The 67,315-nt window shown below is 28.3% G+C and overlaps 1 long non-coding RNA gene and 1 pseudogene across 2 annotated transcripts in view; both read right to left on the bottom strand.

The window, feature by feature from the left end:
- Positions 1-18,258: 18,258 nt before the first annotated feature.
- LOC147816930 (nonsense-mediated mRNA decay factor SMG8-like) lies at positions 18,259-46,430 on the bottom strand (annotated as a pseudogene). Its single transcript, XR_015431403.1, has 15 exons — positions 46,150-46,430; positions 43,551-43,683; positions 43,190-43,216; positions 41,547-41,675; positions 39,957-40,040; positions 38,858-38,925; positions 35,614-35,791; positions 33,634-33,772; positions 30,032-30,243; positions 29,055-29,194; positions 27,714-27,801; positions 27,469-27,630; positions 26,465-26,584; positions 21,796-22,009; positions 18,259-19,066 (listed from the first exon to the last, which is right to left on the bottom strand). The product of XR_015431403.1 is annotated as a nonsense-mediated mRNA decay factor SMG8-like (transcript).
- Positions 46,431-58,483: 12,053 nt separating this feature from the next.
- LOC147816929 (uncharacterized) overlaps positions 58,484-67,315 on the bottom strand; it is a 12,819-nt gene continuing 3,987 nt past the window's right edge. The window contains exon 3 of the long non-coding RNA XR_015429508.1: positions 58,484-66,111. This is a non-coding gene — a long non-coding RNA (uncharacterized LOC147816929). The remainder of the gene's footprint in view (positions 66,112-67,315) is intronic.

The raw sequence follows: 67,315 nt of genomic DNA, 5'->3' as shown, positions 1-67,315 counted from the left end.
ATTAATTTAGAAAAAGCCCACTTTTATCAAATAGGGAAGAAATCATTCATTGCTAGTAGACACTATCTTCTAATTTTTAAATGTATATTTGTGTAATTATGAATATGCTCAGGGTTTAAAAAATAAATTTTAAAAAATAAATAAACACAAAAATATCTACTAGTTAGCGTTTACGAAGCTTAATTCAGCACAATTTTAAGATGCACATGCAGCTTAATTCTTCACAGGTATGTAATATTAATAAAATTATGCATGAACTTATAATTAAATAAAAAAAGTAACATTTAGATATCGGTACTATATTGAAAATTAAAACTTATAGTTCAATATAAAATTGATCCAATGTTGCTACTTAAAGTTAAATTAGTCTCTCTAGCATCCTATACTTGAAGCACTAAAAACTTTCCCTCACAAAATTACAGATTTAAGTTTACATTATAAAGAGAGAAAGTTAGTTTCATGAAAGCTAGAAAAAAATGAAATTCCTCTTTGTTTATTGTTTGGAAAGATTTGTTGTTTATGAAAGAACAAAATGTTCAGCATTTATTTAATTTTGATGATGATTTAATTTCCATAAAAACAATACAGTATTTCCATACAAGAATACAGTCGTTTCAATCAAATTGTTTTGGTTTTTTATTAATTCCTTCTAAAATTACCCAAAAAGTAGAAAAAATTATCGTAGATTAGTTGCAAACAATAAAATTTCACAGCTCTAGAAAATTTGGTTTTAAGCAGATTATTACAGATATTCTCAAAAGCCATAATTTTTTCCCCTTCAGATTTATGGTTTTTGATTTATGCAGATTTTTTTTCGTGGGTTAACTAGAAAATATTAAAAAACTAGACCAAACTAACCAAAACTAGAAAATATTTTTTTATATTATAAAGCTAGAAAATACGTGTCAAAAATACATTACAGAAATTTGCATGACATAATAACAACTTATTAAAAAAGAATCAAATTTTTGAAAAGGGAAAAAAATAATAATACAAAATATAACTTAAAAGTTAAGCTTTTATTTACGTTTTTTCTTTTGAAGAACAAGTAAGAACTTTTAACAGTGCTTAATTTCCATGATGCAAAATTATACTCTATTAAGCACATTTAAGGTACGAATGAACTCTAAAGAAAAGGAAAATTCAATTCAAGGAAAAATCCACAAAGTTTCTTGTTCTGCAGCTCCACAGCAGATACTAAATCAAAAGTTACGATAGATGAATAAAATAACTTCTGAATACAGTGAATGGCTCTCTTATATACAATATTTTAAATTTTAAAAAAAAGTTGAGTTATGAGAAGTGCTTCAAAAATTAGTTATACTGAATGAAATGTAAACAATATTATCTGCTTCGGGGAAAACTGATAAAAGTTTGCTATTAACTAAGTCTAGAGCGAGAAAAAAAAGTGAGTATATTAGAGACAACCTCTAAGAGGATAACTGAAAAACAAATTTGAGAGTGGATTTTAAACAATAAGCTAATTTAGAGTAAATTATAAAGAAAAGAGTAATATATTTACCTAAAATGAGTAATTTGGTTTTCGAGAAGTATTCTTTATTGTTCATTAATATCGGCAAAAAAAATCTTTCTCTTTAACAGTCGCAGTTCCAATGCCGTCCGGCCTTAGGTAGAAAATAACTTTCACTTTTTTAGAATATTATTTTCGTAAAGCACACACAATATTACAATAAAATTAGTATACTTAATTATTTATAATATATATAAACTTGTTCTTAGCATTGATACAATCTTCATAATAAGCTATGAAGTGTATTTAAAAATGGCTAACAATTAAAAAATTAATTAAAAAAATATTGTTTCTTATAAATTTTTATCAAGCATCATTCATATAAAGTAAATGATACATAAAAAAGCTTTAGATTTCTTTTAATATGTAATTTATACATTCATGTCTAACTGTTTCATACAATTTAAGCTTTTAAAAATAACTTAGGTATGTTTCGACAATATTTTAGACACTGAACAAACCATCCAAATGTAATGCATAAGTAGAAAAATTAACTTTTATAGTATAATAATTTATTTTTATGTAAAGTATGGAATGATAATGCAAATTTTAAATTAAATTGAAAACGATACTAGTATGAATGTAAATAATTTATATTTTTGAGATGATTTTCTATTTTTACCACCGATTTCTAAATCAGTTTTCAATATTTAATAAATACGCACAATAAAACTTCATTGCAAAAAGAAGTTTAATTAGTTGAACAACTTTTCAAAGAATAGTAAAACTTTTTGTAAAATATTCTTTACACTGCAATTGTTCTCTACTACTAACCTATGCAACTAAAACATTTTATTTTACAAAACTCACAGTATAAATCTAAAGAACTACAAAATTATCAAGGTTCTAATAGGCTAAATAGTTTTTTTTCTTCTTCTCTTAAAATTAAAATAAAGATGTAACCAAAAAAAAAAAAAAAAGCGCAGTACAACTAAAACTTTTCTAAAAGAATTTTTTTTCTTTAAAAGTACTTAGAACTTAACAGAATAATGGAAAAAAATGTTTATTTTTTGAGCACATATAATCGATTAATGAGCTACAATAGAAAAGAATACAATATAAAGAAACTGAGCTGTTAAATGAAAATTATTATCAACAATGATAATTTTGGAATACATTTATTGGTGTTGATAATTTTTTTAAAGAAAAAAAAACATTATTTTGAAAATGTTGTGTAGTATAACTTTAATTCCTAAATTTAAATTAAGTACATTATTTTATCAGATTTCAAACGAAAATTATAACATGAAATTATTATAAAGGAAAAAAGTATTTTTGTTTTTACCCCAAAAATTAAATATAATGAAGGAAAAATTTTACCAATTTCTTTTGCTTTTTTGCCCTCCTTACAATAAATACTATTTTTTAATGTTCCTTATCACAGTTCCTATTCATCCAAAAACTAATTTATTAAAAAAAAGTGCTTTCTCGATCAGTTTAATTCTTAACACTAGGTAAGGATACCATAACAAAATTTAAGTTTGAAATAACTATAAATAAAACTTATTATAAATTTGATTTTTAAATATAAATCAGTGATTCTAAATTTCAGGAGAAAATTTGTTTCAAGCACTTATGCAACAATAATAGCTTAGGAACTTATTGGCACAGTCGATTTAGATGTTGCTCACACAGCTGATGGAAAATTAGAGGCATAAATGGAAATTATGAGATTATCAGTAACTAAAAGACTAGAAAAGTAATTAAGTTTGGAGAAATTTTATTAAATCTTTTCAATCTACATAGCTATTAATCTGTCTATTAACCCTGTAATGGTTGCATAATTTTGAAAACAATCATATAAGTGCCAAATTTTTTTTATTCAAGAAAATTATATAAAAAACGAATTGCATTTACAATATGTATTCATTCTTAATTTATGGTTTAATCGCAAATCTACATGTTCGATGCATGCTGATATCTAGTTTAAAATAAACTTTCTCAAAACGCATTACAAATAGTCTAGTGTTGCTATCTGAAACATAGAGAAATCAACATGTTTAAGGGCATAAGCAACAGATTGTTTCAATCCTTTTGGAACATTACTTCAGCCTAGAAATATCACAATAAAACTTTAGAAGGCAATATTTCGTCTCGTTATTTTTGCAGGAACGAGAAACAGTAAATTGTAATCAATTGCAAGTAAAACTGATTTTAAAACCTACTTGTTTCAGTTTACCGTGATCAGACATGTGACTGGACTATATAAAAAGCTTTGATGGCAGAGTGTAGACACTTTAAAGGATAAACAATATCACATAATACTATAAAATAATTTTTCTACGATGTGAAAGAAATTAAAGATTTTTTTACATATAAATATTAAATAATAAGTGTCAATCTAAAACAAGTTTCTTTGTATCTAATTTTTTAAACCTGTATAAGTTCATTTCACTGAAAAATATTGAAGGGGGCACTAGTTCTAAAAAGGAAAAAGAAGCAATGCTTTTCAATGAAAAATAACACATATATATGCCTAATAATACAATATAAACTTAATAATATTTAACTTCTTTTTGAACCAGTTACTCTTTTCCCCCTGTTTCTGTAATTCAGTAGTTTTTACTAAAAACAGTTTTGATTAAAAACAGCTGCTTTTTCTTATATTTAAGAAAAAATTATCAAACCCAGATTTTTTCTTCTTAATTCTTTAATTTTCTAAACAAATATTTAAAAGGTTTTTTTTACCAAAGTTGAAGAAAAATGTATTTTGTATAAAAACTTGCTTAAAGTCTATCTTATCAGTAGATTAACAAAACAGGAAAAGAGATTTTATTCAAACAAAAGTAGATTCTAGTTCAGAGATGCCATCTTTTTTTTTTTTGCACTAACTGAAGTTGCTCTAAATATTCAATTTACTAAATTCTATTTCATTAATTTTAATAAGAATCTTGGATACAAAATCTGGGTGTACAAAAGGCATTAAAATACATAGACATTTAAGATAGATGAATTATAACACTGATAACCTGATGAATTTTTAATATATTTCCTCAGTCTGTGTAATTAAAACCCTTATGGAATAACTTTTATTGTATGATTTATAATCAAATTATTCTGTTTTTTAAATAAATTTTTTTTCATGAATTCCACACATAATTTTTCTTTGCAGATTGTTGTTAGTTTTTTTTACCATAGATTCATTTTCTTAGGCTAGACTACATATATATTTCAATAGAATAGCTCTTTAATATAACAGAGGATAAAAAAGAAATCAATCTTAAAAAAACCCACTTTAGGGTGGGTTTTACTGGGCTTTTCAGAGTGGGTTTTACCTAGTAAAACCTGACCGGGTTTCTCTGGGCAAGTGGGTTTTTCGCAACCCTGAATAAAATTAATAAAAATATTACAGCAACAGATTTTCTCCAGATAACAGTAACAGATTTCAGAAGACACTTTTAATTAAATGAAAAGGAAGTAAAACTAGTTAGAACACCATTAACTATGAGTAATTTTTAAAATCACTATCACATTAATGAAGATTAATTTTATTATGAAACATTAACTGGTGATTCATATCAGATCCTGGGGAGATAAAAACAATCTGAACAATAAATTAGTTCATTTCATACTGAACAAACCCAAAAACAAATTGCATTCCAAAAAATGACAAGATTTATACCAAAGGGCCAGAAAGGCATGTTGGTTGGTTGGTTGGTTCGGCATGTTGTCCAAGAGGTCATGGGTTCGATCTCCGCAAACCCTAGACTCTCCGCGTAGTAAATGGTGACTGATGCACATTAAATCGGTCAAGTTACAAAGTTCTCCATTCTCCCATAAATCATACCTCTGGGGATACTGATTTATGAGTTTCTTCTGGAGATGAGTTCCTTGTCTTCTGGATTGGTTCAAAATTACGAGGCTACGGAGTTGAATATTAGTAGTAGTCATGAACCCAAAAACATGGGTCGTCTGTTCAACGACTGTTAAAAATAAAAAATTCAATTTTTTACCCATCTTAGTTTAAATCAAATTTCATAATACACAAAACTAATGTGTATTTTTTTAATCATAAAATGGGCACATTCCATATCAAAAGTAAGCAAAAAATTCAATATAATTTATAAATAAGACATTTGTTACAAATAAAATGTTTAAAAAAAAAAACACAGTCTGAATAACCCCAGGCCTTCTGGCCCCAAATAATTTTGTTTTATACTTGAGTTCATATTTGTTAAGCTACACTATAACCACCACTCCACTCTGTGTGCAGTTCAGCACTGATTATTTATAAAACTCTAAATTCAAAATAGACCAGAATAAGAAAAATCCATCAAGAATTATTTTAAGTTTAGTTTTAATTGCTAAAGCTTAAAATTCTGCCATTTGTTGAATTGACCTGTTAATTGTTTCAGATTAGTTGTTCAGGGTAATAATCATGTTATATGCTTTTTTTTCCTTTCAATTAAAGGTCTATTAAATTGGTTGGACAAATTATTTAGAATAATTCATAAAGATATAAATGTTTAGTTATTGGAGTTTATGCTTATAAATTAAATAGAAACTAAAAAAACTAAGTAAATAAAGTAAAAAATAGAAAATTTATTACCAAGTACTGGCTCAACATAATCTACAGTATATCCATCCAGCTGCATCATTTCCGTAGGTTTCAATTTCTTTTCTCTGTAACTGCACATTGCAAAACTATACTGAGGATAACTGGTAATATTAAAAGATAATATTAAAGAAAGGCACATGCATAAGTTTAATAAATTGAAAAAAGATTATAGCAAAACAAGATATTTTTCATGATATTTTTTTTAGCAAACATCTATATTTTTATTGAATTGATACCGATGCTAATAAAACAGGCTGTAAATAATGTACTATATAGCAAGAATTTGATATTACTCTATTACTTTGGGGGGGGGGAAAATACAAGCTTGAACATAACATACACAAAAAAATGCAAGTTATTATAGTAATAATAAAAGCTAATAGATATTTTTTGTTTTAGTTTTTATTTTGTTTTTCAAAACTCACATTTGAAATATATTACAACTAAATACTAATCATCTAAATTATTCATAAATTGAAAAGCAAATAATTAGACAATAGCAAATTCTTCAAAATCTGAAACAGTCTAAACTAATTACCATTTCAAACCAGAATAGTTAAAAAAAAGTTTAATGTAATTTTCTTAATGATATATGACAGTGTTGGTGATATTTAGACAACATTCCTATCTAATTGTCAAAATTAGCCAGTAAGTGATCAGTCTACAGTTTGTTTTCAAATGGTGAGGTACCATTTTGTAAGCGCAATGTTTTTCAAAATTTGCTTGCTTATTAAAAAAGTATCTAATGCCTACTAAATAAGTAATAGCAGATAATAATAATAGCAGCTAAATTAGCTAAATAATAATAGCAGAAAATTTTGAAAATTTCCAAACTTTTATGTTTTAATAATTTTTTACAACTGATTAGTCATGGATCAGTGTGCATCTTAAGACATTTCAATAAACAATAAAAACACCTACCTGAACCAGCAAAAAATATCTTATTTTCCATTTTTTCCTAACTTGCTTTCCTTGTGCAAATAAATACCTGTGAAATAATTTTCAAAATAATTTTCATTAAAACATAAAGCACTTATTTCTGAAAAAAAAATTAAATTAAGTATGAATATGAATTGCAATAAAAATAAAACCAATGAGTAACTTTTTTCAAATTCTTATCCTCTGCTGAAAACAAAAGCTTAGTAATTTAAAAATTCTTAAACATTCTTTAAGTTATCCGAAATTTATTTTTCATTTTAATTTTTGCATCAATAGATAAACTTGAAACCACATAAGTATAAAATCCATTATTCAATATTAAGTATTTACCAGAATTTTTGGTGATCAATGTACTAAATTAAAAGTCTTAGGAGGACGCCATACCCAGATAAAAAAAAAACCGAATTGGCAAAATCAGTTGTAAGTCTCACACTTTGGGGGCGTCTCTTTGAGGGAGAAGTGAATTGGTACAGTGACATTGATATATGATAGATGGTCAGTTAAACTATCCCATCCTTCCCTAAGCAAAACTGAACAATATAAGCATTAGTTTCGAAAAGTGATTCTGGGTTCGCGGTCTTTTATTTTTAAACTTCTTAGTTTCATTGTGAAATATCCAGAATAAACATTCTAACTATTTATTTGCATGTAAATATTTAATAGGTGTTTACAAGATAATGGGGATTAACTTATATCTTACAATTAATTCGTTTCAAATTCAAACACCAAGAAGAATATAAATTTTTATTTATGTGTCTGGAATTAATGTAATTAATTAAAGTAACTTAGTTTTAATAATCGGCGCTAGAACTGCTAAGTAGCTGTAAATATATGAAGAATTATAATTATAAGAATTCTGAGAAAAATACAATTTCTAAAAACGTAGGCAATTTATAAAGTCATAATGCAGAATTAAAAAATGATTAAAACTTATACTAATATAATAAAAAAATTAAATAAAAAAAATAATAATTATATTTTAAAATATGATAAAAGAAAAATCAAACACTTTTTAGGTTGCATCAAAGAAAATTTTTGGTTTAATGTATCTTTTTCAATCTTACATTCACCATCCGGGAAGTTTTAATTTTCTGTAAATAAGGATAATAATTTCTCAATAAATTTTATAATTTATTTCTATTGCTTTGCAATTTTGCTGAAGTTTATGTTTTGTATTTGTCTGAGAATTTTTCTCCTTTCATTTTTAATAGTTTAAGACACATACGTACATTTCAATATGTGTGTGTGTTAAAGCAAAGGAAAAAGAAAATAAATAAAAAATATTTTTACACAAAAATACTTTTATATTTTTTTCCGTTTCAATAATTTTTTATTTGCTTTCTGTTTCATAAATTTCAATCTCTATTTGAATTATTAAATTTTCTGTTTGAGTATTATTTATTTTTGTACTTTAGTATTATTTATTTACTCTCCTTTTTTAAAGTGAATTTGCAACAACTTCAGCTTCAGAAAAATGGAATTCAGATGAAACATCTGTTAGCGTGTAGTTTGATAATCAGCGAATTAACTTTTTTTTAAATTATTTATTTATTTTGTTATTGTACTCTGTCTACAGTTTTAAAATTTTGTTTTGATCCCATCTTGAATTCTCTACTTTCATTTTAATTGTGTATCGACGAAAACACACCTGTTTAGATACATATAAAAGCTAAGAGGCATAATATTTCAAACAAAAAATGATCACTAGTGTGTCATTTTTGGGGTCTAAATTTAGTGAAAAAAATGTTCTCGAACTACTTTTTTGATGTATTTCTTATTTACATAATGAAATATTAATTTATTTATAACGCAGGTAAGTTTGTAGACATTTGTCAGAGTTTCGCACACACAAAAATAAATAATAAATCAAAAATAGAGAAAATGACTGTGTAATAATACAAAAAATTCCATTTTTGTGGGCAAAGCATGCAATTAAAAAAAAATCTCTAATTTAAATCATATATTTTTTTTATAACGATCCTGATCTTTTAATTCTGTATAATCAAGATAAAAACATAAAAAAGAGAAAAATAAAAAATATAAATAACAAAAATACAAAATAGAGAAAATATAAATAGTTTACATGTGTATATGTATTACAAGCAGTATAACTTGAGTCACAAGAAATTTACAATTGGGAATATTTTATTACGTTTACATATGGTGACAAAATAAGGGCTAAAAACAAGAGCAAAACTCTTATTTTATCACAGATGGAAAAAAGGAATGTAATATCAAAAAGATAATTAAAGGTAAAATTGGCATAGTAAGTAATACAATGGTAATTAATTATGGGCATTTTCTAGTAGTTAAAAGTTGAAGAGAACATTTATATTCTTAACATTTTCCCGTCATTTTTAAATAGTCATCGAATTTTCCTGCACGATTTAAAAAAGAGTTTCTCAACAAAAGATTGGCGGTTTTTTTTTAAAGATAAAACCTATTTTGTAATAAAATACTAAAAATTTGTATTATATATTTTTTTTCTTAAAATTTTAATACAACTTGCTAATATCACCAACATACTCCCCGATCCCCATTGTCTAATGATTAAATTATTCAGAATACGTTGTATGTTATTACATTTATTGTATGTGTTAATGGATTAAAATAAATCAAATGGAGACATAAATTAAAAATTGATTTATTTAAAATGTAGTTTTAGCGATGATTATTTGAATACATATAAAGTAACGACTTTTAATTGCAAATACTACTTATTTTAGAGAATAATAATTTTGATTCAATAATTGTGAATAATGCTGACAAAAAGTCAAAATAAAAGAAGAAAATAATACTAAAATATAGAACTAAAATATAAAGTCAGGCAAGAATATGTAAAGCAGATAGGCATTATAATGCACAGACAATAAAAATTAAAAAATATAATATTCATGTTTATATCTATCAATACTTTATAAAATAAAATAAATGCTGAGCAACAACATGCGTTGTTGAGAAAAAAAGAGTATTTGCTAGAAGGAAAATTATAATATGAATCGTTGACACTGTAAAAGTAAAATTTTACTGAGAAAACTCATGATACTAAGCAATTCTGATTTGCCCGAAATAGATTTGCAAACAGTAAAAATTGTATAAATTAGCAAAGGAGTTTTTTAGTAAATTTATTAACAGTAGCATGCAATTAACTTAATGTTTTTATATAGAATTTAATTACTTTATTTGGGTAACCATTGTTTTTTTTTAATCAAATTTTGTCTATTTGTTTCTTGGATAACTAAACATTACTACATAATTTTTTAATTCTATTCATTTGATTAAAAATGGTATTTAAATAGATGTTTTTAAGAACATTAGAATTCCAAGTAATTAGTTTATTTGTCTTAAAATAAAAATAATTTCTATTATCCAATAGACCAACAAAGCAGATATTTTCTTCTTTTATAATACCCAGATCCAAAAAATTAAAATTATCATGATTACGAACCGAGGTTAATTCCTAGAGGTAAATAGTATTTAATAAAAAAGTATATTCATGAAAATTGAAGATAATTAAATCATCAATAAATATAAAAACAAGTTCGATATTAAGAGTACAATTTTTTTTAGTGCAAAAATAAATTAGTTAAGAGAGATGAAAAATTAGATCCTTCCGATATTGTTTCAATTAGAAAAAAAAAATATCTTTTCCATTTTAAAGATAATTATTAAATAGCCTAAAATTAATTGGAATTTCCTAATAATCAAAATCGCAATTAAAGATTTTTTTCAAATCATAGTAATAATTCAAAAGGACATCTTTTAGTTTAGAAAGGGGAATGCTATTGAAAAGATCTTGGAAATCATAAATGGCAATAGAATTAAATTTATTATGTTTAATAAATTCCAAAATTGGTGGATTATTAGTGATAATCCAAGAAAAACTTTCTCTAACAATATTGTTCATAATTTTATTTAAGTAGTTAAAGAAAAAGTTGCCAAGTTTAATTAGGCAAGTATTAGACCCACTTGTGACTGTTCTGAAATTTATAGTAATTTTACAAAATTTAGGACTGATATTTAAGTAAGGAAATTGTATATTGCTAATTTAAATTTTTAACCTCCTATACAAAGCTAAAAAAAGTTTTAATGATAATATTATTATTTAAATTACGAAGTTTAAAATTTTAACTAACTCCGTATTTAAAAGTTCTACATAGAATTTCTTACAGAAGATTGCATAATTATTGTTTGCTCTGTCTATGGGGGTAATTACGAAATTTTTTCGTAGTTGCTTAGTTGGTATATATATATATATACATATATATATACATATACATATATATATATTATTACTAACTAATTAAATATATTTATCCTAAAATGTTTTGATAAGTTGTTATTGCCAAAATTAAGAAGAAATAATAATAAGAAACATAAGAAAATTCGAAAGAAAGTCTTCCATTCTAACTCATTTTAAAGAAAGCGAATGAAATGAAAACTATTTTCAACCACAATAGAAGACCCCAGGCTATTTAACCCCTCAACTATTCAAGGAAAGTGAAGAGGCTTTTCTCCTAACCACCAAAAGATCCCCCCTACTAGAACTTATACCCGTATTGGTAAATGAAGGGAGGACAGATGGAAGGCGTGGTTTAGGCTCTTTTCGCAAATTTTTTAAGAATTTTTTCATCCTTCTTTTACAATAACACATTTCATAATTGAAGAAAATAATTGCGAATTTTTTCTTTCGGAAGCTTGAAATGTATAGTTCGATTTCGTGAACTCAAAAATAAAGATTTACTGAATGAATTTTGATAAAAAACGTATTTCCAGAAGATAACTCTATTACCGATCTTTCACCTCCATTAATAATTTTAAATTTATAGTAAAACAAAAAGTGATTTCACAAAATCTTAGAATAAACTATGAAGTTTCAAATGCTGAAAGAATTTTTTCAAAATATCAAAATGCAAAAAAGTTATTAGTAAATGAAGCTCCCATAGAAAAAGCATTAGCTGCTGGCATTGAGAGGGTAGGTATTGCGTTCTCTAACAGCCATACTTAGTTGAGATCATGAGTTGGAATATATTTTTTTTTTCAGTTACAACAAATTGCTTTTTCAATGTGCTGATCAATTCAATACAGGAAGAAAATATTGAACAAATTTGATGAAATAGCTTTTCATTTAAAAGAAGAAAAAAAGGTTTCAAAAATGGTTTTGCTTAATATCTTCCGTTGTGATACATTGTTCCGGTCTCATAAGCTTTTGAAAAGAAAAGCTTTTTTTTTTGCTAAAACCATTTAAAACAAAAATAAAATGTGAAATAATATTTTAAGTCCTTAATTGAAACTAACTAAACCATCCAAAAGTATCTTGGAGTATTTCATTTAACTATTACTTAATCATATTACTTTTATTCGATAAACTTTTCTAAATAGAATATTATCGAAAAGAATATTACTTTTCAATAAGCAATTCAAAAATATAATTTTTTGTTCTTCAAATTTGCTAACATAATAATAAATAAAAGAACTGAATATTGAAGAGTAATTTTGCCCCTGCTTGTGTGTATTATAAAAATATCATATTTTAGAATTATTTAATTACTGTCATTTGTTTACTGTATACCTACATATCATATTATTAGTTTCATCTATATATCATATAAATCTTTCTTGTTTTTTTTCTTATTTGTTTGAAACAATAAAAATTTTAATGTAAAATTAAGGCAATATTTAACTTTTTATATTAAGTAATTAAAATTCCATATAAAATAGGGTAATTCTACTAATACTGATGTTATATTTGTAAACTTGAAATGCATTTAACTTAATTAAAAATCCTAAAATACTTTAAATATTTTTTGTAAGGATAACTCTTGAGGTCTTATGCACTTGTGCTGAAACTTTTTAACTTCCGCGAATGTTTTAAGAAAATAAAAACTGTTTGTTATGGACGTAACAGACACAAATATCAAACGTTTTTCATATCAAGAGATAATATAATAACATTTTTGAAGACATTCAAGTTCTAAAGATTGTGACTCTCAATAATTAATAAAAAGCACATATAAATTTGCTACTGGCTTAACATTTGGCGTTACTGACATAACACTCTCTGATTTTACATCATAAATTAGCTTTTACAAAATGGAAACCAATAAAAGATTACAAAAAGTATGACTAATAATTAAGAATTTTATGAACATATTTGATAAGTAAGAGAGAATTTTAATAATAAATTTTTGAGTAAAACCAATACTTTTTGTGCACTTTTTTTTCCAAAATATATGATTATATAAAGATTTATTAAGTAAAAAGTTAGTTTTTTAACCATGTTTGCTATTTAAGTAAGAAATAAATAATGCTCATATTCTGATTTTTACGTAAGAAATTTACAATGCAGCAGTGAACTTTGTTATAGAGAAAAATTAGAAAAGTGTTTTCTTTTGATCTGTGATAGGCTAGTACTTTTTTTTATTCGATTTTTTCTTTCATTTTAAAAATATTGTGCCACACCATCAGAAAAATATCTACACACTGAAGATCAAGAATTTTTTTCAATTCCCCAAATAAATAGTTATAAGACAAATAATCTGAGATCATTGCCTATGAGTATAGATTTTTGATACAGTGTATGCAACTGCTCTTTACACAATAATTTAGTCATTTGTTCAGTGTGCACATTTTACTTCATTTTGTTGTTGCATAATAATGAAGTTCTTACTAAAATACTCCTGATTTTTGCATTCTTGAAAGTATAAAGATGTTGCTCTGTTTTTAAGTAACAATGTTCAAGAAATAGAAATTTTGATAAGATTTAAAAAACTTTAATGTTTTAGTGAATGCTAAATTAAATTTAGAACAGTTTAAAGCAGGTTTTTGAAAAAAAAACCCAGCCCACATGGGTTTTTTCGAGAAAAAAACCCAATTTTGTCAGGGGATAAGTGGGTTTCACGAAAAGACCTGACCGAAGATAAGTTAGTTTTTTCAAGAATATTCTACATTCATACTAAATATAAATATTAGATATACATAATAAGGATTGATTGATTATTATCAAAGGAAGAAACAGTTAGGAGATTAACTATTTGTCATTTTTATGCTCTGTAAATGATTGCATAATGATACAATTACTAAAATGATTCATGAATAATAAGTTATGTGATTAGTTATGAATTAAATAAACACATAACTTGCTTTTAAGTTAAAGAATGGTATTTTTAGAAGCATTTATGAAATGAAAAGCACATATTGTTTTGTTGCACATGGTACAAAAAATTATGAATTTTTTTTTACTATACATTTTGCTTTTAAAATGAATGAAAAAAGATAATAAATTTAAACAGTTGTTTTTTAAGTATTCAAAGTACTTGATTTAAGATTTTAATGAACACAAAGGAATTATTTAAATGCAATTGATAATTATGTATGAATATCCTTTCTTATATATTTCTATATCTCTACAATATGTATTCACATTTAATAAATAATTAGATGTTTACTATTTAACTTAATCTTTCTTTTGTAATAAACAAAATGTTTAACAAATAAAATATTAACAACAAAAATATGATTCATAGATACGAAATAAAATGCATCTTCATTCAAATGCAAAATATAAATGTAATGTCTCTTCATTTCTTTGTATTAAAATATTTAAACATAACAGAAACTATTTCTGCTTTTCAGTCCTTAAGCAATTTCACAGTTTGAACTGAATTAATCTAAAATGAGAAATACAATATGGATGAAAAATTAAAAGAAATGTTTTGGCTTTCAAATGATATTCTAAATTGTTTCAATTATTTATTATTTGTTAAATTTTTTAAGATGTATAACTTTTTGTCCTGATACTCTTGATTCTTCAAAACATGAATACAAATGAAGATTTTAAAATAGATTTGAAGAGTCAAAAGATTTGGATTTTTGATACATCTTTTTATTTTAAGTAATGATGCTAGCAAAAACTGCAAAATTAAATTGTCCAAATTTAGGTTAGAGACCATCCACTAACTATATACATGGTTCATGGCCTTACCCATAGGATTTTTTTTCTCTAACTTTTTGAGAATTCCTTCATTTTATGAGGAAAAAAAAACTTAAGTAACAATTTCGCTTTCTCATTTTTTTATTTATTTTGTGAATTTAGGAGCTTATGAGCTAATTTATAATTTTTAGTAAATGCAGTAAGGAATCATTAGGGTGGAGTTTAATAGTTTCACTAACGTCGATTTTTCTTTTTCATATGATTTTAAAAAAGAACAATTCTAATCAACAGTACAGTACAGTACAGTAATTTTAAAAAAGAACAATTCTAATAAGTAGATGCCTTATCCACAAAATTGTTCTTAAACACAAATGCTGAGTTGCATATTCACTTAATTTTTATTTTGAAATTATTTAAACCCTACTTTAAAATTATTTAATTAAAGAAATTTTCAACTAAATTATAAATTTTAATTAAATATTGGCATTAGAAGAGGTTAACTAATGGAAACTTGTATTTTTTTTATACAACAGTACCATTTAAATCTTCTAAAATATTGATGTCAAACTATTATGAGTTGTTCATTGCTCCATTAATAAAATTTTATTGAAACTGTGAAAACTTTCTGTTCTAAACAAAATTGAAATTAAAAACAGTACATTTTATTGTATCTGTAATACAACAAACTAAAAAGTTAACAACAACAAACAGTTAAAAAACATTAAACTAACTGCAAAATTTAATTAAATATATAATAAAGATACATTTTATGTCTGCAATAATATATGTCTCTTTTTAGTTTGTTATTTATCCTTTTCAAAAGTAGTCTGATATGTGTATATATTGTACAAAAATATATGCATTGTAGAAAATGTTTATATTGTATGTTGCACCATTATTGACCATTTTACTACAGAAGATAATAGTTTTTCAATGGGACAAAGAAACTATGAACATTTTAAAAACTTGAAAGATCAAGTTAGATATTTTTGGAAGATCTCGGCATTTTAATTAAGGATATTACAATGAGGTGTGTAAAAGATATTTCTTAATAAAGTCCATCAAGAAGGTTTCATCAAGAGAAATAATTAAAGGGCAGCGATGTTTGTAAATTATTATTTGATATTCAAAAAAAAAATAATAAATAAAAAATTTAAATGTGGATAAAAGTAGTATAAAACTTTTAAAACAATTCACTGTTTAATGAACATGTTTCAATTATATCCATTTAGTTTTAAATTTATTTAAATTCAAGTATTTTTAAAACTTTATAAATATGTAGTTTGTGTTTATAAAAAAATAAAATTTTATTGAAATTCATGAGGTTGTTGAACTTGAATAAAATTTTGATTTTACTGAGTGATTATATAGTTGTAATTAAATAATAATCTTGAGTTTTAAATTTATATAAATTCAAGTATTTTAAAATTTTAAGAATATGTCGTTTGTGTACATAAAAAATGAAATTTTATTGCAATTCATGAGATTGTTGAGCTTTAATAAAAATTATTTTGATTATATTCAGTAATTAGATATTGTTGTAATTAAATAATAATCTTAACTATTTTAGTTTGGAAAAATAAAGTATTTTAGCTACATATTTGTTTTTGAATAAAATTAAGTATTATTAATACATTTTATCATAGTTTAGATTAAAAAATGAAAAAAATCTGATTTAAATTTTAAAAAAAAACTTATTTCAATTTTTAATTAATTTATCTTTTTTTACAAATCATTAATTTCACCAACCCTAGTCACAACAGTTATACTTTTTTTCTAAATAATAATAATAATTGAAGGTTTTTAAGAAATTCTAAATTTCGATTAGTTGATAGATGTTCATAGTAGTAAACAGAGCTGAATATTGATGAAATAAAATAGATGAATAATAAGAAAGAACATAATTCTATAAGCAGCATTTTTATGTTATCTATAACCTCTAAAAAATAAATGCATTTAAAAAAAAATCACCTCTAGCAGTCTTTTTAGATTTCAGACCATACGATCTCTTCCTTTCCCACAATGCAGGCCAGCGTTCTTTTTGTTCCAATTTTACAGCCACATCTCAAGGAAGTAAGTAATTTGTTCCAGGTATGAATCCAGGCTGATCTTGCAAACCTGTTACAGATTTAATAGCAACAAGCAGATTAGAATATTTATTAAAACAACATTTTACAATATAAAAATCCAATAGTCATTATACTATTTAAGAAAAGAAAACAAAAACTTAATCTTAATATGTAAATAAATCAATTACTTATAGAATTACTAAGCTTTTACATAAAATTCAGCCAACATTTAGAATGACTCAATTAGTATGATTCTTTCATTATAATGACCACTGCATGAGTCCTGTTTGCTGGTCCCTAGACGCAATTTTATTTTAACGCCCTTAAGACGCCATAAGAAAATTTTTATAGCAAATTCTCCTTCTCCTTTAATTCTAATTTAAAGTGTAGAAAAATAAAGTTCAAAGAAACCTAGAGTAAGCCATGAATTTCAAATACTGAAAAGAAAATTTTAAAATATACAAATGAAAATAAATTATGAGATAATAACTTAGGATTACGTAACTGAGAAATTCTCTTCTAATAATTTGTTTCCATTTTAATATTTCGAAGTATTTTTTTGAGCAACAGAAACTTTATGACTTACACTAGGTTTGCCTGAACTTACTTTTTCTTACTTTTAAATTAGTAATGAAGGAGATTTTGCAATGAAAATTTTCTACCACACTTCCCCTTAAGAACGTCTGAACTGCACCCTACTTTCAAACAAGGCGATAAAAATTTTGTTTGATTTTTGATTAATTCCAAGAAAAACACTCCAAAAATAGGTGCTAAGATAATTAGGAGCTTTCAAAACTAAAATTTTTTTCATTTATCAATCAATAATTAAAATCCCGCAGAAAACTATTCAAACTACTCTGGTGTTAACAATAAAACTGGAAATGTAAGCAAACGTAAGAATTTTGCGAGAAGCATCTGTAGATCATTTGATGCCGCCTGTTGAGGAAATATTATTTATTTCCTCATTGTGGTTAAATTCCTTTCTATACCATTCATAAGATTCACTTTATCTTTCCTGTTTAAGAGTTAAGAGTTTTACAGATTTTTTACAAGTAACTGCAACTGTAAATTTTCTTTACAAACAACTCCGAAACTGAAAAATAAATAGGTTAACTGAACAGCATAAGTTTGAGTACAGAATCAAAATAGTCATAATAAATATATAAATAAATAAACTTTAAGGGTGAACCTAGATTCTTTCATTATTAAACCATTAGAAAGCAATGCATATGTTGACAATGCAAACAATACTGACAATAGAAAACAAATTTTTCCACACATGGTTTTAAACTACTGTTTTACTCTTCTTTTACAGGGTTGCCATTCAAATCTGAAAAATAATTCCCTGTACATATTATACACAATATATTGATAGGAAACACACAATTGATGTGCTCTTGAGAAACCTATATTAGTCTAGCTATACTAGTTTTAATTGCCGGAAAAGCTTTAAGAAATAACATACTTAAAACAGATAACGCTATAGTAAATGAAATAGTTTAGTACGGCTGAAATATCATCCTTAAATATCATAAAAATTGCACCTTGAATATCCCAAAGACGAAAATAACAAATAAAATTCCCTGTAATTTTCCAGTTTGCTGGGAATTCCTGGTTATTTTAGGTGATTTTTAATTTTCCTGTTCTACTTGTGGAGTAGCAACCCTGTTTTTAATCAGAAGGAAAAAGTTATCTTTCCTAAGATAATAAAAAGGAGCATAAATGTGCATGAATAATAAAGAAGTCAAGATAAAATAGATACGGATCTAATAAAAATTAAAAGTTATGGTTGTATTGTTAAGAGCTGAATATTTCTTCTCTTTTGTTGCCCTGAAATGATTAAATGAAGACAAATTTCATAACTATACAGAGACAGTAAGAACTCTCATCAATGTTATGGGAGTAGAGATTAGAGGGTCCCACACACACTAGGGACCAAGAGGAAAACATTGGAAGTAATCCTGGTCTACTTTCTGAATGCAACATACCAGGCAGATATTCTGTAGTGGAAGGCTGTCTCATAAGATTTCCTTTATCTAAAGTTTAAAAAAAAAGTCATTCATAGAAAACTACGCAAAACAAATTTTAGTTTCGATTGTCTTAAAATATTGCAGATTATTAATATCATATTAGCATGAGAGTGGGAAAATAAAAAAAAGTCTATAAGTATCTATCAAGTCAAATCAAGAAAAAATAAATGAAAAAGAGTGTGAAACTATTTTTTACTGAAAGAAAAAAATTAAATTAACTACATACTTATTATTTTTTGCTATATGTGTGCATTGACAACACAATGAACTTAAGATTAGTTAAAAAAATTAAAAACTGTTACAGGGTTCTTGCTCAATTATTTCAAAAAAAAAAATTAGGACTTTTTTAGGACTAAGAAAAAAAAATTAGCACTTGATGTAAAGTAAAAATAACATACTTAATCTATACATGATATTAAAAAAATACAAATAAAGTGTTTCACGATTCATGAAGTAAAAATTACATAATTAATCTATACATGATGCAAATTGCAGCTTAATTTTGTCACAATCTTTTTCCTCAATTTTCTATTTTTGACTTAAGTAATTTAATATGTTTCTCATTTTTAGAACACACTTGCTTTTGTTTTCTGGCATTAATTTTGGATTGATGCAAGCAACATTTCTAACAACAGAATAGTTTATTGGACATTTCTCTAGTAAAGTTTCTAACATTTTGGTGATAAACTTTCTGCAATCTTTCTTTATATTAATATGATCCCGGTCAGAAATAACTTTTGAGGCCAACTGCTTTAAAATTTGGTCACCTTTAAAACCTACACTGATTTTTGTCAGAGAGACATAATTCTTTTCATTACAAAAATTAAAATGGCACAGTTTCTACAGAGAATTTAAGTTTTCTGTAGATTCTGGCTTCAGAATGTTATATAATTGCACACTATGTAATACCAAATCCTGGATATCTGCAGCAAAAAATGGTAAAAGTGGCCGATCTGCTTGATACAGTTTCAAAAAAGGTGAAACTAGCTCCAACACATTTAAGAAAAAGTTCAGCTTAACAAGAATTAATTTGCCTTTTATTGCTTCTTGTAAAGTTAAAAAGGATTTACATTTCACTTTTCTAAACTTGCCAACATTTTTCACATAAGATTTCAGATCATTCCAAAGCAATATTGCTCTTTCAGCTGCAGGTGCATTTTCCAGCCAACGGTGGTTACAAAATTTTAGTGGTAATTTGTTCTCAGTTGATTGATAAATAAAATCTTCTTTTCTTGTGGGTGAATCTTTAAAAAGATAGAAGATTGAGCTCAGGATGGAACCAATGAGCCATTCTGTTTCAGATTCACCTTTGTAGAATGCGTTATTTAAAATATGAAGCCCACAACTTCCTATTGCATTGCATTGAACACCATGTTCTTTTAACAAATCTCCTTGAATATTATTATAAAACTTCCAATTGACAGCAGGACCGTCCATAGAAATCTGCAATAATTTCTTAAGGTCTACATTTTTGACTGATGCATAAAAGCAGGCTAAAAGGTCATCTGCTACAGAATGGCCCAGAAAAGCTGATGTTAAGTATCGCGTCTCTACAATGTTCCTTACTGGGTTCCAAAAGTGGATATGTATATCCAACTGCTTCTGCTGTGTCGCTTTGTTCAAAGACTCATCAAAAAGCAATGTATAAAAATTGGCATTATCAATGCACTTCAGAAGTAGCATGCTAAAATGAGGTGCAAGTCAAAAATGACAGAGATATGCACACTTAGATTCACTGCAGGTGACGTGCTATTGAACTGTCTGGAAACATTGTACTAAATAATTTTCCAGTGTCTTTGGAAGAATTGTAGGAGTAGTAGCTTTCTACAACTTTTAAAGCCCATAAAATCTCAGAAGAAAGAACTTCTTTCCCCAAAGCCCAAGAATCTTCTAAAAAGATGGAGGCAGCAGGAGAGCTGAAGGCAACAGAATTTAAGGATTTAGGGAAACCGATTTAAGGAATCCGATCACTCAAAAAAAATTTCAAAACGCCAAAATAAAAAATATTTAGCACTTTTTTAGCACTCAGAAGAAATTTTAGCACTTTTTAGGCCCTAAAAAAGTTGGGAAAAAATGTTAGCACTTTTTTAGGACAGCAAGAACCCTGTGTTAAGATTTACATACATAAATCACGATTAAAGAAAATAAAATAATAATAAAGTAAATCAACAAAACAATGTAGAAATATTAAGAAAAATAGTCACTTAACGTAGCTTTTTCTTTTATTATTTTTAGTTCAAAATATCTCCAAAAATTGGAAGAATCTCATGCGTGATTAATAAAATTAGAAAAAAAAAATGGTTTTTAAACATAAATGTTTTTTATTCTATTATTTTTATTCTATTATTCTATTAGTTTCATTGTTCCTTCCTTGGTGGCCTTTCTCCTATGGATGGTCACCACATTATTCAGTGCAAAGGTCTTCATGGAACTTTGATAACTGAGAGCTAGCTATTCATTGGCAAGAAGCCTAATGAGGTAATGATTTTCTGTATATCTGATTTTACATATGCTTTATTTCATTTTTATACTATAAACTCTCAGTCAATGAAAAAAAAAGTTCTTGAAATGAAAAACAAAAAGTGTAACACAAATACAAAAGCAGAAAACATAGGATGATTAAAAAAAAGATACTTATAAATTTTTTTTTAGATTATTTTAAAATGAAAGATAATGAAATAATTCACCATAACATAAAATATACAATGTGATGGGCAATTGCAATACAGTCATACCTTCAGAGAGTTCAGATTTAGCAACAGGTATGTTGGAGTTTGTGACTTCCCTTGACTTCTCAGATGGAGCATCATTATCAGGAGGTGGAGAGGAGGAGGAAGATGGAGCCGGACGAGCCACATCTGAACTAGCTTGAAAAATTGGAAACTCTACCCTGTCTAAATCACGACAACACTGATTTCTCTGTAGAATGTAGAAGTCGTAATTTGCTGCCTAAAATGACAATTAATAAATGAAGAATTTGAACATCTAACACATTATTATCAGACTTATATTTTATAACCGTCGGTGAACAGCCGACCCATTTTTTGGGGGGTTTATGACTACTAATGTTAAACTCCATAGCCTTGTAATTTTGAACCCAATCCAGCAAACTCCTGGATGAAGTATTGGGAGAAATTTGTCTTCATGGTGGGCTTTTTGATGGAATTAACACGCACTTGCGTTACACGGAAAGGAAAACACAAGCAACACCCCTTTGCTGTCCCAAAACATGGTACACATGATTTTCTGGGCTGACATTGTTTACTTAAACTTCACTTTCTAGGATGAAGTTGAATCCTGCTGTTCCATTCATTGATGCTTTGATTCAGGTGCACTGTAGGTCGCCCAGGTTTCACCACCTGTAATGATTAGGCTAAAAAAATCATCACCTTATACGTGGTAAAGCCCAAAGAGGTTGAGACCTCTCCCATACATTTGGTTTTGTTCACCTTTAGCAACATTTTCGAAACCCAGCATGAGTGCAGCTTTCGGTAATTTAATCTTTCAGTTACTAATACATAAAGAGCACTTTGACAAACTTGAGGAAAGTCATCAGATAACGACTTAGTCCTAAAGCACACTTATTTTCGCTCACTGTTTGGTCAACATTCTGCACCAAATTGTCAGTAGTGACTGAAGGTCGCCCACCTTGTTCGTCATCCTGCACATTTGTATGACCATCTTCAAATGCTCGAACCCACTTCCTAATCCATCACTCATAATGTTTTCTCAATCAGTGTGCATAGCCAAATTTCTTAACAAAAAATAAGCATTTTTCAAGGAAACAAAAAATATTTTTAAGCACTTTAAAAAAATTTCATAATTAGACAGGGTGGCAAGTTTTTGACAATTGCCGAAAACCAAAAACTTTGGCTATAATAAATATGAAGTATTTTTAAATTGACATACATGTGAAATTACAAGTGCTCCAGCAAATTATGTTCTTGAATTATTTTAACATAAAACTCTTTTTGTTTTCAAAATTATTGTAAAAAACCAAGATTTTAGAGTAGAAAATATTAGATAATTATAAATAAAAATGTGTATTATAATATACATAAAAATATAAATGTGTATTACATTATACAGGGGTCTGTCCAGACATTTTGTGAAAGGTCCTGTTTTTCTAAAATTTTGAAAAAAATATTCATAATTTGTGAATATAAAATAAGCGTTAAGTCAGATTCTTTTAACCAGGGTCCTGCTTTTGTGAATTTGTACAAATAGGGTCCTGTTATTGCAAAAATTGATAAAAACCTTTTCAAGAAGTTATTCAATTGCAAAGAGATACAAGATTCTGCTCAACAATTGCTTCTACTAAATTAGAGATGCAACATAGTACAAATATTTGGTATTTCGCCTATACTGTTCAACACAGAATATTCATTTCGGACGAATGATAGAAACAAAATCACTCACATTTGTAATAGTTTCAATTGACATATTTTAAATAACACAACTTAGTAATGTATCACTTTTAATGTGTTACGCATTAAGTAAATTTAAACAATTCTTAAATTTATAATATTTTATTTAAAAAATTGCCAGAAATTAATTTTTATTTACATAATGTTCTATTAATTAATTTTATGAATAAATATAAATTGATCAATGATTTATTTACAAAAAAATTATGATTTAACATTAATAAGAATGTGCACACGATGTTTGCAAAAGTAGAAATATTTTCTTAGAATACTACATTTGGAATTTAAACTTAGGGAAACTTGTTTGTCTCGAACCATCTTTCTTTCGCCCCCAACCCCCTCAGAAGTGTTTATTCGATTAACAAAACAATAATGAAGATAAACAAATTTGTGAAGGGTCTGATTAAAAGATAAATTATTTTGTGAAGGGTCCGTTTTAAGGAAAAAAACATTTTGTGGACGGACCCAAATTTCTTCTAAACAGATTCCTGTTATAGTATTATAAATATGTAATTATAAATAAAAATGTCAAATTGCAATTTATCGAATCCCTTTATTTGTTTAATTATTAAAAATAAAAATGCAAAAAAAATTATCTTATAAAATATCACTTAACAATTATCTTATTCTTTTTATATGTAAAATCAGTTTTCATTTACTTCCATTTTAATTCCTCTTTTTCCCAAAGCAAGCCATTACAAAAAAGTGATTTTGAAGCTTTCAGTACTACAAGTTCAGTTTTCAGTTTTGTATGAATAAGAACGAAATTTGAAAATGTTCTTTCATTGATGCTCAGCTGTATGGACTAGAATGTTGACCTACTAATTTATTACAACGTAATAAAATAACATGTAATTAAGAAATTTATTCTAATAACTGTACTAAATATTGCTGCTAACTTAATTAAACCATTGAATTGATTGAGTGAAAAAATTATTAAATCATTTAAAAAAAATTTATATTTTTTGTAAATTATAATTAGTTTTCTTATCAGGGAATATATTATATTTAGGATTTGTAGTAAATAATCAAGTACAGATAAGCAGAAGAATTCTTAGTCCCTCAGAACAAAGTTTTTTTCTTTCTTTTTTTTGGATCGAAATTTCCCCCAAAATGTTAACATTTTTCATTCATTTTCCTTTAGTACAATATTTTTTTTTAAAAAAATATGTTTGGAAAGTAAGCTTACATAAGAATAAAAATTTGTTTGATTTTTCACAATTCTTGAATAAACGAGCATATGTTAAAAATTGTTAGAAATCAAAATATGTTGAAATAGTAATAATTTATTAAATTAAATTACTCCTAAACTTAAGGAATTCAAACTAATAAATACACAACTTGACATTTTACGTTTTTTAACAAGGTAAAAAATTTTCAAACTGACACATTTTTTAACAATAAAAAAATTTTGTAGGAATTTTTTTAAACAGAAAATTTTTCTTTGCCTGAATTTTTCTCAAAACTTCGTTCCCATGATTACACATATACTGCTAATCTGCATATAAGTAATAATAGCAAACATTACATATCAAAAAATATTTTTTTATTAGTTGAGATCAGACAATTATTGGCAACCACTTAAGTTTTACTTAATCTAAAACATCTGCCTGAATTGTGACATAAAATAATTAAAATCAATATTTAGATTAATAATAATTATAACAACTTACAGTTATTACTTATAATATATTAAAAGTACCATGCTTTTAGAAAAACCAATTAATAATTTAATGGTTTTGGCGATATTTTTTATAAAAGTGATATATTAATACAAATTATAATTATAGTTTCGCCCAGTGGCTGAGCGGTAGTGCTTCGCGCTGTCGTACCTCAGGTCCCTGGTTCGATCCATGAGCCAGGCAAGGTTGACTCAGCCTTTCATCCCTTCAGTGGGTCAATAAAATGAGTACCAAGCATGCTTGGGAGCTAAACACTGGGGACTCCTCGTTGGGCTGACCACCCAACCAGAACATCTGTCCTTGCACCTCAGAGCCCAAAGGTCAAGAAAACTGAGATGGGCACAGTAGGCCTTGGCCCTCTATGAGCTGTCGGGCAGTTTAGTTTGTAGTATAATTATAGTTTATAACGCAAGTATTGTTCATGATTTAATGTCTAAAAAAATGATCTCAATGTTAATAAAATGAAACTTGTCCCAAGTTTTTGACATTTTTTTAAATCAGATTTTGAGAATTTTTGACACTTTTTGACATGTTTTGACATGCCAAGACAAACACATCGAATGGCATCAAAATTCCAACCCTGTAATTAAGATATGCGTACTAAAAAAAAATGTTTCCTTCTTACTATTGTTGAAAGTTCTTCATAAATACATTCATAAAATGCACAATAATGTCTTAAAACTTTACATGATCATGATAAAATAACTAATTTCTGACAAAGAACTCTTTTCATGATTATATTAGCCACCATAAAAACAATTTATACACAATTTTAAAGATATTCATTATTAAGTGGCTCATTCTATTTTTAAATTAATAAGTAATTTATTTAATTATGTAAATGAATAATTCAAAATTATAATTAATTTTTAACTATTATTTTAAAACATTATCGAGTGTACTTTTTAGATTTAAATGAAAGTTATTTATAAAAGCATATTCAACAAAACATTAACAAGAATATTATTAATCATACTGAATTTATAAAGATATGTAAAGAATTAAGCAAAGTAAGAAAACTCTAATAAATTCACATTACGTTAATGTAATTTAGGGAATGAAGCCAAAAAGAATGTTTATTAATATAAAAGTGAGTTTATTTTTTCAGATTATTATTTCTATCAGATTATTTAATTTAGATCGACAAAAGATTGTTCTTTCAGATTATTATTTCAATTTTCTTTAGACTAGAAAATTATGAAAACATTTTTAATCCCTAGTATTTTCAAGCATCACTTTAAGGATCCTTTAAATAAAATAAAAGCTTTCTCTAGTCCCTAAGTTAAAAGACTGACCTTAATATCGAATGGGTCCTCTCTGGTGGCTTGCTTTCTTCCACATTCACATGTTGACACTATTTTCACTTGACTGCAATGAGACATCACGGGAAGAGACTTATCCTCAACATCATCAGCCTCAACATCATCATCCTCCTCATCTTGATCACTTCTATGAATCTGAATAGGAGTAAATCCATTATTACTACTATAAGATAGAATAAGTGATCTCAGTTTTATAGTAGCAGGGTTGCCACTCAAATCTGTAAAAAAAAAATTCCCTGTACATATTATACACAGTATTATAAGGAGAAACAAACAATCACTGTGATCTTGTATAAGCTATATTGGGATAACTGTACCAGTTTTAATTAAGTGCTGGAAAAAATTAGAGAAAGAAGGAACAGCTCAACATACTTAAAACAAATAATGCTGAAATAAATGAAATAGTTTAGTATAGCTGAAATATCCTAAAATATCCCATAGATCGCACCTGGAGTGGTCACCAATTTTTACAAAAGATGAATATAAATATCTATGCTACTTACTTATGTTTGAAAATCTAATTAGAATTTAAAAGATTTTAAGTTTTTAGTGATCAGGAATTACCCCTTCTCTTGATCATTTCTGGGGTAATTACTGATCACCAATTTTTATAGCAAAGGGGCTGTTTAAAAATAATTATACAATGGTAATTAACAAATAAGACATCAAGATCAAACAAATAAATCAAAAAGGTATATTTAAGCAGCTAATAAAACGATTTATTTAAAAATATGAACTGTTATTTAAGAAAAGACAATTAACTATTTATTAGCTGTTTTTTATACTATTTATAAAAAGTAATGACAATGATCAGGAATTACCCCAGTGATCAAAATATTTATTATTAAGAGAAGTGTTGCAGAAATGTGCACATTTTGAAACCTGTCTTTGAAATGGAAAATACAGAAAGCAGTTTAAAAGATACTTATTTTGTTAGATTAAACAAAAAAACTAATATTAAGTAAATGTAGTTACACTTTAGTAAAGTGTACAAGCATTCTTCCAGTAAGGCTGAGAACTTCGCATATTTCATGTCCGTTTTTCCAGAGCCTTTCGCAGTCTTCCATCAGCTGCTGAGCGAATCTCAGCGCGGCCGGACCCCTTGCGTGGATGTTAAATTCGTGTAAAGCGTGAGCAAGCTAAAAGTAAATTACAAATAGAATCAGAGAAAAATTCCATTTATAGTTATACAATTTTTGGAATTATTAAAATCATTTTTAACCCTAGTTTCATGATAATCCTCAGTGTAATGAGTGGGTAGGTTTTCTTGGTATGCAGCAGAGGCTAAGGGCAAAACTTTATTGCACCTTCTGAAATGATAAAAAAGATAAGAAAAAAAAACATTAAAAAAAAAGGAATCGAATACAGGATGTCTAGTGAAAGACTGAATGATTTCAAAATTATAAAACTTTTAACAAAATTAAAAAGGCGACAGACAAATGAAACAAACTGTAAAAAAGCTGTAAAAACATATTCAGAAAATTTTTGTATTTAGTTGGAAAGACACAGCCTCACAAGCTATCATTGACCAGTTCCAGAATTTTTCTCTGTGTCTAGTTTTAATTTTTTCTATCTAAAATTTCAGAGCGTATTTGATAGGTCTAAATGCTTCATTCTGGAAATTATTGGTAATAGTAGATGGAGCACTTGATAAAAAGTGATAATTGGTTTTTTAAAAAAAATCATTGATAGCCGCTTCTCATTCTTTAAAGCAACTTTATCATTTTAAAAGCGTTTAAATAAAACTTCTTTTTAATTGAAAGAGAAAAGAATAAAAAGGACAGCAATAAGAACTCAGAGAAGAATTTTAAGACTGTTTTTGTTAATAAAAATGTATTAAGTATGTCATTTGTACAAATTGCAACATAGTTTAGATACAGAGGATGACTGACTGATATTAAAATCTTTGAAATGAAAGGCGACAGACGAATGAAACAAACGGTGAAAAAGCTGTAAAAATATATTTGAATTTTGTTTTATACGACACATTATTAAAATAATTTCTTACGCATTATTAATACATGTTATGTACTACAGTAATATAAGCAAACATTACTATTATGAACCAAATAAAACAATCTTAAAAATTTTAACAACTTTATTTTTACTATTTTGTTTATTTGCCCATCTGCTACCTCTAACGGAGGAAGAAAATAGAAATAGCATTTCTCAAAATGAATGATTAGGATTTTATTCACATGCTTATTATCTGTGTTGTGTCCAGTTTCCTTTCATGTTAACCAATAATCAGCTTGAAAATTTCTTGTTAAATACAACAATAATGGATTGCTGACTCACAGGACCAAACATGTGTTTCATGTAAAATGATATTTCACATTAAGCGGTTTCACATTAATGAGTTTCGACTGTACTAACAATCCAAAAACCAGAGTTGTTTGTGTGTTTGTTCTTTCTTTATTAATTCATTAAACACTTAATGTTATGTGGTAGCAAGCTATGGATGTTTTTTATGCTTTTCACTCATAATAAATAGATTTGCCATTAAATCCCCCCTTAGAGGTTCAATAACAAAGGAGGATATGGTTAGAGTGAATTATATTACCCTTCAGAGAATTTCACATCAGTATCGAAAGTAGTTTTCATCGCTTGATAGAAGGGTCGACTTTTGCCCTCTTTCAGATCTCCATTCATAGCATTGGTCAGCTTACAAATTACTTCAAACCAAGTCTGGACAGGAGCCAGCTAAAAGTATATACATTAATTCCTTATTATACTTATTAATTGCCTTTTTCTTGCTTGAATTTTACTATATCTTGATAGTTAGCAAGTATGATCTTTTTTTAAAAAAAAATTGAATTAATTTAAATCATATTTTGTAGAATTTTAATCAGATTATTATTATTTATTTTTACAATTATATCAATTAAAGCATATGCAAAAATGCATTAATAATACTTAATATTATTTAAAAACAATATAGCTAAAACAGTTAATAACTGGCTAACATTATTATTTAATAAAATCATAGTTATTTTTGTTCAAGCTATACCAATTAATATTATATTTTCAATGAAATCAGACTATGTAAGAATAACTTATATAAGAATATATTAATATATATTCTTATAGACTTATATAAAATTATATTAATTAAATATATATTTTTCAAAAATATTTTAGGCTTAATTAAATAATTTAAAAAAAAAAAAATCAATTGGTTTTAGTGATGTTTTTTAAAATTAAACATCACAATTTACATAAATTAATGATTTTTTTGAAAAATCAAGTGATTTAAAGTGATATCTTAATCATGATTTAAATCAAGTGAATTTTTCCTTCATCTTCAAATAAAAGAAAATACAAAATGATACAATGATTTTCCTGATCAGAAGCAAAAGCATTTAAACTTTTTTTAAAAATTGAAACAAAAAATAAAAATAACTTTGAGTATGATAATATTTAAAAATCAAAAAAGAAATATATAAATAAGAACTTAGGTAGAAGCTATAAGATTTTTTTAAAAAAAATACATGAGATACATACAAAGAGGAGTTTTGATGAAGGTATTGAGGAACTTACCTCGAAATAAGTAGGAACCGGAAATTGATCAACATTATCATCGAATCCCTTTGTCAAGGCTAGATTTATGTGTTGAAACAGAAACTTGGAAAAACTAAGTTCAGAGTTATCATTGGTTGAAAATGGCTCAAATGTGAAACCATTTACATACGGAAAACTTAAATTATTTCCTAGGATATTAGATTTGCTCTTTGACTTGGAATCAGAAATATCTGCAAGGTGTAAAAACAATCTTATAACAAAGTATCTTTAAATGAAAATCTAGAATAGTTTTATTCAAAACACATTCAACAAAATAAAACAAAAAACCCTTTAATGATCAGAAGAATATTAATTTTTCTATTGCCAAGTATGACATATTAAGAATGCTTTTCTTAATATAGCAAGATTGTTTTTTGTCATTTTCAAAGGCGCTGCAAAAATATGTCTTTCATTAATTTACCTACACCTTCAAATACACTTTTATAACTGTTTAGTATGAAACAACAAATTTTGGCAAATAATATGTCACTTTTATTGCTGTTTCAAATGAAACAGTAATAATATGGTATTTTCAAACAGTTTAATATGAAACAATATTATAGTAATAATGTGTTACTTTTATAACTGTTTCATATGAAACATCAATTTTTAATAAATAATATGTAACTTTTATAACTGATTCCAATAAAATAACACTTCTTAAAAATTGTTGTGAGTTTGTATCTGCTAAATTATTTAGTGACATTTCTCTTCAAAACTAAAAAATTTCAAAGCAAAAAACTATTTTCAAAAAGAAGAAAAATCCAAAACTTTAATTTAAAAAATAATAAATTAAATAAAGCTGTTATGCCCTAATTATTTAATATTTCAAAAGTTACTTCATCACTGCATTGTAAAGGTTCATAAAAATATGAAAAAAATATGAAATATTCATTGATTTTAACGAGATTTTTCTCTGGGTGAAAAAGTTCTACAAAACTTAGAAAATTCATAAAAATGCTTAATATTTTTTTCAAAAATATTTTGTTATTTTAAAATCGAATAAATTCCATTCAGCAAAAAAGCATTATACAGTTTCAAATTAAAGCTTTACCTCAAGTTTGAGAAAAATATCTTTAATGTAACTAGAAATTTAATAATGGTTTCTTTTCATTTTCCTTTGCAAAAACCCTTCAAAAAAACATTCTTTAAATTGTGAATCACAGAAAACATGAAAAATTTACAATGCTATCATTTTAGTAATAATAGCAGACTTCACGACTTTTTGCCTAGGTTTAAAATTATGAAATTTTATAATATAATTATGATTAGAACATTATTAAATATAAATTATAACACATATGTCATAGCACATTAATAACAGATGTCACAACACAATCACTATCTTTTCTTTTTAATATTTTAAAGCTTCATTTACACTTAATTACATAATAATTTTAGTTAATTCAATGCAAAATTTTCAAGTGATTTTTCCGAATTAGGGGAATTTTACTTAATTTAATCATTAATAAAATGACCACTATTTTTCAGTCTCACAATATTTAACCTCTCTTTTGGAAAATAATTTTAACTTTTCATATGTTCTACTTTACTATCAGAGGTCATTGCATGATTCTGTCTGGACGAAAGTTTCAAGATGGGTTAGAAATATGACTTCTTTTTTTTAACTTTCTCTTTCAAGCATAAGTAATGGGTCTGTTTTAACCAAATCGCAGTTTGTAGACATAAATAGCGATAAATGTTCCTTTATAGGGTTTGTTTTTTTATGTGCAATAAATCTTTTTTAGATTTTGAAATATTGCTTTGTGAGAATGACGTCATGAAATTAGAACAATTTGATCTTTGGCCTTTAGCAATTTTAAAACAAGAAAAATATGATTGATGAATAGAAAATTTTAAAGGTTATGATTATACAGGAGATTCTGATTTTTAAATAAAAGTGCACTTGAAATTCTATGTGGTGGTAAGTAAACCATATATTTAAAATTTCTTTTGACCATAGATTATGCCTACATTTTGTCTACCTTAAGAACTCCCCCGCCACAAAGTCTGCTGCTATAGAAACAAGAATGGCATATTTCAGGGCGGGTAACTTCTCTTCACTCTAAGATTAACACAATTAACCCTTGTGGCAGAATTTTTTCAAGCTATCTGCGACAAAACTCCCTACCATTAATGCCTTTCTGAAAGATACTTTTAATAATAATAAACATATATATGTTACTAATTTAAAATAATAAAAGTGCTGTGTTTTCAAAAAAAGAAAAACTATTATATTTTTTAATTGAACATGTAATAATTTTTTATTCTAATATGGTGATATTCTTGTATTTTTTGGATGGGGGATACACTAATTATTTTCCTTGTCACATTTTGTAAATAATAATCACAATAAAAAAATTAATTAAAATCATGAAATCCGTTGCCGAAAAAAAGTTCAATGACGAACTCACTCAAATCGGTCTCCTCAAAACCGTGTTTCGTTGCAAGATTAGGTTGTAATAAATAATATCGTACATAAAATATCGGATTTAAAATCTATGGAGAAAATCAATAGCAATAACTGCTAAAAATTCAATAGTATTACTGCCTTAAAAATCAAATACTCAAATACATGATTCAAAATTTTCATATTATTTGAAATATTAAACAATATGAAAAATTTCAGATTGTTTCAAACCACGTGAAAATCAATAACTACCGAAACTTCAATCAAAACATTACATCGATTTACGATACTATCTGCGTGAATTGAGCGCATCCAAAAGTGATTATCTAAATGTATGATTCAAACATTACGTGGAATTCACGAGACAAATTTACGAGAAAACTCAATATTTGTCCTTTTCAAAAGAATTTCTGCAAGAACTCTGTAACATTCTGCGACAATGTCGCCGTGATTCTGTCACGGGGTAGTAGACTGGAGAAAAAAAAGTTTCCCTATCTCCCGCTGACCAGAGCCGAAACCTGTCCTAAATAATGACCCCACACCCATATTTGAAATAGTTATACCTCGTTACCATAGTCACTGCCACGGGTCTAGACAAATGAGCTAGGGGAGTTCTTACTTTAGACAAACTATAGGGTCTCCTAGGATTAGAATAGGTGGTCTTCAAGGAAAAAAGTAAGCCAGAAAATAAATCCTGAATTAATTACATAGTTATTTTATACACAAAAATTAGTAGTCTCCTTTTTTTACCAATGAAAAACGGAAATAAATATTATATTGCAATTTAAATATGAAATTTATAGTAAAATACAGAACAAGAAGTAGAATAATTCATGAAAGAAGTCTTTTTACAACAAAAAAACTTTTACAATTGCATTTAAAAAAAAAAAAGAAAAAAAAATTGTTGTAAAATTAAGAAATTGCAAAAATAACAAAACATTTTTTAATAATAATCTATAGCAAATGCTGTTGTTTTCTTCAGCAATGAGGCACTTCACTTTTTCTAGGTGATTTACCCTTTACTTTTATAAAACATGTATAGTCAAGTGTTAAAAAAAGTTTAATGTTACAAGAGATAATAAGAAATAATTATTGTAAATTAGGTTGACTTCGAAGACATTTGTTCCGTAAAAAAAGAAGTTTAATAAGCGAAATTAAATGAAAGTCATACCCAAGTCTTTAGCCCTTTGGCAGTGGAACCTTATTTGAGACAAAAAGAATCCAATAAAATCTGAGAGATATCGCTTTGTGGAGAATATGTAGACAAACTCTTGATTAGCAGGAACCGCAAACAGAGAGTTTCCATTGCAAAATTAACATTTATGTAATAAATATATGTGTGTATATATATATACAGTCCCTAAGCCAAATTATTAGACACATTATAAGATTCTAAGTAAAATCTTAATTATCAGGTGATACTATACAGCTTTATTGCTTTTACGCAACTGAAACCGGTTTGCACTTGTTTACATTAGTGTATCAATGGGTTATCATTGTAATGCAATACGTTAAAAAATAAATACAAATAGGAAGTATATTAAAAAATCACCTGAGTAAAAGCCCATTACATGTATGTTTAAATATAAGAGTATTGCAAGCAAAATCTTGCAAAACATGTAATTTTTGAAAAACTACAATGCGTCTAATGATTTGGTCTAATTATTACAATATAATAATATAAAACCTGATATGATAAATATTCTATATGTATATAATCTATGGCAATGCATGACTTATTGGCTATATAGTATTTAAAGAATATTTAAAATATTAATTTAAAATATAGATATAGTCTAATAAATAATATTTAATTTCAGATTAATATTTTATTTATATATTTAATATATAAATATTAATAAGAAAATATTAATATATTAAAGTAGAAATTATAATTTTGAGCAGAAAAAACAAATTTTCACTTTATCATATACTTCCTTTCTTTTTTTTTAATTCGAAATATCTGATGTTTGCAAACAATCTTGAAATAGACTTACTTAATTTTTTATAATTAGTGCAATTATCATTTTAGTTTTTTGATTACTTTTAGTGCAATTATTATTGAAATGGAAATATATTGATTTGTTGCTATAATTAATTTCTTTTTTAACTTTTTATTTATTTATTTTTTGTTAACTTTAAAATAAGTGCATTAAAATCAAATTTAACGTTGTAAAAGTTTAATAAAAAAAGTGACAAAAAAATAATAAAATATGCATATAATACATTTAAAAAAAAATTTCTGATCAATTTGCACTTTCAGTAATTTAAATTACAAACTTAACATAACGTGTTGACTGAACCAAAAAGTTCACTGTAGATTTCAAAGAAAATATTGATAGAAATTAAATACCTGACATTAGTTATAACTCTGCTTTTTCTCAATATTCTATAAATTTCATCCTCCAATGAGTGCTCAAGTTTTTTTGAGAGGGGATTGCTCCTATAGAAATTTAAAAAAATAATATTTGTACATGACCACATAACACATAAAACTTCAAACGAGAATTGGCTATTCTACTGGGAGACAACATGAATATAGCATAAATGAACAACAAGCAAGTATAAATTAAGTAAACGAAATTGAATACTATTAATTATCCGGGCTTAAACCAGAATTTTTATAAAAATTCCCTTTTTTATGAAATTATGAGAATCTACTCATAATCATGATAATCTAAAATAATGATAAATTGGGTCCTTCAGCTAGAATCTTGTTTTTAATTTTGCGAAAAAAATTCCAAAAAATATCTGTCCTTCAAGAAAATAAAGTTCTTAAATTGAAAATAAATGCAAAACCATACCAAGCCTCTTAAAGTTATTTTTTATTTTATAACCGTCCTTGAACAGAAAAACCAAATTTGGGTTTATGACTAGTATTGTTCAACTTCGTAGCATTGTAATTTTAAACCTAATCCAGAAGACAAGGGAACTCCTGAATCAAGTACAGGGATAAATTTGCCTTTGTGGAGGACTTTTTGCTGGAACTAACCCACATTTGCGTTACATTGAGAGGAAGAATACAAGAACCTCCCCTAGTTAGCCTGATGGCAAGGGGACTCTAACCCATGATCCGTCTACCAGTGAGGATATTTCACGTCAGTACTGTGGCCAGTGCAAGCTGGATGCCAGTAATTTTTTAACAACATACTTTTGGTTTTGGTCTTGTTGAAAATTCGCCAGAAGTCAAATTGTCGGGTGGAGTGTACAAAGGAGAAGATTCGAACACAAACAGAACACGGGGAGAGCATGGTCTTCCATTCTGTATCCATTCTGCAGAAAGTTTCAAATCGGATAGAACTTCTTTAAACCAGGGCAATGCTTTCAATCTGAAAGAAGAAGGAAAAAAACTATCACACATGAAATACAATATCGCAAGATAGTAAAAATAACAACCACTAAACAACGACAAAATATTCAGACATGTACTCAATGGCATTAAATTTGAGCCGACTATGTCTGTCAAAAACATGCCCAGAACAGATGGGCTAACGCACAGTTTTAAAAAGTATAAACCCACTTAGACTTTTAACCCACTGACAGTTCTGCATGTAAAAAGTCGCATTTTAATGTGCAGTCTTCTCCGCATAGCAAAACTTGTTTTTACATGTTACTATATAGGAGAAAAACATTCCTCCCAATCTTACTCATTTGCTAAACTGCCAGTGGGATAATACAAGCTCAAGATAATATTTAATTTGCAAAACAAAGGTTAAAATTCTTAAAAAATTATAAACCAAAATTTAGGTAAATATAAGATACATTATTTGAGATGATCTATTTTTGAATCATGACATTTGATACTATTACCGTCGAAGAATTGGTAATAGTGAAAATTTCTTTTGTACTTAAAATAGAATATTTAACTTAACACTCTTTTAATGAGTTATACCTTCGTATTAAATTAAAAGGCACATTGATTGTTAAGAAAATAATAAGAATATTTAAAGTTGCGTTTAATAAAATGAGATAAAAATTAAATAATTGATTTATTTTAATTATAAGAAAATTAAGAATGATTAAAAAAAAAAAATTAAACCATAAAATTAAAGAAATTTTAAAAGCTAGGAAATATGTAAGGCCTATAACAGCATCATAACTATTAAATTACTTATACAGTTGAACCTGTTTATCTTGAAAACCCCTATATCTCGATATTTCTAAAATTCTCTACATTTACTGGCTAAAATCAATGTATTTTTCATGTTTATCTCAAATTTTTTCCCCTTCAAATCCTCCGTTTCTCGAATTTCTAATATTACAGTACAAATGTCAAAGTTTTCTTTATCAGTAGAACTTGCTACAGAGATGCATTTTGTGAACACACAGGAGGTAGGGATGAACTGGTTGGGGTGTTTCGTGGAATTTCAATCACTATCCCTGCACTTTCTTTAACTAGAAAAGAATACAATGATTCTGACATTAAGTTAATGAGTAGTGACCAGACCACCAGGGGTGAGCTTTTCAACATAGATATGAAAGTTAAAAATTCATTTTCACCTCAAAATTGCAACCAATGGATCAAAGGATAATTAGGAGTTTTAAAGTGAACTGTAGAAAACAGTTGGTATGCATTGGTAATGCTGAAAATACAGTGCCAGATTTGCCAGAATGGAATGCAAAAAAATCTGGAGTTAATGTTGACATTAATTTTGAAGAATTTTACAAGTGAACAACTGCCTGGCAACTTGCGGAACATTGACAGATGCAGAAATCATAGATAATGTCAAAGGAATATCAGATGATGAGGAAGAAGCTGAAGATCATATTAATGAACCAAAAGTGAATGCAACAGAGGTAGAAAAAAGCTGTAGAATTCTAATAAAATATTCTTGAATCCCAGGAAAATGTTATCTATTTGGGCTTTGCTCTCTTTCTAATCTTTAAAAGAATAATTGAAACAAATAAAGTTATACATCAAAAATCTTTTAAAAATTACTTTCAGTGTTAAATGTATGTTAAAAAAATATTATGTAAATAGATGTTATGTAAATATATGTGGTATAAGTAATTTGAAGAAATGCCTATATTTTTCTACTAAAAACAATTAAAGCACTTTTAATAGAATTTCTTAATTAAATTAAATATTTTTAAAGTACCTGCATAACTCGAAACCTCTTTATCTCAAATTGTTTTGCCTTTCCCGTGAGATTCCAGATAAACAGGTTAAACTGTATTAAAAAATGCAGACATATATAATCGAATAATATAATTTTGAACTATATGTTTGATTTGAAGGTAGTAAGAAAATATATGAAAATTTTTATCAAGAGCCTGGATTTTTATCTGATAACTCTTTTCAGCAAAATACAAAATTTGAGCAAATTCAGTTGAATAGTTACTGATAAATCAAATTTAAAACATACAACTTTTTCAAAATTCGATTTCTCAGGAACTATTCAATCGATTTCTCACAAATTTTGTATTTTTTCAGTTAAAATTATAATCTTTAAAAATATGTAAAAAATTTTATAGCTTACAATTTAAAATATTTTCCACTTTTAAATAAAATAATAAATATTTACTAAAAGTTATATATTGCATGGAATTATATTGAGCTATGGTGAAATATGCAAAATGTAAAATTAACATTACGGAGTGCAGAAATATGAATCCCTTGGAAAAAAGCTATGTTTATTCACAGAAAGTATGTTTTTGTGTCTGATTTTGTATGTTAAAATAATAATATCTGCACTAATTATTTATCATATTTGAGGTCAAACCTTTGAACCATTAAAATTGAGCCCTGATCATTAGATCAAAAGTTACTTAGGGTAGTCTGTTTCTTTGTACATTTATAAGAACCTCATCAATTGATTGGTAAAACAATAATACAGAGTAATCAAACAGAGCTATATTTAACATTAATGCTTTTAATTAAAACTGATCCAACACTTACATCAAGGAAAAGCAGCAATTTAATTTGATACTTAAAATTATTTTCATTTTTTTCCTGTTATAAATACAAAAAAAAAATTATATTTGGTTTAATACTTTTGACATGAATTTTCATGAGAGCTACTTTTTTTTTCTAGCTAGAGAATTACAGGTTCCAGAGGATATGCCTGCCTATTCATCAGATGGCTTTATATTATGTCAGAAATTTAATGTCCACCATTTTCATGCCTTCAACTAAAGAAAGTAAAAAATATCACGCAAGTGATTAAAATAATCTCTTTATCGAAATCCCACATGAACCACTCTCCATTTAAAAATTGTCCTTTACTTTCCGTGGAGATAGCGGGATTAAAATAGGGTGAATCTCGTAGATTAAATTTTTATAGATTGCTGAATACGATTAATTATCTTTTTATTTTATTGGATTCTTGAGCAGCCATAACCAGATTTAAGCATATAAGTACTGCATATTGAAAAAAGAAATGAAATAAGAATACCTAATTGTGTCTAGAGCTCTGAAAAGCTAGATGTAGCTAACATCAAAACCTGCTTTTGGATGTGTTATCTGAAAAAAAGATTTGAGAAAAAAATTAAGTTCTTCAATTAAAAAAAAAAACGATACATAAACTAAGTATGTTGAAAGGAATAAAATAGTTTAAATAAAAAAAGAACATTGGTTAATTAGATGCTACTTTTTTTTAGATTTTACTTACTGCCTGATCTTTGATTGCCTGTAGAAAATAAAAAAGAAAGTAAGTAATTAATTAATTGGTATATAAAAATATTGTTTCAAGCTGAAAGGCATACATTGACACATTTAATAAAGCTAAAATAATTGCACAATTTTATTTATTTTTTATTATCTTCAGTTCTGTAAGATTAAGCAAATTATTATATTAGATTGTATTATATTATGCAAAACATGATTTCATAAGTTTATCCCATCAAGCTAAAATTTAAGCATCATCTAGTTCTAACTCATGTTATTCATAGTACACTAAAATCAAACAATTTTCACAATTATTCTGATTTTTAATATTTAACATGATATTTTTATTTCAACTACTATTAATTTTAAACTATTCAATTTTATAGAACCATTTTTCAAAAGCCTAATTAAACAAAATAAACATGTGGTTTCAGATAATTTAAGAAGAAATACTAAAACGGTGACAAAACCTTTACATGCTATTGATCCTTAAGCTTACTTTACATAATGAGTAAAAATAATGAACTAAGTGTATGCAATAAATGTGGCTCTTGATCAAACAGAGCTATACGCAAGCAAACATCAGAGATGTTATCTCTTAATGTTTGAAAAAGAATTGTATACAGATTAATTTGTAGCAATGTCTAATGTTGAAACAATATGAAAAATTCACTTTTTAAATGACCTTCTCAAACAAACTGATTGACCTTTTAGGAAAACTTTTAGGCTCGAGGGAGTTCCTCTTTACACCTACTTTAAAAATTCCAAAACTTCAACACAAATGATTTTTTAGTTATAGGATTGATACACAGTTGGACAGACACGCAAATTATTTTTTTTTATTAAATAGACGATAAAGAAGCAAAAAAAAAATGTTTTATACTTACAATGATTATATGAGAAACACAGAACAGAGTAAGTAATATTTCAGCAAAATCCAAATGCAAATCACTCCATACTTCTAAGAAGCTCTAAAAATATAAACTTAATTATTTATTTATTGATACATGAAAGAAAAAACTTATTTTGTTTAAACATTAAAATGTCAACTACTTAAAGAGATTAAGGTATGTTTCTATTACTTTTTTAAAAGTTGTACTGGAAAAATCAAGCTACGAATTAATTAATATTTTATATCCGTTGTTGAACAGCTGACCCACTTTTGGGTCTACGACAACTAATGCTCAACTCTGCAGCCTTGTAAATTTTGAATCAATCCAGAAGACAAGGAAACTCCTGGATCAGTACCCCCAGAGGTATTGATTTGTTATGAGAACATGAAAGATTTTGCGACTCGACAGATTTACCGTGCATCAGTCACCATTTACTACATGGGGAGTCTTTGGCCGGGGGGGATCAAACCCAAGAACTCTTGGACTACTAACCATGCTATCCCGGCCTAATTAACTCATATTGTAAAATTTAATAAAGCCACACTATTTTAAGTGATAGAAGAGAGAAATATAAAATTACAGAGTGAGCAAAAAAATATTAATAATTGGTTCACTTCATTGGAAGCCATCATGACTCAAGAGTCTAATAAGTTGTGAAAAGTAGGAATGTCTGGAGAAAGCCTGAGCTCACCCCTGGATATTGAACCGTTGAAAAGGGAATAAGAGCAAATTTAATGATAATTAATATACATGTTTTATTGGGTTGATGCACAAGTTCCCGCACTTTGTTTAATTTAAAAAATTTGCGCTGAAAAGGAAATGTTTTGGCATAATCTTTTGTGTTATTCAAAAGAGAATTTTTCACTCTATAAAATAGTGTATTTCGCTTTTTGTTGACTTTATTTTTGTTACTTTTTAAAGCAATGGAGTGTCAAGTTGACAAAAATGAGCAATTTCCGACGCCACCTTCATTTTGCGCTTAATCGCGGTGCCAAAGCCACAGAAGCTGCTAGAGAGAGCAAGCACAGAGCTGCTCAAATGCTTCACGTGGCGTTTCATTCAATACTGACATCGAATTATGGGTTTGGTTGGACGACTTTTTTGAGAGTCGAAGAGGCATCGAAAAACTAGTTGAATGTTGAGAGGAAGGCGTAAACAACAATGAAGAGTACCTTATTGATTAAATTGCTGTTATTTTATGTAAAAAAATTAAGTTATAAAAAATTTAAAAAAAAACAAACGTGGGAACTTATGCATTAACCCAATATTAATATAGGTGCCATTATAAATAAAAATGTTGATAAGTTATCTTTTTTTAATTCTCTTACTGCCTTGGTATTAATATTAGACGAAATATTTCTACTAAATCTATCCTAATTAAGGTTGATTATTAAGGTCACACTAGAGCTGTGCAATCGATGACAGCAAATCCTGACAATTTATCACTGAGAACAACTTAGTCAATATTTAAAAGGGTTGGGAAAAAACCCCGAAAAGTAATTAAAATATATGCTTAGTTATCAATAAACCAAGTGAGTGAAAATAAAACAAGAAGTAAATTAAAACACAAATTTTGATTTTTACCTTTGTTTCCAACTCTGTTCCTAACTCTTTACATTTACGAACTAAAACACTTGTATCAGATATGCCAGTTGCTTGAAGAAATATGGCGCTGACAGAAGGATCGTAATATCCTTTTACTTCACAACTCCTCTTGAAAGTAAAAGATCAGTATTATGATGGTTATGAATGACTGTAAATTTATATTAATAAAAATATACATTTCAAATAATTATTGAGAGCATTATTGAAACGAATTGACAAACTTAATTTTAAAAAAAAATTTTAAGTTTTTTAAAACAGGGTTGCCACTTAAATTTGGAAGAAAAATTTTTTTTGGCACATGTTATATGCAATATATTAAGAAGAAACACAATTATTGTTCACCTCTGTGAGCTATTTTGGGCTAACTATACTAGTTTAAATTGCTGGTATAACTTTGAGGAAAAAGAAGGAACAGCTGAACATACTTAATGGTATAATAAATGAAATAATAGCTGAATTATTATCTTTAAATATCCCATAGATTGTTTTTTGAGAGTTCTGAATTTTTCAAAAGACAAAAATAAGAAGTAAAATTCCCAGTTTGTAAGGAAAAATTTACAGCATTTTCTCTGTTATTTTAGGTGATTTTTAAATTCCCTGTATTTTCCCTGTGGAGTGGCAATTCTGTAAAAAAGATATAGATTATAAATGTTTTAATAGACAAAGTATTACACAAAAAAGACAAAAAATAAAATACTAATAGTTGAAATAATGCGTGAATAAATTTTTTTTTTAAATATGCAATCAAAACTTCATTTATTAAATGTGTTTCTCTCACTTTAAACAAAGGTTTTATTACACAATAATTACACAAAAGTGCTTATCTTAAGAATTTATGGTAAGCGTCAGCTTTTGGATGAAATAGGGTGCATAGCCAGATTTTTCAACAAAAAATAAGCATTGCCATACTTTAACTGACGATAATGATGCTCAATCAATGTTAATGTAGGGTTGCCACTCAAATTTGGAGAAAAAAAATTAACTGTGTTTTCCCTGTACATATTATACACACTATATTATGAGGAAACAAAATCATTGTTTTTGTGTGTAGCTAAATTCAACTAACTATGCTAGTCTTAATTAAAATTTTGAGGGAAAAAAAGGAACAGCTGAACAAATTTAAATAATGCCATAGTAAATGAAATAGTTTAGTATAGCTGAAATATCTTCCCTAAATATCAAATGCTCTTTGAGTGGTCACCTTTTTTTAAAAAAAATACAAAAATAAAAATTGAATTCCCAGTTTGTAAAGAAAAGAATTAGTATGCTTCTCCCCCCAACAAAATTAAAGTATATCGCCTATAATATCAGAATAAAAAAATATTACATAAATCAATTAAAAAAAAACATTGCTTTTTTTTTGTAAACACAGCATTTTTGTTATCTTACATTTGTAACCTACATCTTTGTTATTATTGAAAGTATCTTGTAGAAAGATATTAGCGCTAGAGAGTCTTTGTCGCAGAAAACCTAAAAAAATTCTGCCACAGGGAGAGTTACATTTCTACATTGACTATCTCCATCTAATGATATTCTTTGCATTTTTTAAAACTACAAATAAAATTACTATACATTACACAGTGGATCGCCAAACTAGTATAAATTAATAAACATTTTCTTACAGAAGTAGACTGACAAGCTTCTTCATTCTAAAGAATAAAAAAAATAACAATTAAGTACTATTCTTAATAAATTACACATTAAAAAAGATTTCACCATAACACAGCATATTAATCAGATTAGATATCACAAACTGATTAATGAGTAAAAAAAAGAACTATAAACTATAAGTACAATGAAATATTAAACTGACATTGGTAAATTTAAAGTAATTACTGTTCACTTTAGAGTTATAATTACTTAAATGACACTAATAGTAAATTTCTATAATATAAAAAGCTACTTGAGATTTTCTTTAAGGAAATAATTTCGAAAATGAATATATGAATATTACACTTAATTTTAAAATGACTTAATATTAACCTCAAAAATATGTTTATTCAAAGCCTCAGCAATGAGATGCTCCTTAAATTGAGATGAATTCAGGGAAGTCTTGCCAAATAATGATATCACCACAACTTTCTCATTTTTTACTTTTTCTTCCAAAAAGAATTTTCTAAACATAAAATAAAAATTATTAGTAACAATGGTTTCCAGATAAATTCTCATGTTCAGAAAATGCAATGAAAAAGTAAAACAGCATTATATAGATTTTCAAGTAGCAGCAATTTTAAACTTTTAAGAAAAATAAATTCAGTCATGAAAACTGCTTTCTTTATGGAAATGTGCACTTTTAGAAACCCATCTTCAAAGTGGAAAATACAGATAGTAGTTTTAAAAATACTTATTTTATTAGATTAAACAAAAAATTATTATTAAGTAAATGTAGTTGTAATTTATTAAAGTGTACAAGGTTTCTTGCCCAAGTCTCAAATTTAAAAAAAAAATTATGATAATTTTAAAAAAAAATAAAACTTAGATCAGTGGTTCCTGAACTTTTTTGTCCCGTAGACCCCTTGCCATGTTTTTCAGTTTTGGGCAGACCCCCTGCTTACCTGATATTGATTTTTTGTAAATTCATCAACTTTAAATACATTTTTGACAGCTGGTATAGTGCTATTTACTGTGAAAGATTTAAATTTCTAACTGTTATGAAGTGTAGTGCGAAAAACTTAAGAAAAAAACACACATTAATTTTATGCATTTATTAATTAAATTCAAACTAATTTAATTAATATGTAAATGGAATAAAATAGTGCACTATAAAACCTGTACTCCGTTACTAATATTATAATTGGGGAAATAAGTTTGTATACAAAACCGTAGTAGTGTACTGCCGGTTTGCTTATTAAGCCGGTTACTGCCGGTTACAAAACCATACACGCAGCGAAAATAAAAACGTACCCGGGCGGAGCTGCAGGCAACTGCTAGTTTATAATAATTCAGTTTCGTATATCAAAAAATAATCCTAATAACTTAAATTTTAATAAAATTTTTACTTCATAGCTACTTTTATAAATTATGTAGAATGTAGATAGATATATATCTTCATATTATAAGGTAGTATAATGTAAGTAATTATGCATTATCAGTGCATGCTGATTAGTCCATTCATGAAATGCTAAAATTAAAAGTTACGACCTGCTTATATGAGATCCACTATCGTTGATCCCCATCTTCATTTCAACGACCCTCAATTCTTTTTCCACTTGACATGAACTTCTCGTAGGTTATCATCGATCCCTGGGGATCGATATAGACCACTTTGGAAGTCACTGACTTAGATGATCATTATTTGCCCCAGAAACAGGGTAATTCTGAATTACGTGGGGTCACAATATTTCATATTGTTAATCTATTTTTTTTTTCTTCCAATAAAGTGAGATATTTCCAGATCAGTATCTGCTCGAGCCAACTTACATGGAATAGGCTACTAGTTTTATAGTTTAAATTGTATGATTCTGACTTTTTGTTTTTCATGAGCTACTACTTGGTTTTAAAAACTAAAGGGTAAACAATTCATACAAGAGAAGACAACTGATTTAGCGAAGGCATATTATTTTCTGTTTTGGTTAAATGTAGGGGTGCAGAGCCGTGATGGCTCAGAGGATAGAGCGTTTGTCTTCTAATGCCAGCCATGGCTGGTCAAAATGAATTACGCATCCGACTTGCACAGGCTACCGTGCAGACATAAAATATCCTCAGTGGTAGACGGATTATGGGTTAAAGTCTCCTTGTAGTGAGGCTAACTGTGAAAAACCGCAAAATGATTAGTTCCATAAAATGTCCTTCAGAAATGCAAATTTCTACCAATACTTAATCCAGGCATTTTTTTGTCTTCTGGATTGGGTTCAAAATTACAAAGCTACGTAGTTGAACGTTAGTAGTCGTTAACTAAAAAATTAGGCAGCTGTTCAACCACGGTTATTAAATAAAACCATTTCTGCAGAGATATCATTACAACAATGTGTCTAGAAAAAATATTAAATTTAAAAAATTTTACCTTTTAACATTGTACCATAATCATGTACCTTTTAACATTGAAAGGAAAATTTATTAAAAGTGCATAAAAAAATTACTTCAATTAAGCCTTAAAATTATAATATTTTTATGTTACAAAATTCTGATTCTTAAAAGAACTATCCTAAGGTTCTTGTTAATTGAGTTGAAACTATAGTATGAGAATTTAAGTTCGTTAATTTGTGCTTTATGCTGTAGTGTACATAGCACAAAATATCACTTTCTCCTTTCTTGGAAGTATTTTGATAAGACTATCAGGTTTTCCAGATTGATAACATTCTCAGATTTTTCTGCGGTACTCTGATCAGGAACCACAATAATTATTTACATCTTTTTTTGGAAAGAATGCTTCAATATACTTAGAACCACCAATGTTTATGTTTACGGAAATTCTATTATTCTTATTCAAGATTAGAAGGGCAACAAAGAACTTTAGGGCGAAATTATTATGAAGATACTGATTACGAAATCACCCCAATTTTCATTTTAAAAAATTTTCAGCAGAGATCAATAATTGAATTACTTTCAAGCAATTTAAAAAATAATTAAAAGCACGCCTTACTTTAAATCTTTATTGACTAGATCAAATAAACTAAAATCTATAGTGTTTTCCTCCTCTGTTGGAGTTGACATCATAAATATCTTCTAATATTCTTTTTAAAAGTAGTAAAATTTAAATAACCAGAAACACCTCATCGGTTAATAACAACACATCTGAAATTGCTGCAAAGAGGAAAATACTGTTTTGAAGCTATCGCCTGTTTATTTCTGCTCCAGTTATGTGTTCTTCACTGAAAGTTAACGATGGCAATTGTCTCAGTAGATTACCGAAGTCAAACAACACTGGTTTTGTTGTTGTTAATTTACGTCACACTAGAGCTGTTGTTGTTAATTTACGTTGCACTAGAGCTGCACTATGGGCTATTGGCGACGGTCTGGGAAACATCCCGGAGGATGATCCGAAGACATGCCATCACAATTTTGATCCTCTGCGGAGGGTATGGCACCCCCGCTTCGGTAGCCCGACGACCTGCGCGTGAAGTCGTGCACTTTACGGTAGAACAGTTTAACGAGGACTAATACCGCACACCCTCGGTCCCTACGCAGGCTGATCCAAGTGGTCACCCACCCCCACACTGACCGCAGCCAGTGATGCTTGACTTCGGTGATCTGCTGGGAACCGTGTCTTAACGATCAGTCTGCTGCGGGACACGTAATTTGGGAAGAACACCTTTCGATTCCATGTTTCAATCCCTCCCCTTTATCCCTCTTCTCAGTTGTATTGGACTGTACTACGATATTTTCTCCTTTCTTAACATTTTTTCGTATTTATTTACCACAAATATTTTTTTAAATTTCCATAATGCTTTTTTTTTGGAACTATGTTCAATGTAGTTTTCAGTTCCATGCAATTTCCTAGTGCAAAATTTTTTAATCTATTTGAAAATCAAGACTGAAGCTAATGTACTTCCTTCTCCTATGACCCTCCACACGCTAAGATAAAGGCATGCTTGACCATCCTCCTTCACTCTCCTTCTCTTATCAGTTGCTCTACGATATTTTGATACATATCTACGCACGTATATACATATTACTACATATCTACGATATTTTCCCAACTCTTAAAATTTGTTGATTTCATTGACAAAAATATTTTTTTCAAAATTTCCACGATGCTTTGTTTTAAAACTATGTTCAATGTAGTTTTCGATTCCATATAATGTTCCCTAATTTAAAATTAGCTAACGGCTTCTTTCTCCAATGACTCATCACACCCTAATGTAATGGTGAAAGCATGTAAAGTGTTGTCATTGGCGATCGCAACACTTGGATACGCCAGGGAGAGATCGGTTTCATGCCTTCAGCCCTTCTCCCTTCCCTCTCTCCCTCTTTTCAGTTGTATAGGAATGTACTACGATATTTTCCCTTTTCTTAATATTTTTCCTTTTTATGTAATAAAAATACTTTTTAAAATTTTCGTGATACCTTTCTTCAGAACTATTTTTAATGCAGTTTTCAGTTCCATATAGTTTTCAAAGCTAAAAGATTCTAATCTATATGAAAATCAAGAGAGAAACTAACCTTCTTCCTTCCTCTGTAACTTTCCAAACGCTAATGAGGAAAGCATGTGAAGTGTTGCCATAGGTACAGAGTTCTACTCTACGCCACCTGCAGCCCATTTCGATCTCCAATAGGTAGACAGTTTATGGGCAATGTTGCTCGCCTTCGTGACTTTGGTTCACAGGTGCCCACTGGGTAACGTTAAATGAGTAACAATTCCGGCATCTTCATAGGCAAATATTAAAATTCAGTGCCTACCATTGGGGGAAAGGTAGACAGTTTAGCTCTGCGCCACCTGTAGCCGATTTCGATCGATCGCCAATATGCAGTTTTCTGAAAGTGCTTAGAATATTTCCGCTGTGTATCTCTTCGCTTTTGCAGCGTTAAGAGGACCTGATGCTTTAAAAAGTTTTAGTATTAAAATTATGATTTAAATTTTGATCTAATATTACCATTCGAATAGTGACTTCTGCACGTTAAATCTATCGAGGTCACAATGTCCTCCAAGTTCCCATTACAAATCAATATCTCTGGCTGTACTGATCCAGGGGTCTATTCAGTAAAATATTCTTTAAAAATGCTTTATATATATTTCTTAGTGGCATATGCATATATTTTTCGAAATTTCGACAGCTGACTTTTGATCTGGTATTAGTATCAACGTTGTCAGTTGAATCCAAAAATTATAAAAAATTATTAATAATTGGCAGCAATCAATAATAATTAAAAAGGAACACCTATAGACGAAGTAGACAATAGTATACATTAAATGTAGGCCATACAGAATTTTGTTAGCTCCTCATATCGTATTTTACACCATCTTCGATTTCAGCGACACCTGTGCTAACTATTATATGGAGAGAGACAGGGCCAAAATGAAATATTTATTAAAAATGCTTTATAGATATTTCTCAGCATATGCATATATTTTTCGAAATTTTGACACTTATCCTTTAATTTGGTATTAGTATCGAAATTGTCATTTGAACCGAAAAATTATAAAAAACTATTAAAGTGTCCACCAAATGATCCCCTTAAAACCAGTTATTAATAATAGTTATAAAGCAATGGATAGGAATGCCTATAGTCGAAATAGACAATACCATACATTACATGTAAGCCATGCAGAATTTCTTTCCCACCTCATATCTTATTTTACACCATCTTCGATTTCAGCGACACCTGTGAATGGCATCTTATATGACACCTTATATGGAGAAAGACAGGGCCAAAATGAAATATATATTAAAAATGCTTTATAGATATTTCTCAGCATATGCATATATTTTTCGAAATTTTGACACTTATCCTTTAATTTGGTATTAGTATCGAAGTTGTCATTTGAACCGAAAAATTATAAAAAACTATTAAAGTGTCCACCAAATGATCCCCTTGAAACCAGTTATTAATAATAGTTATAAAGCAATGGATAGGAATGCCTATAGTCGAAATAGACAATACTATACATTACATGTAAGCCATGCAGAATTTCTTTCCCACCTCATATCTTATTTTACACCATCTTCGATTTCAGCGACACCTGTGCTAACTCTTATATGGAGAGAGACAGGGCCAGAATGAAATATTTTTTAAAAATGCTTTATAGATATTTCTCAGCATATGCATATATTTTTCGAAATTTTGACACTTATCCTTTAATTTGCTATTAGTATCGAAGTTGTCATTTGAACCGAAAAATTATAAAAAATTAGTAAAGTGTCCGCCAAATGATCCCCTTAAAACCAGTTATTAAAAATAATTAGAAAGCAATGGATAGGAATGTCTATAGTCGAAATAGACAACACTATACATTACATGTAGGCCATATACAGAATTTCTTTCCCACCTCATATCGTATTTTACACCATCTTCGATTTCAGCGACACCTGTGCTAACTATTATATGGAGAGAGACAGGGCTAAAATGAAATATTTTTTAAAAATGCTTTATAGATATTTCTCAGCATATGCATATATTTTTCGAAATTTTGACACTTATCCTTTAATTTGCTATTAGTATCGAAGTTGTCATTTGAACCGAAAAATTATAAAAAACTATGAAAGTGTCCACCAAATGATCCCCTTAAAACCAGTTATTAATAATAGTTATAAAGCAATGGATAGGAATGCCTATAGTCGAAATAGACAATACTATACATTACATGTAAGCCATACAGAATTTCTTTCCCACCTCATATCGTATTTTATACCATCTTCGATTTCAGTGACACCTGTGCTAACTATTATATGGAGAAAGACAATGACAAAATAAAATACTTTTTAAAAATGTTTTATAAATATTTCTCAGCTTATGTATATATTTTTTGAAATTTCGACAGCTAACCTTTGATCTGGCATTAGTATCAACATTGTCAGTTGTACCCAAAAAGTATAAAAATTTATTAAAGTGTCCACCAAAATGATTCCCTTATAATTAGCAATCAATAATAATTAGAGAGGAATACCTATAGATGAAGTAAACAATAGTATACATTATACATTAAGTGTAGGCCATACAGAATATTGTTCCCGCCTCATATCGTATTTTACACCATCTTCGATTTCAGAGACACCTGTGCTAACTATTATATGGAGAGAGACAGGGACAAAATAAAATATTTTTTTAAAAATGCTTTATAAATATTTCTCAGCTTATGTATATATTTTTTGAAATTTCGACAGCTAACCTTTGATCTGGTATTAGTATCAACATTGTCAGTTGAACCCAAAAAGTATTAAAAATTATTAAAGTGTCCACCAAATGATCCCCTTAAAACCAGCAATCAATAATAATTAGAGAGGAATACCTATAGATGAAGTAAACAATAGTATACATTGTACATTAAGTGTAGGCCATACAGAATATTGTTACCGATTCATATCTTATTTTACACCATCCTCGATTTCAGTGAAGCCTGTGCTAACTATTATATGGAGAAAGACAAGGACAGAATAAAATATTTTTCAAAAATGCTTTATAGATATATCTCCTGGTGGTCGAAATATAATTTATTTTCATGTATATCATGTGGTAATAGCAAAACGTTTCATCTTTATTGATTGAAATGAACTGAAGTTGCCTCTCTTTTATATTTTTTTATTTTATTTTATAACCGTCGTTGAACAGCCGACCCAATTTCATGGGTTTACGACTACTTACGTTCAACTCCGTAGCCTTGTAATTTTGAACCAATCCAGAAGACAGGGAAACTCCTGGATCAGTCCCCCCAGAGGTATTGATTTGTTGTGGGAGCATGGAGGACTTTGAGACTCGACAGATTTAGCGTGCATCAGTATCCATTTACTACACGGGGAGTCTTCGGCCGGTGAGGATCGAACCCACGACCTCTTGGATATGGGCCCAGCGAAGATCTGAAAAAATTGAGTATTTAAAAGTAAATAACTTTGTTTGATATACAGTTCCTGGCCATATAATTCGACGCACTGTAAGATTCTATGTAAAATCTTAATTATAATGAAATATTATAGAGTTTTATTATTTTTATGTGACTGAAACCGGTTTGCACTTGCTTACGTTAGTGTATCAATGGGTTAACATTGTCATGCAATACGTCAAAAATAAATACAAATGTAACAAATCTCCTCTATAAAAATCCATTACATGTATGTTCAAATATAAAAGTATAAACTAGTGCAATAATTTGGTCTAATTGTTATAATATAATATGTGTTATAATAAATATTCTATATTTATATAATATATCCTCTAATTTATATGATATCTCTTCTAATGTAGCCAATTGATACACGACCGTAGCCAAGTGCAAAAAGTCATGTAAAAACAATACAACTGTATCGCCTGATAGTTAAGATTTTACATAGAATCTCAGCGTCTAATGATTTGGCCAGAAACTCTATAAAGAGAGAAGAAATAAGATGCTTTAACTAGATAAAGCAGTTATAGTTGCCATTTTTTATTCAACTATCGTCTTGACTACGCTAAACTACCGCGTTTTTCTATGTTTACCCTTTTATTAAGATATTTTCACTCATAACCAGGCTTAAAGATGAATATTTTTAGAATCATCTAAGGTACACGCAATAGGGCTAACTAATCAAATTAATTTTAAAGCAATTTAAAACAAAAAATTATTACGAAATCTAAAGAAGAAAGCGGGACTGAAGATTTCAAAACACGTTTGATGGCTGGAAGAAAAAGAGGGGTTGTAAGACGATAAGGAGAAAAATTTTCAAGCTTTCCTCGATATCCTTAGTTGTTTTGATCTCGCTTTCCTCACTAGTTATTGGATTGATATCAGTAACCTTGTACCAGTAGGCGTGGCCGAAAGGATTTTCTCTACATTATAATTTTTTTTTTGAGGAGTTGGATGTCTCAACTTGCTTTATTGAAGAGGAAAGAACTACCACTATAAATATTAAATACCCTTGTATATAAGACATTGATTCTACCTTTTGATAGATGAAGGTTGACCCTTCAGTGGTGACTTGAGCGTGATTTCCAACATTGATGAATGGTCCACATTAAACAGTTGATTTGATTAAAAATTTACTGCTCAAAAAAAAAAAAATCCGGTGAAGTAAATAAAGTTTCCCGGTCAATAAACAATATTGAAGAAGAAAAAAAATAATGATTTTATTATTAATTTTTATTAATTAACAACAGATTAGAAAATTTAGTGGGTTGTGCTTCAAATGATGGATGGATTTATATTTTACGCAAATTATAAACATTAATTTTATGATTTTTTTAAAATTTTACATTAATTTTCTTTTTTTTTATAGCTTTTTTTAAAAAAAAATTATTGCTACGAAATCTTTCTTTACAATTTACTTTAAATATTTTTAAAAAGTGAAAATAATCTAAATTTTTAAATGTGAAATCTTTATGACAGACATTCATTTTAATGCAAACTGATGTATAATCTTTCTCAATAAACTTAAGTGTATCAAACCATTTAAAATCTGTATTTAGTATGTGTTTTGTAATTATTCTTAGGTGTGTCTTTAAACACTTATTTGTGTTTCGTAACCAAAAAGGAATTTTTTTTTTAAATAGGATAACATTTTACTTTCTAGTCAGGGCTCGAAAAAACTCAGAAATTTTACCCGTCCCCGAGGACGACTTGCCCAACAATGTACCCGTCCTCCTTTGAAACTAGCCCGTAGCTTCTAAATAAATAAAAATATAATTTTCTCTTATGTATTACAAACATTTATAATAATTTTCTCTTATTTATTACAAACATTTATGTAAATTTACACAATGAATTAGTAGTTACTTGGATTATATTATGCAGTAATAAACGAAATACTAGGTTAATAATAGTAACCTAGTACGTATTTCTTTTATGAAATAATTTAAATGACTAAGGTCAAGTTATCTGGAATGTCAATTTATCCGAGGGTACTGCGTTTTTTAAATGAATCAAACATGACGTTTGCCAGTTCTACAATCAAGCCAATGATTTACAGAGGTTTCTGCATAGAAATCGGAAGGGGGTTTTCCATTTAGGTAGATGTTCATAATTACGTTTAACGCTTCTTGTTTAAGACCAGTAAGTAATGTGGGTTTTTTTTCTCTGTAAGTTCATTGCTGAAAAGCCCCTTTCAAACACTGCAGTACTCCCAGACAGAGAAAACATCAATTCTAATAACAAGAATTGAAAATGTATCACGAAAATTAACGGGAAAATGGCCGTCCACGCGGACGTCGGATTCGAGAAATTCGTTGCCCGCGGGAAATTTTTGACCGCCGAGGACGGGCGGACGGGCTGTTTTTCGAGCCCTGATTCTAGTGTTAAATTTACAATATTTTGTAGTCCCAGTTATATGTGAACAAGTAAGTCATTTTCATAAATATACAGGGTTATTCATAATTCCCACCGGGGTTTCGAAGCGTTATAGTAAAAAAAAGAAGACGAATATGAAAAAAAGAAACATGTGAAATTATTCCGAAACTATTCAAGTTTTACTTACATACATTACAGGTGTTCTATGTGTGAACCCTTGGTCACATGGCATACATCAATGCGATAGTCCAGTTCCGGCCCGGAGGGAATTATAAATAACCCTGTATTAGACAACATGATACATAAATAGCTAAAATAACGATAAGAGATGAAGTACACACATTTTTAGAATGGGCCCCGGCCGAAAATCCTGAAGGGTGAAGTTACGGTACTGACCTTATTTCTTCCCAAAAACCCTGTCAATTTTGACATCACTTCTAACATGGACTTTTATTAACTTGACTTTTTAATTCATCCTGTACGTAAATAAAAAAAATATTCTGGTTAAAAATTCCAAACTACAAGTATTGCTATGAAGTAAAAATTACATAGCATCCCTTTCCACATAACCCCCGCTGTTATCTCTCACGTGGTATTATCTCTTTTGTTCTACTTTTTTCTTTCAAATCCTTTCTGAAAACAAACTCATATTTTAGCCTACACCGGATTGGTTTTAAATTTTATATCGGGGGTGTCCGAATTTGCAACTGTGTACAAATCTACATTTCTTTTCTCACAGGGTAATTCCACTCTCCTAGAAGCGTTGATTTATCAGTCACTTCAATCCTTCGCCACCTGCTCCTTATCTCCTACTTTCTTTCCAGGAGTCCTTGTATATATTGTAAATAATTTTTCCGTTTCTTATTATTATCTTTCGTATTATTATCATCCCTATTTAATGTTTTATATGTATTTTGCGATTTATATTATATAACCCAGTTCAAATTTGTTAACTCATGTACTATGCGATTTCTTAATCATGCGATTATATGACGCTCCCCCTTCCCTTCCTCCTCCTTTTCAACCGAGATGAAAGAGCAGACAGCCTTATCAGGCTAGGTACTCTGAAAAAATTTAATAGTTACAGTTACAGTTTCCAGGATTCATAAAATACTACCACTACTCCGGACCCCCCAGAGTGATGCGCACTCCTCTCTTGTCGGAATTCTCGCCTGCAAGGTACTTTTTGTCCCCTTCCCTCACAAACCTTATCTCATTCATCCTCTTAATGTTCCTTAATAACCTCCTCGGTCACCGGTATCTTGTTTATACATTTGACCACCACTGGGATTTTTCCACTCTCATTTCCTCTCTCTCTCTCTGCTCACTCCTTTGAAGAGACTCGTGCCGCTCCGATTTCAGTCAGTGACGTCAAGGCGGCGATGTAACTACCATTCTTTTTTTAAAACTCATTTCGATGCATTCATTGTTTTCTATATTCATTTTGAGGTTTCTTATCTGACTGCAAACATTTAACAGTGGAAGTTAAATATCAGCTTGCGCGATAGTGACTGGCAAGAATTATTTTTAAAACACAAAATGAGGAAACTCAATTTTCCATGTTTTATTTCAGAAAACATAAAGGTGATATCAAATAAACTGTAAAATGTACTAGATTGCAATGAATTATGTTTCATGTTTTCTTTCTTTTTTCTTTCTTTCTTATTTTAAGAAGCTTAAAAATTTCGCCATTGAAATCGATACCGTCTCCACACTTTAAAATAGAAGGGGGAAAAATGTACAAAAAGAAAGAAAATAAAATCCTGAACTTCAAAAATAGTTGATTTTATTCAGTAAATTTTGTTCTGTTGAACCTAGTCTCAAAATGTTACTAAACATATATATATATATATTTTTTTTTTGATTTTGAAAGTTTTAAAAATGTTCCGAAAAACTTTAGTAGTCTAATTTTTAAATGCAAAAACTGCTTAAATTTGATAACCAGGTACATAAAGAGCTTTCAATGAATAAAAATAATTACATGAAATAACGGAATTTAGCTTGATAACATGCTAGTACACAATGAGAAAAATTCTTTAACCGACGCAGATCGGACACCGGTATTCCTTATTTTCAAGCTCTCTATTTAAAAGTAAAATATATATTTTGAATTCGAAAAACAATGCAATAGTTACTGAAAAATCGGTACTTTATACTAAAATATAAAATCCAAGTGTAAAATATTCAGTCATATTTCAAAAATTTCATTTTATAAATTACCTGTAATAATGGAAAATTAGGGTTGATATTTAATAATGGTTGTAAAAAGATCTCCGCCCCCCCCACCTCAGCATTTGGAAAATTTTAAAGCAACTAAGGGAACCCTTTGAGCAGTTAATTCTTTAAATTTTGTTCTATTGAACCTAGTCACAAAATTTTACTCAAAATTTTTTTGAAAGTTTTTATTTTAAACTTTAAGAAACTTTATTAGTCTAATCTTTAAATACAAAAACTTTTTAAATTTGGAAACTAGGCGTAAAAGAGCTTTCAATGAATAAAAAGAATTACATAAAATTACGGAACTTAGTTTGTTAACCTACCAATACGCAATTCCTTAACCTTTGACGCAGATGAGACAGTTTCCCTTTATATTTTTGACACTGTAACTGCAAGTAAAAATATATTTCGGTATAATAAATCATAAAATCAGTCTAATGTTTACTAAAAATCTTAAATAATCTGAAATCTATTCTGAAATATATAATTCAAATAGTAGTTTTAATTTTTTCATTTATAGTCAAAAATTTAATAAGTGATTTTGTTAATTAAGGAAACTTCAATGATGAATTACTACTTCTTAGATGTAATTAATTTCTAATAAGTGTAAATTTGTAAATTTTGAAGTGAGCCGCGGTACAAGAATTTTACCTTTACAGCAGCAAAAAAAAAAAAAAAAAAAATGACATTCTCTATTTCATAACCAGAAATGATCAAAATGTTAAATATATTATTTTCATTTGTTTTGACTTTTATACTTTTTAATGAAAAATAAAAGAGTTAACACTTCATTAACTTTATTGAAAATGTGTGCACTTTAGTCAGTAGATTGCTTATCATAGTGGAGAATTTATAGAACTAAAATATTACGTTCTAATAATAATGGAAAATTAAAATTGAAATTTAGTAAAGGTTTTGACAAGGTCTCTTCCCAGCCCTTCAGCATTTGGAAAATTAGAATTCTGTAGAAACTGAGTGAACAGTTGATTTCATTTAGTAAATATTGTTCCATTTAACCTATTCATAAAATTTTAATTTTTTTTAAAGTTTTTGAAAGTTTTAAACATGCTTAAAAATTTAAGAAACTTTATTAATCTAATCTTTAAATGCAAAAACTTTTTTAATTTAATAACTTTGTTCAAAAGAGATGTCAGTGAACAAAAAGAATTAAATGATTAACAAACTAAATTCCGTTATTCTTTCTAATACACAATGAAAATAATTCTTTAACTTTTGACGCAGATGGGACATCGGTATTCCTTTCATGTATTTTTCAATCTCTATAATTACAAGTAAAAATATATTTTGTTATTTTTAATTCTAAAAACAGTTTAGTAGTTACTAAAAAATCGGTTAGATTATCGGTACTTGATACTAAAATAAAAAAATCGAAATAAAAAATTTGTAATATTTCAAAAATTTGATTTTGTACATTACATAAGTTTAAATGATGAATAACTGCTTCTTAGATCTAAATAACTGCAAATGAAAGCAAATTTGTAAATGGAAGTGAGCCGCTGTTTAAAAATTTTACCTTTACAGGAGCAAAAAGTACTGTCTCATTTTGTATTTTATGATAAAAATTAAAATGCTTAATATATTTTCGTCCGTTTTGAACTTAAAAAGGTATGAAATATATCTATATAACAAATTTTTGACAGTTTTCCACTGTTGTCGGAGCACTTATTGGCTGGAAAAATCACGTGGTAGGATATAGTTTTTCCATATTGTTATCAGCATAAAAAGTCAAAGGTATTGTTTTTCTATAAATATCTATAAATTTAAAACCTTTTTCTCTACTGCTATTATTACGCTTTTAATTCAAATTCAAGAGTTTAAGACTATGAGAATTATTTTCTTTTATTATTCTAACGGAATTTTGGACTACATTTTAAAATAAAGTTTATTAAAAAGTGTATTCTTATTAAAAGTTTTATAATTACTTTTCTGCAATCATTAATATATTGATTGTTATAAATACAGTTCGAGATTCCTTAAATGATTTAGAACTTAAAGATCAGCTTCATGCACAATGTGATGCAAGCAAAAATGATATTTAACTTATCCGCCCGTTTGGTCATATTAAATAATTGTCACGGACTCAAATTTGTTCGAGCAACAAAATGTTTGAACAGTATAAATGTTAGTTTAAAAACTGATTACTTGGAGAAATTACATCTGTTCACCAATAGATCTAAATATTTATAATACTAATAGATAATATTTGGACATGGAAATAGAGGCACAAGAGTAAGCAAACGGAATTATTTTTAGTACGTATATGTAAATGAATCATTTTAACTTTAGAATAAATACTGTTTCATCTCAATAAATAACAATTATTGCGAAGCAATCATAGGGGTTGGTGAGAGGCAGCGAAAGGGGGATCAGCCCCTTTCTGTTTTATGAAAATTGTGCGTCGAAGAACATAATCTGGATCTCAATTCTCAAGAGTATGAAGGAAAACAAATGTATATCAGATAAAAGCACATATTCTTGTTAGTAGGGAGAATTTTACAGTCGATGTTACTTGTTTGAATTCGATTTTTCACTAAGAAAAGTTCATGAATACTCTTTAAAGTTGTCAGGCATGGAAATTCTTCTAAATACTTGTCTAGTGTCTTAGCAATTAACTAAATTCGGTTCTGATGAAATCTTTGATAGCTATCTGTAAAGTATTTAAAGACTAGTTCAAGTAACATCATAATATTTCCCTAATGCAAATTTCAAATAAAATCTCAATAATAATATTCACAAATTTGTCTTATCTGTAAAGTGGTAATTTAAAACTGAACTTATTAGTACGGAAAAAGAAAATCTTATTAATACGAAAAATAAAACTAACCAATTTGTTCAAATAATTTTATTAAAACATTTTATAAATTGCATATATTTCAAATTGCATCTAGGCATTACATCTTACTGTCATTTACAAATTAGTTTTAAAACAATATCCTCCGTATTTTACATGGAGCTCTAACAACATTTACAATGGAGTTTTGGTTAGCAACATTTCACATTAAACTTGCGCTTTATTTACACATAATACGAAATATTAACATGGATTTCTTAAAATATACAAAATGCTATCATATATCTTTGATATTTAATTACACAATGCAAGAGTCAAATATTTTTAATCTATTGCAAATTCTCCTTGTAAAAACATGTATCAGAACAAAAAGAATGAACCTGAATGCATTAAAATTTAATTCTCAATTTTGTAATTTTAAATAGTATCTAAAAAAAAATCTTCAAAAAAAAAGGTTTTTGAAAAAATATTTTAAAATTAAGAAGTCTCTATTGCACCTGAAATTTAACTTCTGAAAAATTTTAAAAATTTAATTTTTCAAAATATAATTTAAAACTAATTTATATAAAATGCAGATTTGCACATTTAGGCTTTCACTAGATTAGATTTTAGACAGCAATTTTACATGAAATTGGAACTAGATTTTACTTTCAGTTCAAGTTATGAGACTATAAAATATAAACTGTTAATTTATAACTTTCCGAAGAGGGCAGTTAAAAGAGTAAATTTTTATAGAAATTTAGCTACGTTTTCTAAGAACGGATTTTTCACCTTTAGTCTGGCGTATAGTAAAATCCTGAAGATTTACTGCTACTTAGTGTTTCGAGCAAAAAATAGATAAAGTTTGATTTTTGAAAAGACGATCAGTATAGTGTCTGAAGAAATCGGGGAACTCTTGCGTTCGATAAGTCACTGTGGTATCCCTTTTATTATGTAAGAGTCAAAGCTCAACGAGCACACATCAAAAAAGAACAACTAGTTTCAAGTTCTTAAAACAAGACACTACCGTTACGAAGATTCAGGGTTTCTACACAGCTCAAGGATACTGATCCACCACAGAAGCGCACATGTGTGAACCGAGAAGCTCCGAAACGGCTGGACGAGTGTGAAACATGACGAGAAAGCAGAACGGCCGTCTACCACCTCCACGTCATATTCCACACTCGTCTAAAACATTCCGAAACTTCCGATTCACACTTGCACACTTATGCTGCAGATAGATATTCCCGAATTGCGCAGATCTACTATATCACCGACTATAACCGAGCTAATACTGGCTGCACTTCATTCAGCTGTGTTTCAATCGAAGTCTTAATATTTGCGTATTATTAGGCTTAAATTTGGTTCTAGACATTTATAAAATGATAATACAGTTGCAATTTCGATGTAGTATCTCAAAAGTTAGCCTAAAGGATCAGATGTTTACGATGGAATCTCTAATGGCATTACCATGTGAATTTGGTTACTTTGCTGCTCTTTGTTTGCTTTGAGTTAAGTGGTGCTATATTAACCGTTTGAGTGAGGGGAAGAGCTATCGCTTGTTATGCGCCAAAAATTCGGAGAAGCGCTATGTACCGAAAATTCTGAGACGTTGCTGTTGGTTAGTATAGGTTGGTTAGTAGTTGGTTGGTAGTAGTTAGTAGTAGTTGTTTAGTAGTGTTGTACGCATTTCATTCCGCACTAGTATTAGCATATATATAAGAAAACTCTTCAGCACTCAAACGGTCAAAAGTTGAACCTACATCTAAAAGTAGATAATGAGAATTTCATAGAAATTATACTTCAGACAATTTAACTTAATATAGGTAAACACTATTAGAGATTCCAAAAGCTGGTGTAACGTTTTGTATTATATGACCCTGATTACGTATCATTTACGACTTCTAATATATATAATTATCTTACGTGGCTCCCAAATTTTGGCTTTATTTCTCTTCCACCGGTGGAACGTTTGCTTTGTTTTGTTTACCTTACTATTTCTCTTACACGGCGAATCGACCAATGATTGCCGCTAAAAATGTCACATGCCAAACCTAGCTGAGGTGGCTCAACATATAGCGCTTTTAAAAACGGAAACTGAAATAACCAGAGAGCATCAGCTGCGGCAATCTCGTACTATTAAGCTAGGCAGAAGTGAGTAGTCTTTGTCGATAGATCTCTACTTTAGTATTTTGTCGAAAGCGCTTTTTTCCACGAATTTATATATTACGAATTTATTTGACAATTTTTGATTCATATCACGAATTATACTATAGCACATTTCTAATAGGTTTAACGAATTCCATGTCATTTATTTGAATCCAAATTTATTTTAATGACTTAGTATTTACTAAAAAGATGTAATTATTTTTTTTAAAAAAGTTGTTATATGGATTTGAATGATTGTTTTGAATTCTTAGAATTTTGTGCATTTGCAATGTACCTAAGTTAGTAGCGAGCGAAGCAAACCATACAAGATTGCGCAGAAATTTTCGGGGTTGGAGAGCGTTAGCGAGCAGGGGGCGCAGCTCACTAGTTCTATTGAATTTATATTTGCAGAGAACATTTCTCACCAGTTTTAACAATGATCCGCTTAGGATAGATCACAAATCAATACAAATTTGAAGATTAATGAATCATTTTTTGGAATTTGCAAATCTGCATTTCAGACAACATTTAAGGATTGAACAAGCTTTTTGTTATCTATGTATTAAACGCAATTGCAACTTATTATGAGAATCTGAAAATTATTCAAAATTTTGCTGTTAGATATAAAAATGAACACATTAAGAAAATTTGCTTATACTTTACCTTATAGATTATTCTGGTATCTGTTCAAATAGTAGATTCAAACTTCTATCCGAAATTTTTGCCCTCTCTGACCAAGAACCTATATTTTTAGCACTTTTGCACAAGATCGGTATAATTAAAAGAGATAGTTCAGTTTAAAAATAAGAGTTAGATTTCGACTCAAATGAGTGTTTCAAAAGTTCTCTATTTATTTACTTAGCACCATACTTACGATTTTTCAAATCTTAAATTGGCAACATTTAATTTATACGTGAATACGTTGAACCAATTATTTTTTTAAAAACACATAAATACGCATTTTGTTTTATTAGAAACATGAATGTTGAAAGATTTAAACCCCTTCCTTAAAAATATATTTTAAAATTTTAATAAATTATCTTGAATTTGGATAGGTCGAATAAATCTGGTATTTTTACTAAGTTAACATTCTTCGCATTAAACTAAGATTTGTTTTATTCATTTATACACTAAACGTATAACGATTTCATATACCCGCTAATAAATTCTGCACTGCTACGCTCTGCCAACGCGTTAAATTCAGAAATTAATTCAGATTTTCTTGCGTAACTTTGTAGAGCTAAAATATTATTTAACTAGGGCCTGGTTAGTCAGGCTCGGGAATTTAACATTTGGAACCGTGCATCCACTATGAGAATGTTATGGTTTGTGATAAGAGTAACTCTGCAAAAGAGTTACTCCGGGAAAAATTTCAACCATACGTCATTTTAACATGTTTTTATTTTTGATCAAATTTTACAGCCAATTAACATTTTTTCCTGAATTGCGCATAAGTGACCAATATTTAACACTTCACTTTTAATAAAATATTAACTAATTCAACATTTAATGAAAATAATTATTATAAAATTTTAAACGTTTATTTATATTTTATTCTTCAAAATTCTTACTGTAAGAAAATAATTCAGAAATGTGTAAGAGCATGGACAATTACAAGACTATGCATTTAAAAAAGATTCACGAACTAAGACTGTTTCAGGGTATTTATTGTTTATGTTGTCTTCAAAATTAAAGCTAGAAAGTTTAATTTGTGTTTTGTATTTTATTAATTTTAGCTTTTTGGTATAAGTAATAAGTCATCCAGTCTTAGTACAAATCACTAGTTCTAAAATGTCTTCCGAGTTAAGAATTTGTTTTAGTTTAAAAATAAAATTTTCAATTTCTGACTTCGTAAATAGTTATTAAAATAGATGCAAGTTTTTAAAACTTAATTGGTATCTTTAATGCACATGTGACAATTTTATCCGAATTAGAAATTTCAAAATTCGAACAAAGCTGAATTTCAGTATTTCTAAAAAAGTTTTTTCCACGCGATTTTCACTAAACTTAATAAAATAACTGAAAATGATCGAAACTGCATAACCCTAATTAAAAAAACTTTCTATATCATAATTGATAAAAATTTAATTTCAAAATATAAATTTTATGTATACTCTTAATATAAAAACTTTTACCGCGTAATTATGCCCCATTGTTTAAACTTATTTTGCCGCCGAGTCAATGAATTAATGTTAGCTTATGGATAAAATATATGTTATAGTTAGTATTATGTTAGTCTTATGTTAGTATTTAGCCAGAAATAACGTACATGAAATATGAATGCATAACTAAATTCCTTAAACATGAATTGCTTCAAATTTGCTCATTCAGGCATATTTACATTAAAAGGGAAAATTTTCTAAATTTATTTACTTTTTGAAACTATGGCTAGATAGTGTCACAGATTCTTTTAAATTTTTAAAATATCCTTTTATCACGTGCTATGCTCATAACCAGTTTCGGATAACTAAACTAACGGAATCATCCGTAATAAATATTGTTCAGTGTTGAAATTTTTATTTGAACAGATACTTCTGATACTGAATACGTATCAAAACAGCTAAAAATATTTAAGAGGCAATGAAGCAAATTGAGGCAAATCCATTTAAAGATTATCGTTATGCAAAAAGACTCGGCGGAGAAATAAGATTAAAAACAAGACTAGTTTTGTAGAGACCCATTTATCATTGTATTAAAAATATCTTATTAGATATATAATTTCAGTTTATCTTAAGAAATCAACTGGCAAGTTGAAATATTTTATTTACCAAAATTCTAACTTATCTAACATTTTCAGTGCATGCGATAATGTGTATAATTAGTTCGATCTACAGATAAAAATTACTGTTACGCCAAAGCGTGTTAGCGACCAGTTTCCTTTTGAGTGTAAAAATTATAACATTTCTTGAGCAAACCTAACGAGTTCCGCTACGCTAAATTAATTACTAGACAGTTTTGATTTTTCATAATTTTTTTATTAATAGTTTCGTTCTCAAACTTTATGTGAAGCACATTCTTTTAAATTTGGAATAAATACCTAAAATGGTTATTGCCTATAGATACTATAGATCGACAAATTATAAATTTAAATTGGTTTTGTGAAATTTATCTTAATACAGTTACGTAAATGAAAATAAGACCTAATGTGTGAAGTGCCAACTTAGCTTTGATAGCAAACAATTAATGTTGTACAGTTAACTAAGAGGAGAAAAATAAAATTTCAAAAATGCGATACTATGACGAGACAGCTAGTCTTTATAGCATGAAGGGTTTTAAATAATTTAAGTGATAGGTACACAAACAGACAGATCCGGAATAGTAAGATAAAATTGGTATTTCGAACAGTACGGGTTACCTTAAATACGAAAACTGGTATTTAATAGTATTTTACTGGTGAGGTGGGATCAATTGATAACTATCAATTTCATAACGAGTGTTTTATTAACACTAAATTTGATATTTTATGTACTAGTTTTCCGGTTTCTATGCATCCTGTTACCTCAAAGAGTTTTAAAATGTTGATTTAATAAATACCGGTTTTTACCCGGGCCCTGAAATTTTTTTAAAGATTAAAACAAGTTTAAGAGTTAGTTTATTTTAATAATATCCTGCAAATTTTAGGTACGAATTTTGTCTATCATATTAATTCCTCAAATCTTTTTTACTTAAGTTTTGCTTAAACTTCAGATTAAGTGTATTTTAACAGTTGACTTTGAAATTAACTCACCCCTTCCCCACACACACATTTACGATTCTAAAATATGAAAGTAACGCATGATGTATTTGGTGGAAATACATTGAAAAAGAATTTAAAAACTTGTAATACCAAAATTAAATCAGATATAAAATTTTATTCATCTAAATAAATTTCGTCTGAGAACCGAACGAAATTTTTAACAATTCTCTGAATTTAATGATTTGAATATAAACTGGCACACCAAAACAATTCTTTTGAATAGTAAAATTTTTAGATTTTAGTTAGTGTAGTGGACAATAGTTCTGAGGAAAACCACAGATAAATCGAAATTAGTTCTTTTGCGCTAATATTTAATTTTTCTTAAATATTATGTCATAGCTGATAACGAGCGATAGATAACAATAAGCTTGTCTTAATAATTTTAAGACTATTAACAGTACGTATATAGACATTACAGAAGGTGCATTTAAATTTTAGAGACTAAATTTAATTTAAAATATTTAATGGGTTAATATGACTCAAAATAATTTAAGCCAAAAAACTTATAGATATGATAAAAAGGAATATTTAGGTAAATAAGATTTAATTATTCTTTACGCTTAAGAAAAATCTCTGAAATAAACTTTTAAAAGATGTACACTTAAATTTCATATAATTTATAAATATATGTTTAAATTTAATTAAAAATAATTATAGAACTTAATTCTTATAAGAAAAAAATTTAAATTCAAATAATCAAAATATTGAAAATGGAATTTTCATATAATTCAAGGACAATAAAAATAAACCTCGTGTTAATTTGAAGAAATATGATCAGCGTTTCTGTTATGTCATGACGACTAGGCAACTGAAGTAGATCATCTTGGCAAACTACGATCCTCATGGCAACTAGGTCAGCAATGGACATCTTGGCAAACTACGATCCTCATGGCAGCCAAGTCAGCAATGGACATCTTGGCAAACTACGATCCTCATGGCAGCCAAGTCAGCAATGGACATCTTGGCAAACTACGATCCTCATGGCAGCCAAGTCAGCAATGGACATCTTGGCAAACTACGGTCCTCACTGCAGCCAAGTCAGCAATGGACATCTTGGCAAACTACGATCCTCACTGCAGCCAAGTCAGCAATGGACATCTTGGCAAACTACGATCCTCACTGCAGCCAAGTCAGCAATGGACATCTTGGCAAACTACGATCCTCACTGCAGCCAAGTCAGCAATGGACATCTTGGCAAACTACGATCCTCACGGCAGCCAAGTCAGCAATGGACATCTTGGCAAAAACTACGATCCTCACGGCAGCCAAGTCAGCAATGGACATCTTGGCAAACTACGATCCTCAAGGCAGCCAAGTCAGCAATGTACATCTTGGCAAACTACGATCCTCATGGCAGCCAAGTCAGCAATGTACATCTTGGCAAACTACGATCCTCATGGCAGCCAAGTCAGCAATGGACATCTTGGCAAACTACGATCCTCACTGCAGCCAAGTCAGCAATGGACATCTTGGCAAACTACGATCCTCACTGCAGCCAGGTCAGCAATGGACATCTTGGCAAACTACGGTCCTCATGGCAGATAGGTCAGCAATGGACATCTTGGCAAACTACGGTACTCATGGCAGATAGGTCAGCAGTGGACATCTTGACAAACTACGGTACTCATGGCAGATAGGTCAGCAATGGACATCTTGACAAACTACGGTACTCATGGCAGATAGGTCAGCAATGGACATCTTGGCAAACTACGATCCTCATGGCAGCTAGGTCAGCAACGGACATCTTTGAAAATATGGTTCCCAAGGAGACTATATGACGATGAAGTACTCAATGCAAAGCCTAGTTTTAAACATAAAACAAAATGTCCTTACTCTTATGGTCAAATTAACATAGGGATTTTACTTTAGTTAGAGGCAGTGTTTGATATTATTGGGTGAAGTTTTATAACTATTAGCTACGCAAATCTCAGTAAACCTCACGAGTCGTTTACAAAATCCTCATTTTACAAAATTCTTAAGAACTTGTAACTATGTCCATATCAGTCCGAACATTTAATTTCTACTCGCAGGACCTCTGAACTATATGCTTGCTTTTCAAATATTTATCACAGAGATCTATTAAGACAGACGAAATTTGAATGAGAACGAAATTTCAATTACCAAAAACTCTAAATAACCACGAAATTAAGAGATTTACAGTCAGATATTCGTAAAAGTTATTTTGGAGCTTTGGAGAAATTACCAAATTTTATTAGCCTCCTGATCATCGATAATTGGTTTTTATTGGTTGATAATTGGCTTTCATCAACAGAAGTATACAACCAAGTAACTAAATGACTCACAAATGCTTCACATTGCTAAATAGTACTTAATACTGTTACATTGCTGTAACTTGAAAGAGATTGTTTATAATTATAGAGAATATTAAAAAACAATTTGGTACGTATTTCATGCTATAACAAGAAAATTCAATTTTTTAAAAAAAAGTTCCATTTTTAAGTTTAAATAAGCTCTTTGCACTCAATTTCTCTTTAAATATAAAGATTTGTTAATTTCAACTCTATTTACATTTCTTTTTAGATTGTAGGGAAAAATCTACGCATTTTTCAACTAATTTCCATACTGAGCAGAAAGAAAGTTTTGAAAAAAAAAACATGAAAATAGTACCTTTATGAACGTTTTGGAACATTGAAATTACTATAAAATATGTTGCAGCTAGAAAATTTCAAAATAAGTTGGCACAAGTTTTTTTTTATTGATCTAGAGTGTCAAAAAAGTCTCATGGGATAGTCAAAATTGTAGAGCATGGAACTTATTCAATTTTCAGTTCAATGCAAAATTTTTATCGAGAAAAATGTTTTTCTAATAAAAAGCAAAATAACACTAATATTGTCAAATGTTTTATAAATTTTTGAGATTTTATTATGCTTTTTATATCATTTAATTATAAAATGGTCAAAGTTAGAAAATCGATTTAAGAGAGTTTCACGATTCTAGGAGTAATCCACTGTAGCCTTAAAAAACCAATTAAGAGCCGTGGTGCC

Source organism: Parasteatoda tepidariorum, chromosome 1 (genome assembly GCF_982258835.1).
Source record: "Parasteatoda tepidariorum strain Cologne lab strain chromosome 1, Ptep-v5.0, whole genome shotgun sequence".
In the NCBI taxonomy this organism is placed as follows: domain Eukaryota; kingdom Metazoa; phylum Arthropoda; class Arachnida; order Araneae; family Theridiidae; genus Parasteatoda; species Parasteatoda tepidariorum.
The sequence above is the reverse complement of the archived record's forward strand: the minus strand, read 5'-3'. Positions and strand labels throughout refer to the sequence as shown.